Source organism: Hyla sarda, chromosome 12 (assembly GCF_029499605.1).
Source record: "Hyla sarda isolate aHylSar1 chromosome 12, aHylSar1.hap1, whole genome shotgun sequence".
NCBI classification, from domain to species: Eukaryota; Metazoa; Chordata; class Amphibia; order Anura; family Hylidae; genus Hyla; species Hyla sarda.
The window spans coordinates 24,156,795-24,228,883 of record NC_079200.1 but is presented as its reverse complement, the minus strand read 5'-3'; the positions used below and the strand labels follow the sequence as shown (position 1 = coordinate 24,228,883).

The 72,089-nt window shown below is 43.7% G+C and overlaps 1 protein-coding gene across 4 annotated transcripts; it reads right to left on the bottom strand.

Annotated features, from left to right (window-relative positions):
* Positions 1–24,156: 24,156 nt before the first annotated feature.
* Positions 24,157–51,346, bottom strand: CCR7 (C-C motif chemokine receptor 7). Of its 4 annotated transcripts, none has more exons than XM_056548038.1 (5): positions 51,229–51,346; positions 46,645–46,785; positions 40,471–40,508; positions 29,779–29,847; positions 24,157–26,456 (listed from the first exon to the last, which is right to left on the bottom strand). In XM_056548038.1, the coding sequence occupies exons 2-5, from the start codon at positions 46,664–46,666 to the stop codon at positions 25,392–25,394; spliced, it is 1,194 nt and encodes a 397-aa protein (XP_056404013.1). In that variant the 5' UTR covers positions 46,667–46,785; positions 51,229–51,346; the 3' UTR covers positions 24,157–25,391. The 4 variants fall into 4 exon arrangements, with proteins under 4 accessions (XP_056404013.1, XP_056404014.1, XP_056404016.1 ...); XM_056548039.1 differs by lacking the exon at positions 51,229–51,346 and adding an exon at positions 47,080–47,103 and having other exon boundaries at positions 46,645–46,778; XM_056548041.1 differs by lacking the exons at positions 29,779–29,847; positions 40,471–40,508; positions 46,645–46,785; positions 51,229–51,346 and adding an exon at positions 29,326–29,407.
* Between the last annotated feature and the right edge of the window lie 20,743 nt (positions 51,347–72,089).

Below are 72,089 nucleotides of genomic sequence, written 5' to 3'. Positions count from 1 at the left end.
CGGAGACAACTCGGCATGGGGGTCCGGTCCACGGAAGGCTGGATCACAGCATCGGTGCAGGTTGATGGGCGCTCGGAGGCCTCCGAGTGCCCATCAACCTGCACCGATGCTGTGATTCAGTTGATATATTTGAGATAGATATATATATATATATATATATATATATATATATATATATATATACTGTATACTGTTTTTTTCCTGGAATATCCCTTTAACTCACACTTTGCAAGTAATCCATGTGTCTGGACTAAATCTATTACACGCACCTTCATGGGTACACCCCGCAGGCACTACTGGGGTCAAGGACTACATTTTAGGCTGTGGTCCCCTTTTAGCAGAATACTTGGATATCTGGCCTCCATGTTTTTAGGGCAACTAATACACTAAAATGATGAAAGAGCCTGATAAACTTCCTGTGTCCTTACAGGACCTCACCACCGGCCATGGCTTATCTAGGCTACACATAGCACAACCATTTATACGGCACTCCATGAATAAGCCAATTCACTTGCCTGTCTTACTTGGCTGTTAAAGGGGTACTCCAGTGGAAAAAACATTTTTTAAATCAACTGGTGCCAGAAAGTTAAACAGATTTGTAAATAATTTCTATTTCATAATCTTAATCCTTCCAGTACTTATCAGCTGTTGTTTGCTGCAGAGGAAATTCTTTTCTTTTTGAATTTCTTTTTTGTCTTTCCACAGTGCTCTCTGCTGACACCTCTGTCTGTATCAGGAACTGTCCAGAGTAGGAGCAAATCCCCCATAGCAAACCTCTCCTGCTCTGGACAGTTCCTGACATGGACAGAGGTGTCAGCAGAGAGCACTGTGGTCAGACAGAAAAGAAATTCAAAAAGAAAAAGAACTTCCTCTGTAGCATACAGCAGCTGATAAGTACTGGAAGGATTAAGATTTTTAAATAGAAATAATTTACAAATTTGTTTAACTTGATTTTAAAAACAATTGTTTTCCGGAGTACCCCTTTAAGCACTAGGTGTGGCCATGTTTCTGGAGGGCCTATATGCCGGGATAAGTGGAGTGGAGTGCTGCGCGCAAATATTCGAAATGCAAATTTTTACCGTGAATATCAGCACTTCACGACATGGCGAATATTTAGAATATAGTGATATATATTCGTAATGACGCATATTTTTTTTTATATGCGAATTTATGCAAATATTTATGCAAATATCGCCACTTCCAGACTGGACACGGATCCCTCCCTTCTTTTAGATGAAAGATATAATCGCGCATGCGCACTATGCAAATTTTATTACGACTTTTCGCATTGAAAAAAAAGAGAACGAACATAGCGTATATGCGAATTTCGCGAACATAGGACGAATATTCGTCCACATATTCGCAGAATTTTGCGAATTTGAATATGGCCCCTGCCGCTCATCACTACCACACAACCAATGTTACGAATTGCATTACTATCGATTTCAATAGGGCAATGTTTCCCAACCAGGGTGCCTCCAGGTGTTGGTAAACTACAACTCCCAGCATGCCTGGACAGCCAAAGGCTGTCCAGGCATGCTGGGAGTTGTAGTTTTGCATCATCTGGAGGCACCATGATTGGGAAACACTGCAATAGGGATTGTGTAATACCTAGTTTCCCCTTTGGTGGCGCTGCGGGAAAATTGAACACTAATAGAGGAATTTGGGGCAAGATGGGGGAATTAATTTAAAGGGGTACTCTGGTGAAAACCTTTTTTCTTTTAAATCAACTGGTGGCAGAAAGTTAAACATATTTGTAAATTACTTCTATTAAAAAAATCTTAATCCTTCCAGTACTTATTAGCTGCTGAATGCTACAGAGGAAATTCCTTTGTTTTTGGAACACTGATGACATCACGAGCACAGTGCTCTCTGCTGACATCTCTGTTCATTTTAGCAACCATGCATAGCAGATGTATAGCAGATGTATAGCAGATGTATAGCAGATGTATAGCAGATGTATAGCAGATGTATAGCAGATGTATAGCAGATGTATGTGAAGGGCAGCTTGGTGACTCAGTGGTTAGCACAGCTGCCTTGCAGAGCTAGAGACTTGGGTTCAAATCCCACTAAGGACAACAATAAATAAATTGTTATTATTATTATAATAACGTCAGCAGAGAGAACTGTGGTCGTGATGTCATCAGAGAGCATTCCAAAAAGAAAAGAATTTCCTCTGTAGTATTCAGCAGCTAAATAAGTACAGGAAGGATTAAGCTTTTTTAATAGAAGTTTACAAATATGTTTAACTTTCTGCCACCAGTTGATTTAAAAGAAAAAAAGGTTTTCACCGGAGTACCCCTTTAAGCACCAACGATCTTCGGCTCCAGCGTGGGTAGGATTAGTGATGAACGACATAGGCCACATTCGAATTTGCGATATTTCGCGAAAATATGGACGAATGTTCGTCCTATATTCGCGAATTTCGCATATTTGCTCACGTTTTTTTTTCATCTGAAATTTGTAATGATTTGTCATAACGAATATATTCCGCTATATTCTAAATATTCGCGAAATCGCAAAGTGGGGATATTCGCACAAAAAATTGCTAATTGCGAATTGCCGATATTTGCGATAAAAATTTTGCTATTCGAATATTCACACTCAACACTAGGTAGTAGCAGGCCACGCTGGGTGGTACGGTTGCCGAGGCAACCATACCACGCTCAGCCAAGCTCCATGCATAAGTCTTTTTCTGATGATGGGGACTGGTGCACGGAACTTAGCTAAGCATGGCATGGTTGCCTTGGCAACTGTACTGCCAAATGAAAACCAATATAATGAAAAGAATCCTAAACATAAGAGACCCTCTTTATCTAAGTATAGAAGAAAAAAAAATCAATCGGTCTGGGTTCTTCTAAGTCGTTGTTTCCCAACCAGGGTGCCTCCAGCTGTTGCAAAACTACAACTCCCAGCATGCCCGGACAGCCAAAGGCTGACCGGGCATGCTGGGAGTTGTAGTTTTGCAACAGCTGGAGGCACCCTGGTTGGGAAACACTGTTCTAAGTGCTAAAGCAGTCGGGCTTCTCTAGCTAGCTTCAGTTGCGTACACAGGGCCCCATAGCAAAGATTAACATTGGCCTCCTATTAAAGGGGTACTTCGGTGGAAAACTTTTAAATTTAAAAAAAAAATTTTTTAAATCAACTGGTGCCAGAAAGTTAAACAGATTTGTAAATTACTTCCATTAAAAAAATATTAATCCTTCCAGTACTTATTAGCTGCTGAATACTACAGAAGAATGTATTTTCTTTTAGGAACACAGAGCTCTCTGCTGACATCATGAGCACAGTGCTCTCTGCTGACATCTCTGTCCATTTTAGGAACTGCCCGGAGCAAGCATATGTTTGCTATGGGGATTTTCTCCTACTCTGGACAGTTCCTAAAATGGACAGAGATATCAGCAGAGAGCACTGTGCTCGTGATGTCAGCAGAGAGCTCTATGTTCCAAAAAGAAAATAATTTCTTCTGTAGTATTCAGCAGCTAATAAGTACTGGAAGGATTAATATTTTTTAATAGAAGTAATTTACAAATCTGTTTAACTTTCTGCCACCAGTTTTTCACCGGAGTACACCTTTAAGGCAGTCTTTTCCAGCCAAAGGCTGGCCGGGCATTCTGGGAGTTGTAGTTTTGCCACAGCTGGAGGCACCCTGGTTGGGAAACACTATATTACCGCACATGATTTGGCTCTCTAACAACATAGAAGTCTGGTGTTTATTTCTTTTTGCTTTCCACAACCCTTAAAGGGGTACTCCGATGGAAAACTATATATTTTTTTAAATCAACTGGTGCCAAAAAGTTAAACAGATTGGTAAATGACTTCTATCTAAAAATCTTAATCCTTCTAGTACTTATCAGCTATTGTATGCTCCAGAGAAAGTTGTATAGTTCTCTCTGCTGATCCCCAACCCCCCTCTGTCCATGTCAGTAACTGTCCAGAGCAGGAGAGGTTAGCTATGGGTATTTACTCCTGCTCTGGACAGTTCCTGAAATTGACAGAGGGGGGGGGGTGCGGACAGCAGAGAGAACTACACAACTTCCTCTGGAGCATACAGCAGCTGATAAGTACTGGAAGGATTATGATTTTTAAATAGAAGTAAATTATAAATCTGTTTAACTTTTTGGCACCAGTTGATTTAAAAAAAAAAAATTTTCACCGGAGTACACCTTAGAGTCAATGGGGGAGATTTATCAAAACCTGTGCAGAGGAAGAGTGGTGCAGTTGCCCATAGCAACCAATCAGATTGCTTCTTTCATTTTTGACAGGCCTCTTTAGAGGCCTGTGGAAAATGAAAGAAGCAATCTGATTGGTTGCTATGGGCAACTGCACCACTCTTCCTCTGCACAGGTTTTGATAAATCTCCCCCAATATCCCTATACTTTATCAGCTGACCATGTCATCTCCTGGAGATAGGTGTCCCTAAGGCTAGGTTCACACTTCACAATCCCGGTTCGAAATTCCGCTCGGAGATTCCAGTACAACAAAATCCCATTGCTGTCATTGGGATTCCGCTGCACAGTGCACAGCACACTACGGAATTTCAGCGACGTAGCTTCCACCACTGAAATTCCACCGGCGACAGAATGATCTTGATTCTGTGGGGACGGCAATGTCCACGCGGTCCTGATTCAGTCGGCGTCGGATACCCTCAAAATCCCCAGACGAAGATTTCTTAGTATGAACCAGCCTTAGGGTATGTTCACACTGCGAAATTCCCGCGGAATTCCGCGAATGGAATTCCGTACAGTGAACGTTAGCATCGGTGTGAATGGGTCTTCCGCGAGACCCGTTCACATTGTGGAATTTCAGCAGCGGACAATTCCGCCGCTGAAATTGTTCCGCGCAAAGAAAGAAAGTGTTCATTCTTTGCGCGGAAGTCCGCGAGCACTGCATAGCCGTCAATGGTGACGGTGCAGTGCCGCGCGGTCCTACCTATCGACACCGTCGGCTGCCAGGCTGAATCTCCGCTCGCTGAATTCCGCGAGCTGAGATTAGGCGACATATCCGTAGTGTGAACATACCATTATAGTTTCCTACCAGTAGTAAATAGTGAATAGCAGCATTGCCCATATTCGAATTCGCGATATTTCGCAAATGTACCGTATTTTTCACCCTATAGGACGCACCGGCGTATAAGACGCACCCAATTTATAGGTGCAAAATCTAAAAAAATAAAGATTTTGAACCCAATAGTGGTCTTCAACCTGCGGACCTCCAGATGTTGCAAAACTACAACTCCCAGCATGCTGGGAGTTGTAGTTTTGCAACATCTGGAAGTCCGCAGATTGAAGACCACTGCATAGGAGGTAATACTCACGTGTCCCCGCCGCTCCGGACCCGTCACCGCTGCCCTGGAAGTTGCTCCATCGCTGTCGCCGTGTCCCCGTCGCTCCGGAACGTCTCTGCTGCCGGCCGGGTATCCGCGCTCTCCGTCGCCGCCATCACGTCGTTACGCACACCGACGCACGGACGCGACAACGTGATGACGAGGAAGGAGAGCGCCGGCCATACAGGGGATCCCTGAACGGAGAAGACACCGAGGAGGCAGGTAAGGTCCCTCCCGGTGTCCTGTAAGCACTAACCCGGCTATTCAGTCGGGCTGTTCGAGACCGCCGCGGTGAAATCGCGGCGGTCCCAAACAGCTCGACTGAACAGCCGGGTTAGTGTCACTTTCCCTTCAGACGCGGCGGTCAGCTTTGAGCGCCGCGTCTGAAGGGTTAATACAGGGCATCATCGCGATCGGTGATGTCCTGTATTAGCCGCGGGTCCCGGCCGTTGATGGCCGCAGGGACCGCCGCGATAGGGGTGTATTCGCCGTATAAGATGCACCGACTTTTTTCCCGTCTTATACGGCGAAAAATACGGTATATAGACGAATATTCGTCCTATATTCGCGAATTTCGCATATGTAAATATTCGCATCTTCGTGTATTGGAGGAAGAAAACAGTGAGGGGGGGGGCAACTTTACTATTGGTTGCTGGGGATGTTGTTGATAACCTCTAACAAGTGTATTTGGATCATTCTAATTAGCCCACAAGTGAAAAGAAGGAATATGTGAGTATGTGGGAAAAAAATGAATATTTGCAATTTCGAATATATAGCAAATATATTCGCAATATTCACAAATTCCTGATATTCATGATAAAAATTCAAAATGCAAATATTCGCGCCCAACACTAAGCAAAAGGAATGGACCAAGCATAACCAAGGGCCCCATAGCAGCCTCATGGTCAATCTCTATGATACAGTTATCCCTCAACTTACAATGGCCTCAACATACAATAGTTTCAACATACAATGATCTTTTCTGGACCATTGTAACTTGAAACCAGACTCAACATACAATGCTATGGAATCTGCGAAATGTGTCAAGGGCTGGAAGAACCGACCAATCAGAATGGGCATTTCACTGGTAAAACCCCTGTATTCCTAAAGTGCATGCACTGACTGGTGTCTGGTAGCGCCCCCTACAGTACAGGGAGGTATTACATGTTCTGTACTCTTTACCTGTATTACTGAAGTGCATGCACTGACTGGTGTCTGGTAGCGCCCCCTACAGTACAGGGAGGTATTACATGTTCTGTACTCTTTACCTGTATTACTAAAGTGCATGCACTGACTGGTGTCTGGTAGCGCCCCCTACAGTACAGGGAGGTATTACATGTTCTGTACTCTTTACCTGTATTACTGAAGTGTATGCACTGACTGGTGTCTGGTAGCACCCCCTACAGTACGGGAGGTATTACATGTTCTGTACTCTTTACCTGTATTACTGAAGTGTATGCACTGACTGGTGTCTGGTACCGCCCCCTACAGTACAGGGAGGTATTACATGTTCTGTACTCTTTACCTGTATTACTGAAGTGTATGCACTGACTGGTGTCTGGTACCGCCCCCTACAGTACAGGGAGGTATTACATGTTCTGTACTCTTTACCTGTATTACTGAAGTGTATGCACTGACTGGTGTCTTGTAGCGCCCCCTACAGTACAGGGAGGTATTACATGTTCTGTACTCTTTACCTGTATTACTGAAGTGTATGCACTGACTGGTGTCTGGTAGCACCCCCTACAGTACGGGAGGTATTACATGTTCTGTACTCTTTACCTGTATTACTGAAGTGTATGCACTGACTGGTGTCTGGTACCGCCCCCTACAGTACAGGGAGGTATTACATGTTCTGTACTCTTTACCTGTATTACTGAAGTGTATGCACTGACTGGTGTCTGGTAGCACCCCCTACAGTACAGAGAGATATTACATGTTCTGTACTCTTTACCTGTATTACTGAAGTGTATGCACTGACTGGTGTCTTGTAGCGCCCCCTACAGTACAGGGAGGTATTACATGTTCTGTACTCTTTACCTCTGCCAGGGTTAGCTGCTCCTTTGGACACCAGGTGAGGGTGGCTCCATTTGACTTTTTTTTTAGGACATTGCGTGTTCTCTACAGGACCCTGAAGAAGCTCCTGTCCTCTACATAGACCAGTGTTTCCCATAGAGGGTGCCTCCAGTTGTTGCAAAACTACAACTCCCAGCATGCCCGGACAGCCGAAGGCTGTCCGGGCATGCTGGGAGTTGTAGTTTTGCAACAGCTGGAGGCACCCTCCTTAGGAAACACTGAAAAAGACAGTGATTTACAGCTCCCAGCAGATCTTTATTACTTTTATATGGAAGGATTTGCTTTATATGTATTATTTATCTACTTGTTTTTCTTTAATCCTCACTTTTTCCTATTTTTGGATGACATTTTGGTGGCTTCAGAACCAATTACCAGGTTTCCATTGAGTTATGGACTCAACATACAATGGTTTCAACATACAATGGTCGTCCCGGAACCAATTAATATTGTAACTTGAGGATGACCCCTCTCTGCCACCACACTCCATACTCCGAAATATTGAACTAAAATCCTTACATCTGACAAGTCCAATCACGGGGGCCTTAAGGAGCGTGATTCATGCCTCTTCCCTTAAGTTAGATCAGGAATGGCGCCTCCCTCTGGAAATTACACACAGCCCCATTTCCTATAGGAAATATCAGGTTCTCATACCTCGGACCCCTCCCTGCCTTCTGTCTGCGGCTTTCATTTTCATAGCTGCCTTTAAAGGAACTGTTCAAAGGGGGGGGGGGGCACCTTACCGGCAGCGCCACTCCTTGTAATTCCAACCTGTTTGGTCACTGGCACTTCTTTAACTCTGTCGTACCCACAGGACTGGCACACATTCCAGGAGACGGCTGGCATCTACCTTACGTTCCTGAGATATCTGAGTGGGAATTAGGATCCGGACCAGCATTTCACGGCTGCTTTGACCTTTTTCTACTTCTTTTTTTTTTTTTTTTTTTTTTTTTTTTCCCCAAAATCTTGACAGACGTTGCTTTCAGTCCTTTTAAAAAAACAAGGGTCATTCATAGTGCTGGCGCCAACATGGGCATTTGATAATGTTATAAAGCCACGTTCCTGAAGCTGTGGCTCCTCCGTTGTTGTGAAACTACAACTCCCAGCACGCCCTGAGCAGTGTTTCCTAACTTGTGGCCCTCCAACTGTTGGAAAACTACAACTCCCAGCATGCCCTGAGCAGTGTTTTCTAACTTGTGGCCCTCCAACTGTTGGAAAACTACAACTCCCAGCATGCCCTGAGCAGTGTTTTCTAACTTGTGGCCCTCCAACTGTTGGAAAACTACAACTCTCAGCATGCCCTTAGCAGTGTTTCCTAACTTGTGGCTCTCTAACTGTTGGAAAACTACAACTCTCAGCATGCCCTGAGCAGTGTTTTCTAACTTGTGGCTCTCTAACTGTTGGAAAACTACAACTCCCAGCATGCCCTGAGCAGTGTTTCCTAACTTGTGGCTCTCTAACTGTTGGAAAACTACAACTCTCAGCATGCCCCTAGCAGTGTTTTCTAACTTGTGGATGTCTAACTGTTGGAAAACTACAACTCTCAGCATGCCCTGAGCAGTGTTTCCTAACTTGTGGCTGTCTAACTGTTGGAAAACTACAACTCTCAGCATGCCCTGAGCAGTGTTTTCTAACTTGTGGGTGTCTAACTGTTGGAAAACTACAACTCTCAGCATGCCCTGAGCAGTGTTTCCTAACTTGTGGCCCTCCAACTGTTGAAAAACTACAACTCTCAGCATGCCCTGAGCAGTGTTTCCTAACTTGTGGCTCTCTAACTGTTGGAAAACTACAACTCTCAGCATGCCCTGGGCAGTGTTTCCTAACTTGTGGCTCTCTAACTGTTGGAAAACTACAACTCTCAGCATGCCCTGAGCAGTGTTTTCTAACTTGTGGGTGTCTAACTATTGGAAAACTACAACTCTCAGCATGCCCTGAGCAGTGTTTCCTAACTTGTGGCCCTCCAACTGTTGGAAAACTACAACTCTCAGCATGCCCTGAGCAGTTTTTTCCGCACTATGAATGTCAGGGAATGTTGTGAGTTGTAGTTTTGCAAAACCTTGAAAGCCGCAGGTTGGGAATATTGTTTTTGGGTGTATTCACAGGTACAGTATCCTGCACATATTTCATGCGCAGGATTTGAAGCTGCAGATTTGATGCAATGTACAATTAAATCTGCAGCTTCAAATCCTGCGCATAGAATATGTGCAGGATACTATATGTGTAAATACACCCTTAAAGGGGCTTTCTGGGCAAAAACATCTTATAAGATGTGTGATCACGGGAGGCCTGCTGCTGGGACCCCCCGCGATCTCCCTGCAGCAGCCCGCATTCTATGTGTAGTTTCGGAAACCGCCGGACTTCCAAGACGGGGACGTGACGTCACGCCACGCCCCCTCCATTCATTTCTATGGGAGGGGGCGTAACGGCTGCAACGCCCCCTCCCATAGAAATGAATGGAGGGGGTGTGACGTCACGTCCCCAGTCTCGGAAGTCCGGAGGTTTCCGAAACTGCATATGCAGCTACACATAGAATGCGGGCTGTTGCAGGGAGAACGTGGGGGGTCCCAGCGGCGGGACATTTTATCGCCTATCCTTTCGCTAGGGGATAAGATGTTTTTGTCCGGAATACCTCTTTAAAGGTTGCTTGACACCATGTTACGCTTTAAAGGGAATCTGTCAGCACTTTCATGCTTTCTGAGGGACACATTATGGGGGCGGTCCCCAGTTCTTCCTGCCCCATTAGCCTTGGTTGATAGATCTCCACAGGTTGATAGATCTATCAGTCAAAGCTGGTGGAGCAGATAGGATCCGCTAGGGATTGTCCCAATGACTTGTGGTTCAGGCAGCATGAACACTTAAAGGAATGCCCCAGGAAAATTAAATATACTGTACAGTATTATGCCTAGTATAGGTTATGCAGGGGTGGGATTCAAAGACACCAATAAGGGAGTTCCTGCATCATGCTCCACCCCCCAGGACCTGCACTAGGCATCACAGTTGCACAGTATTTTTTAATGCCTTTTTTTTAATGCAATTTGTATACCACCTATGGAATGTAGCAGAGTTGCGGCCATTAATTTGCATATACAACATGTGTGATAAAACTCACTACACTTAAACAAAGCCCCTTTTATACTGAAGTTGTGCCCCTTTGAAGGCAGGCAGTGCAAAAGTAACAAAAAAAATAGCCAATTTTTTAATGGTGTGCAAGCTTTGATAGGGAAGCTAGAAACTGTTTATGAGGCATCAAGCTTAACACAGGGGGGGGCAATAACGTATCAAAAATGTCGTGCTAGTTTTTCTCAGTGTAAAACAGTTGCAAAGTTTTACGCACACCTCATTTTGCACAAAAAGTTGCAATTTTTCTGTGTACCTGCTCCACCAAAAGGGGACTGGTGTCCAAATAAAAAAGAGGCGTGGAGTAAATGTTGCATGATTTTAGACACATTTATCATATGAAAGTGTGGTGAGCTGGGGTGTTGCAATAGTGTAGCAGGGTCTGGTGGTATTAACCCTGTGGAGTAAGGCGTTATTAACCCCTGATTATTTGTGATGCCAGGATGTGGTTCTTCCGGTATGGTAACCGCCATCAACGGTCTTCAATAAAGGAATGTCCACAGCAGGAATTTACAGTCTTTACAGTTATGCAGTTTCTCTAGAAGCAACCGGGACAAAGGATACCTCACAAGCTTGCTGGGACTTGTAGTATTGAGAATATCTATGCAGGCCCCTCTGCTACTAATATTATTCTTGAGTTGAGTAGTAGTCACTAGAATTGTAGATAGAGCTTGATAACTCACATTTTGAAGTGGCTGCAGGTTCTTTAGACTTTGGCCTAGCTGAGATGAATTTAGATAGTACAGGTATTGTGCTTGGCTGAAATCCAGGAGATAAGAGGGCGAGATAGGGGGGCTGGACTAAATCCCATTGGTTGCAAAGCCTGTGGGTCCTGTACCCAAGGAACTCTGGGTGTGTCACATGACAGTGCTTCACATGACTAACCCTTCTGTACACACATGACAGTGCTTCACATGACTAACCCTTCTGTACACACATGACAGTGCTTCACATGACTAACCCTTCTGTACACTTTTGTACAAACTTTATACGTATTGACAACGCATACACAATATATACAATGCATATATACAATAGAAGGTAAGCAAAAGGGGTGAACCCTGCAGGAGAGCCCTATGGACTGCAGGGACTCTTCCTGAGGGGACTTAGGGAGGGTACAAGACCATGTCCTGTTCTGGGACACCACAAAAGGTTTTACAGAGCAGCAAAATGTTTGTCGAAACTCCACTTAAAAAGTGGCATACAAACCACACTTAAAAAATGTGCATATAAAAACTGTGCAAATTCATCACATATTGTGAGACAATCTGATATATTTTGTGCAATTGAGACTGAGATAAAGTGCAAGCTTGAAAAAAGATGTGAAAAAAGTCACAAATAATACATTTCCCCACAATGAAAACAGAGAAAGTTAAACACTGAACTTTAGCAAAGTAACAGTTTTTTTTTGTTTTTTGTAAAATTTTTTTATTAGTTTTGGTTAAATAAAATAAAAATTAAAGGGGTGATCTGGTGTTAAGTTAATCATAGCCTGCTAAGGGCAAAAAAAATAAAAAATTTTAATATCAGAAAATCCCTATACTTACCTAACCCTGGCTCCTCGCAGCTCCTGCTTGGCTCTCTTCAGCCTGATCTTCTGTCTACTTCCTGCTTCTGTGCAGGACCTGCCGCCTCAGCCAATCAACTCAGCAGAGACAGGACACTGCTGCAGCCAGTGATTAACAGGCAGGTCCTGCACCAAGTGCTCATCTCAGAAACAGGAGGAAGGAAGAAGATAAGGGGACCGGATATAGCCAAACGGAAGCTTCAGTGGACTAGAGCTAGGTAAGTATAGGTCTTTTTTTTTTCTATTTCTTTAGGATATGAATTTTTGAAAAAAAACTGAATAACCCCTTTAAGTAAAAAAAAGTATTCATCCCTTCAGACTTATGCTTGCTTTAGATAAGCTGGAGTACGATTGTTCACAATCAGGTTGGATGATGCAGGTGGACTACAATATCAAGAGTAGGGTCATGCATAGAGGAAATGCTGCAGAATATTTAAAGGAACTTCCACATTGACTTCAATATCGGCAAAAATCCCCAATATACAGTGTTTAGGGGTCCGTTCAATGTAAAGTATAGGACAGTGGTCTACAACCTGCGGACCTCCAGATGTTGCAAAACTACAACACCCAGCATGCCCGGACAGTCAACGGCTGTCCGGGCATGCTGAGAGTTGTAGTCTTGCAACATCTGGAGGTCCGCATGTTGAAGACCACTGGTATTTTAGGTTATACATACCTGTCCCCGCCGCTCCGGACCGTCACCGCTGCCCTGGATGTCGCCTTCCATCGCTGTCGCCGCGTCCCCTGGGTGTCCCTGCCGCTCCAGCAAGGCCTCTGCTTCCCCGGCATCCACGCTCTCCGTTGCTGCCATCACGTCGCTACGCACGCCGCTCCTATTGGATGACGGGACGGCATGCGCAGCGACGTGATGATGACGATGGAGAGCACCGACGATGCAGGGGATCCCGAAGAGGACGCGCTGGAGCCCCGAGGACAGGTAAGTGATCGTCAGCGGACCACATGGCACACAGTAAACAGCTATCCGGTGGCAGCTGAAGCAGTCTGCGCTGCCGGATAGCCGTTTATGCGATGGCCCCGACACACAAAAAGCATCGTATTTTGAAATGATCGTATGTCGGGGCCATCGCAGGTTGGGGGGGGGGGGGTCACTGTACAAGTAGAAGGTTGCAGCAGCACACTTGGCCCAAAAATGGAGGCTCTTAGCGCACTTTTTGATCAAAACGTGTCCCCCATCCACCACGCGGAGGTGGACTCTCCTAACACGCTTATTCTACTCACCTCTCTTGGGCGTCAGCGTATTAGGGTCCCATCTGAAGTGAGGCCTCCTCCGCGTGGTGGATGATGGACACGTTTTGATTAAAAAAAAGTGCGCTAAGAGCCTCCATTTTTTAACCAAGAGAGCTGCTGCAACCTTCTACTTGTATATTTTGTATTTGCCACAGCAGTGTGCACCTGTGTATTAGGTAGTTGTGTTTGCTATTTTTCTTTGTGTTTTTTTTTTTGCAATGCAAAAATCCACAGCACTAAATTTAAAGTGACCCCTCGACCTTCGATGGCCCCAACATACGATAATTTCAACATGCGATGGCCTCTCAGAGGCAGCATCAACATACGATGCTTTTGTATGTCGGGGCCATCGCATAAACGGCTATCCTGCAGCACAGACTGCTTCAGCTGCCACCGGATAGCTGTTTACGGTGCCCTGTGTGGTCCGCTGACGATCACTTACCTGTCCTCGGGGTTCTGGCGCGTCCTCTTCGGGATCCTCTGCATCGTCGGTGCTCTCCATCGTCGTCATCACGTCGCTGCGCACGCCGTCCCGTCATCCAATAGGAGCGGCGTGCGTAGTGACGTGATGGCGGCGACGGAGCGCGCGGATGCCGGGGAAGCAGGGGCCTTGCCGGAGCATCGGGGACACCCCGGGGACGCTGCGACAGCGATGGAGGGCGACATCCAGGGCAGCGGTGACGAGCGGTGAGGGTCCGGAGCGGCGACGACAGGTGAGTACAACTTCCTCTAACAGTGGTCTACAACCTGCGGACCTCCAGATGTTGCAAAACTACAACACCCAGCATGCCCGGACAGCCAACGGCTGTCCGGGCATGCTGGGTGTTGTAGTTTTGCAACATCTGGAGGTCCGCAGGTTGTAGACCACTGTCCTATACTTTACATTGCACGGATCCCTCAACATGCGATGGTTTCAACAAACGATGGTCCGTTTGGAACGGATTACCATCGTATGTTGAGGGACCACTGTATATGTATATGTGTGTATAATGCTGCAGGTCTATAGCAAACTCATGGATTTTCTAGGCTTTTCCTCGCAATACTAGGGGACTTTTTAATGGATGGAGGCTTTGGCCAATAGATGGCAATAGATCTCTACAAAAGTCAGGAATGTATTGCCATCTGCTGGCCAAAGACTGCACTGCAGTAACCTGTGAGAGTGCGCTCTGGAAATATACTGGCAATATTGTTCTTATCTGTGGCAGAGAGCGGATTACTGTTCGGAACGCATCCAGAAGCTTTTCCTATCCCTTCATGCTTTGTGATTTTCTTTTACTGTATATCTAATAAAGCTGGATATTTTGCATTTACTTAACTGGATCAACTGCTTTCCTGTTCAATACTTTTTTTTTTTTTTTTATTATTTTTTTAAACAAATAAAAAACCTGAACATACAAATGTACAAACCTTAACATACAGTTACATCTCTGTCTCCCATTATACATATACAATTTTTACATCATCTGGGATACATAAACAGCATCCTGAGCACCCTGAGCCGTTGTCCCATCCGGCTCCCTGGAACCGAAATAGCTAGATGATAAACGTATATAAGTATATTAATGGCCCATACAAAAAATATGGAGAAAAACTGTTCCAGGTTAAACCCCCCCCAAAGGACGAGGGGGCACTCCCTCCGTCTGGAGAAGAAAAAGTTTAGTCTCAAGGGGCGACACGCCTTCTTTACCGTGAGGACTGTGAATTTATGGAACGGTCTACCTCAGGAACTGGTCACAGCAGGAACAATTAACAGCTTTAAAACAGGATTAGATACATTCCTGGAACAAAATAAGATTATGGCTTATGAAGAAATATAAAATCTCATCCCTTCCCCAATATCGCGCCACATCCCTACCCCTTAATTCCCTGGTTGAACTTGATGGACATATGTCTTTTTTCGACCGTACTAACTATGTGACTATGTGACTATGTGACTAGAAACCTGAGCAATAAACAATTACCTCCCCCCAACCTAATACCAGTCTTCCCCGCCCCCTCAATGCAAGTCTATGGGAGTCAATGCAAGTCTCCCATAGACTTGCATTGAGGGGGCGGAGTGTAACATAACGAGGGGGCGGGGCTATGACCTCACGAGCTCCCGACGCCGACTCCAGTGTTCGGAACAGTTTGTTCCAAACGCTGAGCAGCGGAGTACCCCTTTAACACCTCTACATCCCCAGATCATATGACCAAAATTCGCCTCCTCCCCACCACATTCTATCTTGCTTAACCTAAGAGGGGAATAGTATAGTCTATATAAAAACCTCAAGTGAATAATTCTATAAGAAAGATTCTTTGTGATCCGTATATTGATACATACAAAGCAAACGCACGCTTCCTCTGTAAATATATCATCCGCTTCCCGCTTCACCATAATTTTCTTTTGAAAATCCCTCAAAAGTTCCTTAACCCCTTCATGACCCAGCCCATTTTCACCTTCAGGTCCTGGGCATTTTTTGAAAATCTGACCGCTGTCACTTTAAACATTAATAACTCTGGAATGCTTTTACTTATCATTCTGATTCCGAGATTGTTTTTTCGTGACATATTCTACTTTATGTTATTGGTAAAATGTCACTGATATTTGTATCATTTCTTGGTAAAAAATCTAAAATATCATGAAAATTTAGAAATGTATGCATTTTTCTAACTTTGAAAGTCTCTGCTTGAAAGGAAAATGGATATTCCAAATAAATTACATATTGATTCACATATACAATATGTCTACTTTATGTTTGCATCAAAAAGTTGACAAGTTTTTACTTTTGGAAGACACCAGAGGACTTCAAAGTTCAGCAGCAATTTTCCAATTTTTCTCAAGATTTTCAAAATCGTACTTTTTCAGGGACCAGTTCAGGTTGGAAGTGGATTTTAAGGGCCTTCATATTAGAAATACCCCATAAATGACCCCATTATAAAAACTGCACCCCCCAAAGTATTCAAAATGACATTCAGTAAGTGTATTAACCCTTTAGGTGTTTCACAGGAATAGCAGCAAAGTGAAGGAGAAAATTCTAAATCTTCATTTTTTTACATTCGCATTTTCTTGTAGACCCAATTTTTGAATTTTTACAAGGAGTAAAAGGAGAGAAATCACCCTAAAATTTGTAACCCAATTTCTCTCGAGTAAGGAAATACCTCATATGTGTATGTAAAGTGTTCGGCGGGCGCAGTAGAGGGCTCAGAAGGGAAGGAGCGACAATGGGATTTTGGAGAGTGAGTTTTTCTGAAAGGGTTTTTGGGGGGCATGTCCCATTTAGAAAGCCCCTATGGTGCCAGAACAGTGGACCCCCCCACATGTGACCCCATTTTGGAAACTACACGCCTCATGGAATTTAATAAGGGGTGCAGTGAGCATTTACACCCCACTGGCGTTTGACAGATATTTGAAACAGTGGACTGTGCAAATGAAAAATTTTATTTTTCATTTTCACAGACCACTGTTCCAAAATGGGGTCACATGTGGATATTTATTGTTTTGCGTTTGTCAGAACTGCTGTAATAATCAGCCACCCCTGTGCAAATCACCTCAAATGTACATGGGGCACTCTCCCTTCTGGGCCTTGTTGTGCGCCCCCAGAGCACTTTGCGCCCACATATGGGGTATCTCCGTACTCAGGAGAAATTGCATTACAAATTTCGAGGGTCTTTTTTCCCTTTTACCTCTTGTGAAAATGAAAAGTATAGGGCAACACCAGCATGTCAGTGTAAAAAATTTATTTTTTTACACTAACATGCTGGTGTAGACCCCAACTTCACCTTTTCATAAGGGGTTAAAGAAGAAAAAGCCCCCCAAAATTTGTAAGGCAATTTCTCCCAAGTACGGCGATACCCCATATGTGTCCCAAAACTGTTGCCTTGAAATACGACAGGGCTCCAAAGTGAGAGAGCGCCATGCGCATTTGAGGCCTGAATTAGGGATTTGCATAGGGGTGGACATAGGGGTATTCTATGCCAATGATTCCCAAACAGGGTGCCTCCAGCTGTTGCAAAACTCCCAGCATGCCTGGACAGTCAATGGCTGTCCGGCAATACTGCAATACTGGGAGTTGTTGTTTTGCAACAGCTGGAGGCTCCGTTTTGGAAACAGTAGCGTACCAGACGTTTTTCATTTTTTTGGGGGAGGGGGGCGGTGTAGGGGTATGTGTATATGTAGTGTTTTTTACTTTTTATTTTAGGTTAGTGTTAGTGTAGTGTAGTGTTTTTAGGGTACAGACACATGGGCAGAGGTTCACAGCAAGTTTGCCGCTGGAAGTTTGAGCTGCAGCGCAAAATTTGCGCCATCTCAAACTTGCAGCACTCACTGTAAACCTCCGCCCATGTGAGTGTACCCTGTACATTCACATTGGGGGGAGGGGGCAAACATCCAGCTGTTGCAAACTCCGAGCATGCCCTTTGGCTGTCCGTGCATGCTGGGAGTTGTAGTTTTGCAACAGCTGGAGGCACACTGGTTTGGAAACACTAAGTTAAGTAATAAACTTTCAAGTGTTTTGCAACCAAACTTAGTGTTTCAAACCAGTGTGCCTCCAGCTGTTGCAAAACTACAACTCCCAGCATGCATGGTCTGTCAAAGCATGCTGGGAGTTATAGTTTTGCAACAATTGCAACAGCTGGAGGCACTGAGGTAGGAAACGGACAATGTTTCCCAACTAGTGTGCCTCCAGTTGTTGCAAAACTACAACTCCCAGCAAGCCCAGACTGCCCAGGCATGCTGGAAGTTGTAGTTCGGCAATATCTGAAGGATCAGATGTTGCCGAACTACAACTTCCAGCATGCTTGGGCAGTCTGGGCATGCTGGGAGTTGTAGTTTTGCAACATCTGGAGGTCCACAGTTTGGAGACCACTGTATAATGGTCTCCAATCTGTGCTCTTCCAGATGTTACAGAACTACAACTCCCAGCATGCCTGGACAGACTGAGCATGCTGATATTTGTAGTTTTGCAACATCTGGAAGAGCACAGATTGGAGACCATTATACAGTGGTCTCCAAACTGTGGACCTCCAGATGTTGCAAAACTCCAACTCCCAGCATGCCCAGAAAGCCAAAGGCTGTCTGGGCATGCTGGGAGTTGCAGTTTTGAAACTCCCAGAGGCAGCAGTGAGATCGCTTTACGGCGATCTCACTGCTGCCAATGAAGATGCCGCACTGCTGCCGGAAACTCACCTCCGGGACGCAGCGCCGCTGGGACTGCCTGGAGGATGCTGCTCGCGCCGGGCCCGCTCGGGACACCGCATGGACGGGTAAGTGACGCCGGGGGACGGGTCAGGGACACTTAGCAGAGCGGTGTGTGTCCCAATCCCCGTGATCCGGACTCACACACCGCGCTGCTAAGTATTCTGATAGCGAAACACTGCTATCAGCTAGTCAGATTTGACAACACTGATCCAGTTCATAAAGGACCATCTCCTACCTCTGCCAGGGAAGTCCCATCCTCCTGTCCCAGCAGCCCGAGAGGCCGAAGTGGCTGCCATAATCGAAGAGTTAAGGACGCAGAGGAGAAAGGAGTATGGCCCTAAAGTAATGCTGTATGAAGTGCGCCAAGCACAGCAACGGGACACTAAGAGCCTTGAGGCTAGAACAACCCTGAGAGGGAGAGCCACCCCTAGAGTGGCGGAGAGCTACAGACATCAAGTTTGATAGAGTGGGGTGGTATGGCACATTGATGGACTGCCACCACGGTGGCACTATTTTGGTCAACAGGAGAGTGGTGAAGAGAGATTACCTCCCTCCACCTCTACACTCCCTAGAGAGCGGGGAGATTATGGAGTACACCCCTGTACAGAGCCTGCAAGGGGAATGGGCAGCAGCCTTCATCAGGCCCAAAAATCCTACGCAAATCCCCTTCGCCTACTTCCCTTCTGAAGATTGGGACTCAGATCCATTTGGTCTCTTGCCACCAAGCATCAAGGGGAAGGTCGTCCAAGAACAATGGTATCCTGAGTCACCTGTTATGGACCCCAAGTATCTGAGATGAGGGTCATCTACAGATAGGCCCAGACCTACTCCTGCTATTGCGGGGGTTTGGCCTACCCAGCGGGCACCAACCAAAGTGCTTCAGCCTACTCCTGCTGAGGAGGAAATTTTCAGGCCCAACAGGCACCTACACCTGATCCCCCAGTGGCGCAAGCTGCTGCTTTACAAGTGGTGGTTACCGTGAGCCCGACCATCACTGAATCCAGTTTGTCCCATGTGTCGTGGGATACCCATGTCTGCCCAATGGAGGGGGCACAGTCTTGTTGTCCTAGGTACATGTCCCAGCCTAGAAAACAAGTGGACCGTCGAGGTTGGGTTGGAAAGTTGCCAGGCCACAGTGCTTGAATCTTGCAATATCTTTGCTATTTCTTGAGTCGAAAAGACTAACTTTATTTTATGCAGAAGCATTGTTGTTGTTACAGGTTGTGCAACCTTCAAGAAGAAGTGCCTGACAAACTTGTCAAGAAGTTTATTTGCAACCATATACGTAAGCATGTGCCCGGCTTTTAGCCGTGATCTTTTACTGAGAACTCAAACCATACCAAACTGTGGAGCAGTACTAGAAAAAACGTCAGAGTAATATATTTTGTTTATAGCAGAATGTACATGTTGGTGTATCATATTGCTTATGGTGTGTTGCAATAAAGTGTTTATAACCTGTTTATATACAAATGTCTAAGATGGTTCTTTGTGTCTATGGCGATTTATATGGTAGGTACCCTGACCAGGTCAGGAGAAGCGTAACTGCCTCACTGCCAGGACAAATACCAGCTAGGTACAGAGAGTAAGTCGCAGTACCATGTATAAAGTCGTCGGTATAACATATAGTCTAATTTAGTCAGTTTACAGAGCGTATTGTATGTAGACTAGTCATATATAATAACTAGTTAGGACTGTAACCAAAATGAATATTCCCAGTTCAAAACTGTTTAATGTGTAAATGTCTAATCCTTTTTCCTGTCCACGTGTGCAGGGTACTCTACTGGCCAGAGGGTTAATCTGAGGTATAAGTCAAACACGCATAGGGACAGAGTACAGTATGTAAAGGTAACCTTGTTGCATAGTGTAAAAATATGTATAGAGTTCTGGGGAGAAGTAGCTTTTGCCAATGGGCCCCAGCAGCTAATGCATTGGGTAGATAGCCTCCAGCAGCCCAATCTGCAACAAAATGTGTTCAAGTGTCTAAAATGTGTTAAAAGTGTAGTTACAAGGGTAATGAATCCCACATGTTTACAAATTTGTTCCCAAAGGAGCACGTATGGACATTTTTTCTAAAAGTGCTACATGGACTCGTCCCCTGTTGTTGTTAACTATTCAGACCTTTGAAGGACATTCCATAATAATGCCCCAGAATGTCAGTCTAGGCCCCAGTGGCCACTTTTGTTCATCTGCCCTCCAGGACTGGGCCCTGAGGACGGCTGTGCTTAAGAGGGGGAGTTTGAGGTGGCCCAGTAAGGGGATTGTGACCTGTCAGGCAGCCTCCCTGCAGTGTCCCCTGGGCCTCCCTTACACCTGTCCCCACATGTACATATGTTTTGCCATTTGTTATGCTGTAAAGTGTGTAAAGAAGTATTATAACTTTAAGAAATGTCATGTGTCAATTGTCATGTGAGCTATCATCTGATTGTTACCCAGGAGGAGGAGGTATCAGTGACCAAGTGACCAATGGGTTCCCACCAGAGTCTACCCCATAAAAGCCCTGGGAGGAGTATCTTCTCTCCTTTAGAGCTCTGCTCTTTCTGCTAAGCTGAGGTCCAGTGCAGTTGAGTCTAGGAGTGTGTCTGGAGTTATGGGAGGCCTCAAGTCAAGTCCGCAGCCACAAGCTACAAGTCAGCCACAGTCACAGCATTGTCAGTCCCAAGTCAAGTCAAGTCATTCACAGTCATCTGCTGTCTAGTCAAAGTGGCCTGCACTAAATTGTCCAAAACCACTGCAAGTCCCAGCAAGCCCTTAAGGTCTCTGAAGTCACTGTCACCTCTGTGGGCCCTGGCTGAACTGTATAGACTGTTCCATCTGTCGCCCAGTAAATCTACCGTTGTCCGTAACTAGTCATTATTGTCCCCGTGCCTAGCCCAGGATCCAGCGGTATACCTTCGGGTGGTATTGAGGATAAACCACGCCCTGGCGTCACGAATACAAGGGGTTAATGCCATCTGCCCTGGATCTCACACCTCATACCACATATGCATTGCATTGAGCCCACCTCAGACACTCGCTTTTAACATTTTTGACAAACAATGACCACAATGCCTTGCTCCTTTTCACCCATATTTTTTCAGTGAGAAAGATATTAACCCCTGTCGAGGGCCCATAGAAGGGAAAAGTAAACAGATAGGAATGCAACATAATGAATCCCAACACCATGTAGGAAAGGAAATACAATTTATTACAACCCAATGTCCATAAAGAATACAAAAACACTATGTACAATACACTTGTGCGACTGGTATATCCTGCCCTCTATAAACACAATACATGTCATACATATAAAACAGTAACAGGGTTTTTACAGTTTTTAAATCCTCTTGATTTCATCAGGGTCTTTCTATTGAGGGTTTCATATCACCAAATAAATTAAAGGGGTACTCCAGTGGAAAACTTTTTTTTTTTATTTTTTTTTTTTATATCAACTGGTGCCAGAAAGTTACACAGATTTGTAAATTACTTCTATTAAAAAATCTTAATCCTTCCAGTACTTATTAGCTGCTGAATACTACAGAGGAAATTCTTTTCTTTTTGGAACATAGTGCTCTCAGCTGACATCATGACCACAGTGCTCTCTACTGACATCTCTGTCCATTTTAGGAACTGTCCAGAGCAGCATATATTTGCTATGGGGATTTTCTCCTAATCTGGACAGTTCCTAAAATGGACAGAGATGTCAGCCGAGAGCACTGTGCTCGTGATTCTGCAGAGAGCTCTGTGTTCCAAAAAGAAAAGAATTTCCTCTGTAGTATTCAGCAGCTAATAAGTACTGGAAGGATTAAGATTTTTTAATAGAAGTAATTTACAAATCTGTTTAACTTTCTGGCACCAGTTGATTTAAAAAAAAAAAAGTTTTCCACCGGAGTTTCCCTTTAAAGAAGCACTATTGTTTTAGTTTTAGTTATTCATTTATTTTTATTTTCTGCTGATAGTATGCACACTCACCATTACTAGTCATACAGCACAGCTGTCAGGGCATGCTGGGAGTTGTAGTTTTGCAACTGCTGGAGGGCCACACTTTTGAAACCACTGACATAGACATTGCAAGTTGCACTTGACTTGCATTGGTGTCAGTGATGCCAAAGACATACCACACCCCCTCCATTCATGTCTATGAGAGGGGGCGTGACGGCCGTCACGCCCCCTCCCATAGACATGAATGGAGGGGGGTGATGTGACGTCGCAACCAAAGCCGCTCGAACCCAGCGTTCTGAACATTATGTGCTGGGGTGCCTGCACGGAGATCGTGGGGGGTCCCAGCGGCCTGATCATGGGGGTCCTGCGGATGGGGATAAGATATCCAGGGGCGGTGTACCCCATTTAATGCGGCACCAAAAAACATGAACGTGAGAACACACCCTTATGGCTGACTTGTGTATATGGAGTCAAACAAAACCTTTCTGGTAGTGCGAATTGGGGGAGATTCGTTAAAACCTGTGCAGAGGAAAAGTTGACCAGTTGCCCATAGCAACCAATCAGATCGGAACTTATACAGTTGGGATCAAAAGTTTGGGCACCCCAGGTAAAAATTTGTATTAATGTCCATAAAGAAGCCAAGGAAAGATGGAAAAATCTCCAAAAGGCATCAAATTACAGATTAGACATTCTTATAATATGTCAACAAAAGTTAGATTTTATTTCCATCATTTACACTTTCAAAATAAGGGTGCATGCACACCACGTTTTTGCTATCCAGTTCCAGTATCAGGTTTTTTGTAAAAAAACGGATAGGCAAAAACCGGACTCAACCGTATTAAACCGTGTGCACATAGATCAACCTGTATACGTGGTGTACGGTTTAATCCGGTTGTATCCATTTTCACCCTAAAAAAACGTATACGTCTGTCAATGTTCGCCTTGTTTTTAAATAAAGTTTTTCCAGAAAGAACATTCTAGAAGGTGGGTGGTGTTTTTGGCTTGTATTGCGCATGTGCAATAATAAAAACGGAGGGATTAAAACGGATGCAACCGTACACTCATAGGGTTTAGTCCGATTCTCTTTGACTTCCATGTTAATAAAAACGTATCCGGTTAGGATACGGTTGGTCAACCGGACCTAAAAACACTGTATACTCCGGTTGCGAACACGGCTGAAAAACCGGGCCCAACCATAAAAGTTGCCAAACGGACATAACCGGAATGCGGTTTGCAATGTTAAGTCAATACATCCGGTTTTCAATACGCTTTAGTACGGTTTTTGAAGGAAAACCGTATACGGGAACTGGATAGCAAAAACGTGGTGTGCATGCACCCTAACAGAAAACAAAAAAATGGCGTCTGCATAAGTTTGGGCACCCTGCAGAGTTAATATCTTGTAGATTTGGAGATTTTTCAATCTTTCCTTGGCTTCTTTATGCACATTAATACAAATTTTTACCTGGGGTGCCCAAACTTTTGATCCCCACTGTATGTGCCGTGAGGCTAGATTTCTACACAGGTTTTTTTCTGGTGTTCTTCTGGTATTTTTGGAATACTGCCACTGCAACTTTTGAGCCAAAATCTGAAGTGGATCCAGTAGGAAGATGAAGTATAAGTCCTTCCTTTATATTTCCTATTCCTTTTGAATACACTTTTGGCTTTAGCTCCAAATCTGCAGAGGCAAAAATCCAAAATACACCTTAAAAAAAAAAAAAACCTGTGTGGAAACTTAGCCTAATACGGTCATTTTTAGGAGGTTCTTATTGGATTATCCAAGTATAGATAAACAGAGTTAAAGGGGTACTCCAGTGGAAAACAATTTTTTTTAAATAAACTTGTGCCAGAAAGTTAAACAGATTTATGAATTACTTCTATGTAAAAATGTTAATCCTTCCTGTACTTATCAGTTGCTGTATGCTCCACAGGAAGTTATTTTCTTTTTGAATTTCTTTTCTGTCTGACCACAGTGCTCTCCGCTTGAACTGAGCTGCAATGCCACGCACACCCTGAGAACAAGTGTGGTGCTGTTTTGACAAGAAATCAGCTCAGCTTTTCTAATCCTGGATAACCCCTAAGATAAGATGAAGTGAACGGATCCGAAAAAAGGGGGTTTCTACAATAACAAGCTTTGCCCTTCCACAGGGTAGGTGAGGAGTGTCTGATTGCTGGGTTCTCCACTGCTTGGACCTCCAAAATTAGAACTATGTCCCCATTTTGTTGGAGCGGTGATCAGACATGTATGCTGATCAGGGGTCCTGGGGGAAAAAAGTGCATGAACTCACCCAAGATTTCCACTGAAGGGCTGGGAACATTAGCAGGAACTCCATTCCCATGGGGGTATCATAACCTGTCTAGAAGAAAAGAGGAGATTGCTTTTTTTTGTGCCTTTTTAAAGAAAAATTAAAGAAGCGCTCTGATTGGTTGTTATTGGCTACTGCTCCACTTTTCCTTTTTGATAAAGCTCCCTCAAAAATTCTAAAAAATTCTGTAGAATAAAAAAATATTGGTTTATAACAGCGAAACTGATCTGACGCAGAAGCAGAGGTGTCCTTTTAGTTTAAACTGAGTCATATCAAGAAACCCAGGGAAATGTATCTTTTATTTTTTATTTTTTTTGGTCAAGAATGAATTCAGTCAGAAACTGATGAGATAAATATGTGATGAATGTCAATGGTTCCCTATGTGTCAAAGTGAAACTTGATATTGTTTCTGAGATTCTAGATAATGATTCCCTTTGTTGCTCAAAAAAGTTTGAAAGCAACGTTTGAAGTGCAAATTCCCCCGGTAGCTCTCCAGAAAACCACTTCTTTGGGAAGACCACCCATGATCTACACCAGATCCTCCTGGGAGGGATTTTTAGGTCCCTATTTATAGAGGTTACTCTTCATTGAAAAGGCCACCCCTTTGAAAGACCATTTCTGGGGTGTCACTGTATTTATTAAGAAAATGTTTGCACTGGAATATCAAGGAGAAAAGGTGGTGGTTGTCTCTGTGTCCATTGCAAAAGAGCTTCTCTTGCTCGGTTTAGCGGTAGACCATTGGGAAAACTTCTCATGACTTAAGCAGCCCAGATCCTTGAAGAATTTACACATGTCATTTCTGAACTTGACTCCGATGATAACGTAGAGGAAGGGGTTAAGGCAACAACGCAAGCATGCAAGGCTGTAGGTTACGTCATCAGCTATATCCAATTTTTTGCTCTCTGTACACACAGTGGTGTTCGAAAAGGTCTTTACCAACAGGACAGCATTGTATGGCAACTGGAAGACCACAAAAGCGATGACAATGATGATGATGACCTTAATGGCTTTGTACTTCTCGAAATTCCGTGCCCGAAGAAGAGTCCTGATGATCAAACTATAGCAAAGAGCCATGATGATGAAGGGTAGAAGGAATCCCATGACCATCTGGATGATCCTCAGTTTTGCGTTGAAACTCTGAAAGTCTGTGGAGAACATGGCGCACATGTCCTTTCCATCGTCATTCACGATACCACTATAGATCAACTCTGGTATGGACAAGGTGAAGGCCACGAACCAGATGCCGATACTGGAGATCTTGCTTATGAACACCGTCTTGGATCTGTGCCGGTGAGCAGAGGGGGCTTGGACTATTGCAAAGTATCTTTCAATGCTCACGCTCATGAGCAAGAACATCCCACTGATGAAGCTCATCTTGTACAGACAGTATATGACCTTACACATCCCGCTACCAAAAACCCAACTATAACTGATGCTCACTGCCCAAAAGGGAAGGGTAAAGAGGAAAACAACATCTGCGACAGCCAGGTTCAGCATGTAGAAGTCCGTTCCTGTCTTTAGTCTCTTGAAGTACAAGTATCGTAGCATCACTAGGCCATTTCCGGCTAATCCGATGAAGCAGATGATGATGTACATCGCTGGCAGGAAGTGGGACCGGAATACTCGAACATCATTTTTTACACAGTAATCTTGATACAAGCTGTTATCCAGTGTGCTGTAGTCTTCGTCTTTGTTACTGGCGGTAGAATTATCAATATCATCGAGTACCTGTGAAATGCAAATGAAGATGTTATGGATGGGGCCCATAGAAGCTTATGCAGTATTTATAACCTTGCGCAAAACATTACAGTTGAAGGGGTACTCCGCTGCTCAGCGTTTGGAACAAACTGTTCCAAACGCTAGAGCTTGCGCCGGGAGCTCGTGACGTCATAGCCCCGTGCCCTCATGGTGTTATGCCCCGCCCCCTCAATGCAAGTCTATGGGAGGGGGCGTGACAGCTGTCACGCCCCCTCCCATAGACTTGCATTGAGGGGGCGGGGTGTGACATAATGAGGGGGCGGGGCTGGGACGTTACGATCTCCCGGCTCCAGCTCTAGCGTTCGGAACAGTTTGTTCCAAATGCTGAGCAGCGGAGTACCCCTTTAATGGGCCTCATCGTGTGGCTGTCTGGAAAAAGCTGAGAGGGTTGTTGTATAGAGATTGATTGCCCTGGGACTTATGTTTACCCTGCACCTCCCTTTGTACCAATCTGAGCTGTAATGGATTTTACCGTCTATCCTGCCTCAGTAAAATCTTTTTCTGTAACCTTGTGCCAGAGTATTCATTGTCCCATGCCTGGCCAAGGAGAAGCTGGCTCAACCTTGGATGGTGTATAGGCTAACCATGCTCTGGCATCACGAAAAGGTTAATTTGCACATTACCATCACCCAACACCACAGATGTATATTTGGAACAATAGATAAGCAGTAATGTGACATTGACATAAAGCATCAGTTATCTGCAGACAGTGTATTTAATAGAGAAGTATTTGCATATCCTCTGAACTTGTATAAAGCCACATCCCGTCTCACCTACAGTGAAAGGAAAGGAAGCCACAGATTCACAATGAGAACGGCAAGATTATCTGCTGGAACAGGTGCAACCCAGCTACGTGCGAGCACTGACATAATCTTCTGAAAGGGTTGTATTATTGGGAGGACAAAAGGATTGTCCAGGGACCTCCACCACTCTTAGTCTGGTCCTGCTCTGAAATCAAGTGCAAGGACTAAAGGGGGAACGTACTTCTATTAGTCAGATATAATACTGGGGACTTTGTATGTGTCAGAGAAGCCTTAGGGCTCCCCCTTCAGTTACCAGGTCCTGGGTATGACAGCTTTAACCACTACTCCAACTGCAACCCTAGAGATGAGGGAACTTCCAGAAATTCGTTTCGACAGTCATTTCAGATCCATCCCTAGACTTGCAGGTCCAGTTGTAGATTGTCCGGTCCAGCGAGTGTAGTACATTGTGTGGGTCAGCACAGCATTGTCTATGATCTCCGAGGGCCATACAGGTGAAACTCGAAAAATTAGAATATTGTGCAAAAGTCCATTGTATTTCATTAATGCAACTTAAAAGGAAAAGAAGCATGAAGTGCTCCAAAATCTCCTGGTAGACGGATGCGTTGACCCTGGACTTCAAGGGGTACTTCGCCCCTAGGCATCTTATCCTCTATCCAAATGATAGGGGAAAAGATGTCTGATCGTGGGGGTCCCGCAGCTGGGACCCCCGCAATCTCTGTGCCGCACCCAGCATTTGTTTAGAACGCTGAGTGCAGGCGGCGGGGGTCGAGATGTCATGACCATGTCCCCTTGTAACGCCATACCACTCCCCCTCAATGCAACTCTAAGGGAGGGGGCGTGGAGGTCGCCATGCTCCCTCCCATTGACTTTCATTGAGGGGGCATAGTGTGATGTCACAAGGGGCGTGGTCGTGATGTCACAACCCCCACTGCCCGCTCCAAGCTTTCGGAAAGAAATGTTCCAAACGATGGGGCAGTGGAGAACCCCTTTAATGAAGCAAAGTGACCAACATCAGCAGATGACATGGTTCCCCAAATCATAGTAATTGGGGGGGGGGGGGGGGTCTTTGGGGTTTTCATGAGCTGTAAACCATAATCACCACAATTAGCGCTATTAATGATAGGGATACATAACTTTTCAATATCCCAAAGGAAACTGCTATGCAAAATTCTCACCTTAGCTAAAATGGCACTGGCTAAATATTGGAAAACAGAGAAAAAACCAGAGGCAGGCGAAGTATTCAATGCCATTAACCATACCTATCGCCTTAAAGAAATAATTGCAATAGGAGAAGGTTCCCCTAAAGCCTTTTAGAAATTATGGTCCCCTTGGATATGTTATAGTAAAAGAAGACACTACCCCCTACAAGAAATAGGGGTCTATTCACGTATATATTTGTGGTGAGAAAAAACGACTAAGGCTAGTCACTAGAATTAGTATAAAAGCACCATGCAACAGGAAAATAGGACAAAATGTAATTAAATGCGGATAGAAGTCATATTAAGCTTCTGGGGGGAGATTTATCAAAACCTGTGCAGAGGATGAGTGGTGCAGTTGCCCATAGCAACCAATCAGATTGCTTCTTTCATTTTCCACAGGCCTCTTTAGAGGCCTGTGGAAAATGAAAGAAGCAATCTGATTGGTTGCTATGGGCAACTGCACCACTCTTCCTCTGCACAGGTTTTGATAAATCTCCCCCCTGGAGTTTATATGTTTTGACAATTTAATGATTATTATTTGAATAAACATGCAAATAATATTTTATGTTATGTTTGGAAAATCAATTAAAAAAAAAATCTTTGAAAAAGAAAAAGAGAGAAAGTAAAGGAGCAGGGACTCCTGCCTTTGACAGGAGTCCCTGCCCCTATACTGGTTTGTCCAAAACAAATCCTCAAAAATTCAGATTGAGAGAAAAACTGACCAATTCACTCATCTCTAAGCAACAACACTGATATTCATCTATGTCTCCTCCTCCATCTTTAGGACACTGCCAACTTTCTAACATCCTAATTTCTTATGCAATATTTGGGCCCAAATAGCATTTCCCAAACTAGTCTCCATTGGGTATGCCTTACACCTGCTTCTTTCCTGCTGCAATAATATAAACATTGTGCTTGCTCTGATGTTGTCACGGTAATGCAAACAGATTTCTGTACATTGACGTCCAGTCATGTGACTTGCACTTATAAGAACAATGTAATGAGCTGCACTGTGGAAGCCTGTGGATTTTCGTGCTTTTTAAAAATTTTAAAAATTTTATATATCCTCTATAGGGGTGTAGCTATAGAGGTAGCAAAAGTAGCAGTTGCACCGGGGCCTGGCGCCTATGGGGGCCCCAAAGCACATCTTCCCCATTATTGCCGCATTGGTGGGAGGGGAGTCCAAATTGGCGGACAGCTATGATGAAATGTTGTCCAAGTTAGTCTGACATCCGCCTCGTCTCATTGGTTGATCTAGGTGTCCCTCCCCCATGGTTTACACTGCAGTCAATTTAAATTTATATCCAGTATAAGCACAAGCATACTCACAGGGGGGCCGGGGGTGATGCTGCTATCTTCAGTACTATTGAGCTCCATGTCTCCGTTGGTTGCTGCTACCTGTAAGAGGAATAAGTAATATTATACATATGTTCGAGAAAAGATTGTATAAGGGTACGTTTACGCGTACAGGATCTGATGCATACTTCTGTTGGATATTTTGTGCAGCTGATTTTGCTACCATCGACTTCAATGGGACAAAAATCAGCTTCAGAAAACATGCTGCTGGAGACGACGCCGGGAGCTCGTGACGCCATAGCCCCGCCACCTCATGCCATCCCGTCCCGCCCCATCAATGCAAGTCTATGGGAGGGGGCGTGGCGGCTGTCATGCCCCCTCCCATATACTTGCACTGAGCGGGTGCGGGGCGTGATGTCATGAGGGGGCGGGATTATGACATCACAAGCTCCCAGCGCCGTCTCCAGCGTCTGGAACAGTTGGTTCCAAACGCTGCGCAGCAGAGTACGCCTTTAAGGACCAGGCCCATTTTGACCTTAAGGACCAGAGCATATTTTGCACATCTGACCACTGTCACTTTAAGCATTAATAACTCTGGGATGCTTTTACTTATGAATTTGATTCCAAGACTGTTTTTTCATGACGTATTCTACCTTAACATAGTAGTAAATTTTCGTCGATACTCAGGTAACAAACTCAGTGTTTTGCAACCAATGTGCCTTCAGCTGTTGCAAAAGCTACAACTCTCAGCATACAGTGACAGCCAAAGGGCATGCTGGGACTTGTAGTTATGCAACAGCTGGAGGCACACTACTGCAACTCCCAGCATGCCCTTTGGTAGTTTGTGCATGCTGAGGGTTCTAGTTTTTCATAGAAAAAATGTGCCTCCAGCTGTTGCATAGCTACAACCCCCAGCATGCACAAACTATCAAAGGCCATTCTGGGAGTTGTAGTTGTGCCTTCTGCTGTTGCATAACAACAACTCCTGCTGCTGCTTCATTGGATCCTGCCTGCAGCCGCTGCCGCTGACTCGCTCCCGGGGCCCCGATCCCACCGCCGATGCCGGGGATCGGGGGCCCAAGCCTCAGGTGAGGACTCCCGGCACCCACTCTCGCCCTCCGGGACACCCCCACAGCAGGAGTTCTGATACCGTTACCGGCCGGCAAATCGCGACGATCGTGAGGTGACACGAGTGCTACCTCACTCCTGCTGCTAAAGGATTATAGGTGCTGTCTCGGACGGCACCTATCACCTTTCTTTTTTCGGGTTACCGGGGACCCAACTGACACGGAATCGCTGACATGGGGCGGTCTCAGTAACCCCCCAGGGGTTTGCACGGGGTGCCTGCTGAATGATTGCCTGTATTCCCGTGGGAATTCTGGTCCCCGACGCTCGCTAGGCGGGGACCGGAATTCCCACGGGCATACAGGTACGCCCTGTGTCCTTAACTACCAGGACGTCAGGGCATACCCGTACGTCCTATGTCCTTAAGGGGTTGAACTCCACTAGAATTTTCTTTTTTAAATCAGTGCCAGAAAAACAGATTTGTATAGTACTTCTATTTAAAAATCTCAATCCTTCCAGTGCTTATTAGCTGCTAAATGCTCCACAGGAAGTTCTTTTCTTTTAGAATTTCCTTTCTGTCTAGCCACAGTGCTCTCTGCTGACACCTTTGTCCATTTTAGCAACTGTCCAGAGCAGGATAGGTTTGCTATGGGGATTTGCTCCTACCCTAGACAGTTCCTAACACGGACAGATGTGTCAGCAGAGAGCACTGTGGACAGACAGAAAAGAAATCCAAAAAGAAAATAACTTCCTGTGAAGCATATAGCAGCTGACAAGTGCTGGAAGGATTAAGATTTTTAAATAGAAGTAATTCACAAACCTTTTTAACTTTCTGGCACCAATTGATTAAAAAAAAAAAGTTTTCCAGTGGAGTACCCCTTTAACACTTTATTTTATACACAATTTACTATGTTATTAGATCGTGCCAAATTGTAGTGTTGCAGTTGTAGTTTCAATTCCTCGTAAGTTGCCGTCAGTGAATGTGGGTGGGGATATTCAGCTTCATTACATATAGTTCCGATTATCAGTAAATTGAAACTTTAAGGTGTAGCTGTCAAAAAAAAAAAAAAGACGCTGGTTGCGCACATCTCCCGCTTACCCTTAAAGGGGTATTCCAGGAAAAAACTTTTTTTATATATATCAAGTGGCTCCAGAAAGTTAAACAGATTTGTTAATTAAACTTCTATTAAAAAACATTATTCCTTTCAGTACTTATGAGCTTCTGAAGTTAAGGTTGTTCTTTTCTGTCTAAGTGCTCTCTGATGACACGTGTCTCGGGAAACGCCCAGTTTAGAAGAGGTTTGCTATGGGATTTGCTTCTAAACTGGGCGTTTCCCGAGACAGGTGTCATCAGAGAGGATTTAGACAGAAAAGAACAACCTTAACTTCAGAAGCTCATAAGTACTGAAAGGATTAAGATTTTTTAATAGAAGTAATTTACAAATATGTTTAACTTTCTTGAGCCAGTTGATAGATAAAAAAAAGTTTTTTCCTGGAATATCCCTTTAATAATGGGTTGGGGTCAGACCCCGACTGATCAAAACTTTTGATATGTCTTTATGATTAAAATGAAAACTTCCAGTGTTGTTTACCAATACAGTGGTCAATGTGAAACGGGTCACATAGCTGCTGAGACCACACGACTGCCACTTCCTCCTTGGGAGAATTCCCTGCACATGATATTGGTGAGCCCAAGATGTCAGTGCTGAACTTTCTAAGATCCTCTTTATGATAAGTTGTCTTGAATTAGTGATTTTGTGGGGTTTCGTCTACTGATGGAAGGTTTGCCAGGTTCTAACAGTGGGTTTAAAGAGCTTATGGCTGGAATAAAAAGCTACTTTCATCCACAAACAGCACCACACCTGTCCAATGGTGTCAGTCTAAAGGTAGGCTGACCATATTTCCTTAACCTCTTAAGGACCATGCCCATTTTCACCTTAAGGACCAGAGCATTTTTTACACATCTGACCACTGTCACTTTAAAGGGGTTCTCCCTTGTTTATACTGCTTTTTGTTATTATGTTTGTGTGTTATGTGTGTATAAGTATGTGTTTTTTTATGTGTGTTGTGATTATGTATATATGTATTTTCTTACCTTTTGTGAAGATCCGGAAGCTGACCCCTTTTTCTTCCAGCGGCTTGCTGTGTAACCTCGGCCTCCGCCATGTTGTGTTCGGTAAGTGGGATGTCGGGGTGTGTGTTCTTGCTTCTGTCCTTCCTATCTTCTGACGTCCGAGGCGAATCTTTTCTTCCTTTTTCTTCCGTGGCTCAGCAACAAATCTGCGGCCTCTTCCGGCGCATGCGCAGGTAGTTTTTTTTTTTTTTTTTACCAATAAAGCTTTTTTTGTCTGATTGACAAACTGTCTGCGCTTGCGCAAAGCTAAGCTATTAGCGTAGACCTAACGTATGCTACGCTGTTAGCATAGCACTTGCGCACTCGCGCATGCGCAGACAGTTTGTCAATTAGACAAAAAAAACGTTCTTGGTAAAAAAAAAAAAAAAAACTACCTGCGCATGCGCCGGAAGAGGCCGCAGATTAGTCGCTGAGCCACGGAAGAAACAGGAAGAAAAGATTCGCCTCGGACGTCAGAAGATAGGAAGGACAGAAGCAAGAACACACACCCCGACATCCCACTTACCGAACACAACATGGCGGAGGCCGAGGTTACACAGCAAGCCACTGGAAGAAAAAGGGGCCAGCTTCCGGATGTTCACAAAAGGTAAGAAAATACATATATACATAATCACAACACACATAAAAAAAACACATACTTATACACACATAACACACAAACATAATAACAAAAAGCAGTATAAACAAGGGAGAACCCCTTTAAGCATTAAAAACTCTGGGATGCTTTTACTTATGAATTTGATTCCAAGATTGTTTTTTCATGACATATTCTACTTTAACATAGTGATCAATTTTTGTCGATACATGCATCATTTCTTGGAAAAAAAATTCAAAAATTTCATAAAAAATTTGAAAATTTAGCATTTTTTTTACTTTGAAGCTCTCTGCTCTCTGACATTCCAAATACATTTTATATTGATTCACATATACAATATGTCTACTTTATGTTTGAATCATAAAATTGACGTGTTTTTACTTTTGGAAGACATCAGAGGGCTTCAAAGTTCAGCAGCAATTTTAAAACTTTTCACGAAATTTTCAAAATCTGAATTTTTCAGGGATCAGTTCAGTTTTGAAGTGGATTTGAAGGGCCTTCACATTAGATATACCTCATAAATGACCCCATTTTAGGAACTGCACCCCTCAAAGTCTGAAAGTAAAATGACATTCAGAAAGTTTGTTAAAGGGGTACTCTTGTGGAAAACTTTTTTTTTTTTTTTTACATCAACTGGTGACAGAAAGTTAAACAGATTTGTGAATTACTTCTATTAAAAAATCTTAATCCTTCCAGTACATTTTATAGGCTGTATACTACAGAGGAAATGCTTTACTTTTTAAATTTCTCTGATGTCATGACCACAGTGCACAGTGCCATTTTAGGAACTGTCCAGAGTAGGAGAAAATTCCCATAGCAAACATATGCTGCTCTGGACAGTTCCTAAAATGGACAGCAGAGGTCAGCAGAGAGCACTGTGGTCATGACATCAGAGAAATCTAAAAAGTAAAGCATTTCCTCTGTAGTATACAGCCTATAAAAAGTACTGGAAGGATTAAGATTTTTTTATAGAAGTAATTTACAAATCTGTTTAACTTTCTGGCACCAGTTGACTTAAAACAAAAAAGTTTTCCACGGGAGTACCCCTTTAACCCTTTAGGTGTTTCACAGGAATAGCAGCAAAGTGAAGGAGAAAATTCTAAATCTTCATTTTTTACACTCGCATGTTCTTGTAGACCCAATTTTAGAATTTTTACAAGGGGTAATAAGAGAAAAAGACCCCCAAAATTTGTAACCCAATTTCTCTCGAGTAAGGAAATACCTCATATGTGGATGTAAAGTGCTCTGTGGGTGCACTAGAGGGCTCAGAAGGGAAGGAGCGATAGTGGGATTTTGGAGAGTGAATTTTGCTGAAATGGTTTTTAGGGGGCATGTCACATTGAGGAAACCCCTATGGTGCCAGAACAGCACAAAAATAAAAAATAAAATAAAAAACACACAAGGCATACTATTTTTGAAACTACACCCCTCAAGGCACGTAACAAGTGGTACAGTGAGCCTTATCACCCCACAGGTGTTTAATGAGACTTTTTAGTAAAATCTGATGTGTAAATGAAAAAAAAAATTTCACTAATGTGCAGTCCCCCCCCCCCCCCCACAAATTTACCATTTTTACAAAGGGTAATGGGAGAAAATGCCCCCAAAATTTGTAACCCCATTTCTTTGGAGTACTTAAAATGCTCTGCTGGCGAACTACAATGCTCAGAAGGAGTCACATTTGGCCTTTGGAAAGCAAATTGAGCTTAAATGGTTTTTGGGGGGCATATCACATTTTTGAAGCCCCTATGGTGCCAGAACAGCAAAAAAAACAAACACATGGCATACTATTTTGGAAACTACACCCCTGAAGGAACGTAACAAGGGGTACAATGAGCCTTAACACCCCGCAGGTGTTTGATGACTTTTTGTTAAAGTCGGATGTGTAAATGAAAATTTTTTTTTCACCAAAATGCTGATTTCCCCCCAAATTTTACATTTTTACAAGGGGTAATAGGAGAAAATTCCCCCCAAAATTTGTATCCCCATTTCTTCTGAGTATGGAAATACCCCAAAAGAGAAGGAGCGCCATTGGGCTTTTGGAGAAAGAATTTATTTGGAATGGAAGTCGCGGGCCATGTGCGTTTACAGGCCCCATGGTGCCAGAACAGTGGACCCCCCACATGTGACCCCCATTTTGGAAACTACACCCCTCATGGAATGTAATAAGTGGTGCAGTGAGCATTTACACCCCACTGGCGTTTCACAGATCTTTGGAACAGTGGGCTGTGCAAATGAAAAATTAAATTTTTTTCTTTTCACAGACCACTGTTCCAAAAATCTGTCAGACACCTGTGGGGTGTAAATACTCACTGTACCCCTTATTAAATTCTGTGAGGGGTGTAGATTACAAAATGGGGTCACATGTGGGGGGGGTCCATTGTTCTGGCACTATGGGGGCTTTGTAAACACACGTGGCCTTCAATTCCGGACAAATTTTCTCTCCAAAAGCCCAATGGCGCTCCTTCTATTCTGAGCATTGTAGTGTGCCCGCACTTTACATCCACATATGGGGTATGTTCTTACTCAGAAGAAAATGGTTACAAATTTTGGGGACTTTTTTCCTATTTTCCCTTGTGAAAATCAAAAATTTAGGGTAATACCAGCATTTTAGTAAAAAAAAAAAAAAGATTTTTACTTTCCCATCCAACCTTAACGAAAATTCGTCAAACACCTGTGGGGTGTTAAGGCTCACTGTACCCCTTGTTACGTTATGTGAGGGGTGTTGTTTCCAAAATGGGATCACACGTGGGTATTTTTTTTTTTTTCATTTATTTTAGAACCACTGTAAAATCAGCCACCCCTGTGCAAATCACCAATTTAGGCCTCAAATGTACATGGCGCTCTCACTCCTGAGCCTTGTTGTGCGTCCGCAGAGCATTTTACGCCCACATATGGGGTATTTCAGTACTCAGGAGAAATTGCGTTACAAATTTTGGGGGTCTTTTTTTTCCTTTTGTGAAAATTAAAAGTATGGGGCAACACCAGCATTTTAGTGTAAATTTTTTTTATTTTTTTACAGGCTGGTGTAGACCCCAACTTTTACTTTTTATAAGGGGTAAAAGGAGAAAAAGCCCTCCAAAATTTGTAATGCAATTGCTCCTGAGTACGGAAATACCCCATATGTGGCCCTTAACTGTTTCCCTGAAATACGACAGGGCTCCAAAGTGAGAGAGCGTCATGCGCATTTGAGGCCTAAATTAGGGATTGCATAAGGGTGGACATAGGGGTTTTCTACGCCAGTGATTCCCAAACAGGGTGCCTCCAGCTGTTGCTAAACTCCCAGCATGCCTGGACAGTCAGTGGCTGTCCGGAAATGCTTGGAGTTTTGCAACAGCTGGAGGTTGCATTTTGGAAACACTGCCGAACGATACATTTTTAATTTTTATTGGGGGGGCAGTGTAAGGGGGTGTATATGTAGTGTTTTACCCTTTATTTTGTATTAGTGTAGTGTAGTGTAGGGTTTTTAGGGTACATTCGCATGGGCGGGGGATTACAGTGAGTTTCCCACTAGTAATTTGTGCTGCGGCGCAGAGATTTGCCACAGCTCAAACTTGAGGCAGGAAACTCACTGTAAACCCACCCGTGTGAATGTACCCTGTACATTCACATAGGGTGCAAACCTCCAGCTGTTGCAAAACTACAACTCCCAGCATGCACTGACAAACCTTGAGTTAGGTTCTGTTACCTAACTCAGCATTTTCCAACCAGTGTACCTCCAGCTGTTGCAAAACTACCACTCCCAGCATGTACTGATCACCGAAGGGCACGCTGGGAGATGTAGTTATGCAGAAGCTGGAGGTACGCAACTACAACTCCCAACATGGTGAGACAGCATGCTGGGAGTTGTAGTTTTAAAAGATTTAGAGGGCCACAGTTTAGAAAACACTGCTCAGTGATCTCCAAACTGTGGCCCTCCAGATGTTGCAAAACTACAAATCCCAGCATGCCCAGACAGAAAGCTGCTGTTTGGGCATCCTGGGAGTTGTAGTTTTGCAACATCTGGAGGGCTACAGTTTAGAGAACACTGTATAGTGCTCTCCAAAGTGTAGCCCTCCAGATGTTGCTAGGCAACAACTCACCGACTTCTGTAGTCTGCACCAGAGAGCTGCACCTCATCGCCGCTGCCGCCGATCGCTGCCGGTAAGTGACTGCCGGTCACATTACAGTTCCTCTGTTCTGCCTATCGTGGGTGGGAAGAGCAGGGGTACCGAACTTTGACCCCCCCCCCCCCGCCCCTGATCTGCTATTGGTCGGTTGACTCTGACTGACCAATAGCAGGGATAGGAGTGGTAGCACCCCTGCCACCTCACTCCTATCCCTTCAGGGGGATCGTGGGTGTCTTGGACACCGGAGGTCACCAGAGACCCGTATGGCCCAGAATCGCAGCAGATTGCCGGTCTGAATTGACCAACGATTTGTGGCAATCGCCAAAATGAGGGGGTCTAAGGACCCCCCAGGGGTTTGCACAGGATTCCTGCTGAATGATTTCCCACCCGGTGAGCGGCGGGGACCGGAATTCCCATGGACCCTTAGTCCCTAAATGGTTAAAGGGGTACTCCGCCCATAGACATCTTATCGCGGGGGTCCCACAGCTGGGGATCCCCGCGATCTTCCTGCTGCACCTGTCGATCGTTTAGAGCATCGGGTGCAGCGCCGGAGGCTCGCAACCTCACGGCCACGCCGCCTCAATGCAAGTCCCCTTCCATAGACCTGCATTGAGGGGCCATGGCCATAACGTCACGAGCAGGGAGCAACCGTGACATCATGAGCCTCCGCCCTGCATCGCCAGTCATCCGGCACAGAGAGAAGTTCGCTCTGTGCACCCAATGTCTGGGGTGCTGCAGCCTAGATCACGGGGGTCCCCAGCGTTTTGACCCCCGCGATCAGACATCTCATCCCCCTATCCTTTGAATAGGGGATAAGATGTCTAGGAGCAGAGAACCCCTTTAAGACAAAAACAGGAAATTGGAATAGCAAAAACAGGACAGGGTTATATATAGTTGAAGGCCCCCTATACTGCCCCCATATATTGTTATAGGTCTGTGGTGGCAGAATACAGGAGTTGCACCCATACTGTGACCCCTGGGCCCCCTAACATCTGTCCCCTTGTATATTTATCTCTATGACTATGTTATGCAGTATATTGTACATATAATGTGTTATAGCTTTAAGACTTGTTGTCATGTGATTAACCTGATGTCATGTGATTGTAAACCAGTGAGGTATTAGTGACCATGTGACCTAAGGGTGACCTCCTAGTCTCCCCCATTTAAGCCCTGGGTGGAGCCTCTGTTCGCTCTCTTGTATGCTGAGTTGCAGTGAGGTAAAGTCCGCGGTGTGTCTGGAGTAGGACTAAAGTCAGTCCAGCAGCCACGGATCCACAAGTCCATTGCCCCACAGGTCAATTCAAAGCCTGGAAAGCTACAGAAGGGGTGAAGTCAGTCATAGTCTGTCATAGTCAAGTCAGTCCAAGTCATCCTGTCTTCAGTCAGCGTGGCCTGCATCCAAATTGTCCAAGTCCACTATTAGTCCCAGCAAATCCTAAGGTCTCTGAAGTCACTGGTCACCTCCATGGGCCTAGTCAAGCTGTATAGACTGTTACATCTGTCTGACTCAGTAAAGCTGCTGTTGTTCAGTAACTTGGCGTTCGAGTCATTATTTGCCCCCGTGCCTAGCCCCGGATTCAGCGGTATACCTTTGGGTGATGTAGAGGATAAACCACGCCCTGGCGTCACAAACACAAGGGGTTAATGCCATCTGCCCCTAGGGGCAGTAGGTGGCCCCCACAAACATACTACCCCCAGTAGCCCAGCTATACTGCCCCACTGCTTTAGTGCTCCACTGCTCCTACAATTCAGGGTCAGAACCTACTGCTATGGCTGGGCCATAGCAGGAAGTTTCCGGACAGGTGGAGCAGTGAACCACTGAAGTTGTGGCGGGTGGTAGTTTAGTTACTGTTCCGGTGCCCACTCTAGGGTCCACACAAGGGTCCAGGTTCTCACCCTTCTGATGTCCCCTGACATCCTCAGGGTGTGATGTCAGGGGTACCACTTGTCACAAGTGCCGGCAGCCACCTTAAGATCATGCAGCATAGGCCGTGGCCACTGTAAGAACAGTGACCAGCTGCTGCTGCGGCACGAAAACCACAAAAAGATCAATTTTGGCCCGTTTTGTTTAACGACACAGGACAAAACCAACATATTTAATAAAAAGATGGGGCTGTCATGAAAAAAAAAAAAAACAAATAGGACTCTCCCGTTCAAAATAGGTCATATGGTCAATCCATCCATGGGTAATATTTTTAAATGCAGCCTAATGCAATTAAAGTTAATGAGGCTGAGCTGTAATACCACACACAACCTGTGGACAGGCGTGGTGCTGCTTTTGGCAGATAGTCACGTCTAATCCTGGATAAACCCTTTAACCATTGATGGTTTGAACTTTGGATTGCCAGTTTGTTCCATGAGGGTCTAATCTTGTTCCCTGATCATACTGGCTCATTGGCTTGACCCCAGGGGCACCGACCTGCAGTACCAGGCACAACCACACTGTATTCACAATGAAGGAAACATGGCCCTCATCTCTACATTGGCAGTTGTGGACACCAGTATATAGATCCTATGTGGTTGGAGGGGTATATATCTGCTGGGCGTAGTCCCAGGTACAGTTATACGCGCTGTGTGGGTGAAGTGTTTTTTTCTGGAAGCTGCCTTTGTAGTTGAGATCTTTTGGCAGAAGAAGCCGAGATAGAAAACGATACAAACACCTTGTGGTTAGAGGGATAGGTAGAAAGTAACGAGAGCAGTTGTTGGTAGGGAGGGGTTCATGCAGACAAAACCGCAGCAACCAAATCAATGAGGCGATGTGCCCCCATACAAAAATATGGCTACACGGCACCTGGTTCTCACGACATTGCCTGTAGTGCACTTACCTGAAGGATGGTCAGGACCAGAACCACGAGCAGGAATTCTACAAATGGGAAAAGAAAGAATTAAAAAAAAAAAAAACTCCACATATCGTCTCATTTAAAGGGGTCCTCATGAAAAGCACTTTATGCTGGTTTTACATCTGCGTTGTAAACTTGAAGTAGGAATGAGGATTTGCTGTTTCAGCAAAGGCTGTAGTTACTATATAGTGGCATTATTCTGTGACTGTATGGTTGTTTTATTCATTCATTAAATAGTAGTATTATTCCGTGACTATATGGTTGTTTTATTCATTCATTAAATAGTAGTATTATTCCGTGACTATATGGTTGTTTTATTCATTCATTAAATAGTAGTATTATTCCGTGACTATATGGTTGTTTTATTCATTCATTAAATAGTAGTATTATTCCGTGACTATATGGTTGTTTTATTCCTTCATTATGGTAGTATTATTCCGTGACTATATGGTTGTTTTATTCCTTCATTATGGTAGTATTATTCCGTGACTATATGGTTGTTTTATTCCTTCATTATGGTAGTATTATTCCGTGACTATATGGTTGTTTTATTAATTCATTATAGTAGTATTATTCCGTGACTATATGGTTGTTTTATTCATTCATTAAATAGTAGTATTATTCCGTGACTATATGGTTGTTTTATTCATTCATTATAGTAGTATTATTCCGTGACTATATGGTTGTTTTATTAATTCACTATAGTAGTATTATTCCGTGACTATATGGTTGTTTTATTAATTCATTATAGTAGTATTATTCCGTGACTGTATGGTTGTTTTATTCAGTCATTATATAGTAGTATTATTCAGTGACTATATGGTTGTTTTATTCATTCATTATGGTAGTATTATTCTGTGACTGTAAGGTTGTTTTATTAATTCACTATATAGTAGTATTTATTATTCAGTGACTGTATGGTTGTGTTATTCATTCATTAAATAGTATTATTATTCTGTGACTATATGGTTGTTTTATTAATTCACCATATAGTAGTATTATTCAGTGACTGTATGGCTTTCATATTTATTCACTATAAAGTGGTATTATTCTTTGACTTTATGGCTGTCATATGTATTCACTATATGGTAATATTATTTTTTGACTGTATGGCTGTCATATCTATTCACCATATGGTGGCATTATTCTTTGACTGTATGGCTGTCATATCTATTCACCATATGGTGGTATTATTCTTTGACTGTATGGCTGTCATTTATATTCACTATATGGTAGTATTATTCAGTCACTATCTAATGGTCTTATCCAGTGACTACTGGTATTTTTCAGTTACTGTATGGCAGTATTATTCAAATACTGTATGGTGGTATTATTTTGTCACCGCTCGGTATTATTATGTATACGCTGTGTGGTGGTGTTATTCAGCCACTTTATAGGGTAACTGGACTAAACTAGATTAAAAAAAAAAAAGAGGAGAACAGTATAATAGCTATAAAAAAAATTCAGATAGTAAACAAGCTGCAAAGTGTAACCAGAGCCTTAGGAGCCTTAGGTTACCCCAGCTACATGGCAAATTCAGCAGCGACATGGGTGGTAAAAGATTCTAGTGTCACAATCTCAACTATCAACAGTGAATGTTTTTCACTAGTGTTTCACCCCTTTGGATAGGGGATAAGGTGTCTAGAGGCAGAGTACCTCTTTAATGGGATTGTAAGAACCACAAGTGAAATCAAATACAATTAGTTCCCGCCCACAACAATGTTATATATGAAAACTGGATGCATTGAGACAAGACATATGAGGCACTGATCCCATTTGAGTTAACTCAAGTTCAAATCCTTAAAGGGATCCTGTGCCCTTAAAAATGCTGTTCAATCTATCAGCACCATGTTATAGAGCAGGAAGAGATGAGCAGATTGATGTATAGTTTTGTGGGAAAAGATTCAGTCTTTCTTGTATTTCTTGATGTAAGCCACTGTTTAAGACCACCTACTGGGCTCCTAAGCTAAAAATGAGCGTCAATTACATGAATGTTCTACTGAATCTTTTCCCACAAAACTATATATTAATCTGCTCGGCTCCTCCTGCTCTATAATATTCTGCTGATAGGTGACACAGCATTTTGGTGGTGACAGGTTCCCTTTAACCACAAGCAGCATGAAATACTTGACCAGATTCAAGAACTACATTGTACACTTAGGCTTTATTAAAGGGGTACTCCAGCGTTTAGATATCTTATCCCCTATCCAAAGGATAGGGGATGAGATGCCTGATTGCGGGGGTCCCGCTGCTGGGGACCCCCGTGATCTTGCATGCCACACCACGTTTAAAATCAGTCCGATTACTGTCGAACACGGGGCCGGAGCATTGTGATGTCAAGGCTACGCCCCATGTGACGTCCCCCTCAATGCAAGCCAATGGGAGGGGGGCATGGCAGCTGTCACGCCCCCTCCCATTGGCTTGCATTGAGGGGGCGGAGCGTGATGTCACACAGGGGCGGAGTCGTGACGTCACAATGTCCTGGCCCCGTGATCGCCAGTAATCAGACCCAGAGCGAACACGCTCCGGGGACTGATTTTAAACGGGGTGCGGCGTGCAAGATCACGGGGGTCCCCAACGGCGGGACCCCCGCGATCAGGCATCTTATCCCCTATCCTTTGGACAGGGGATAAGATGTCTAAGCGCCGGAGTACCCCTTTAAGAGCTAAACACAAGGACACATTTCTACTCTAGCTTTTCTCCACCTGGCTTGGATGACAGGTCACTCCTTATTTTCCTATATTTAATGGAGTTTCCTGTGACTAAAATATTATTGGTGTATCTTCAGGATAGGCCATCAGTACAGATCAATAGGGCAGAAAGGACATTCACTCAGCATTTAAATGCATAAAATTAAAAAGTTATGGATAAAGTAAATATACGTGAGAATTATACCACACACATAATGACCTCACGGAATACCACATCACCGTTATATGGTATTGTATATTACCGCAGCCTGTTTTAAATATTGGGTGAAGAAGCTCTAGTGACTCTTCACTTGTTGTCGGATAGACTGGTTACAAGTCAGCGGTGTCGCTTGCTGAGATACCTGCAGTAAAACTTCTGACCATAAACCAACTTCCTCACTTTCATTTTTCAGAATGTCAATTTTTTCCATTTAGCAAACACTCTCGACGAGGAGTTGTCAAGTGAGAAATAAAGACTTTTTGTTATCTAAAGAACTGTAAAAAGTCCCTTTTAGCCTAATAGAAGTCATCATCTACGTTTTGTTTAAGGTGACAGTACAGTAACAAGTAAAATGAAGAAAAAGGATATATATATATATCTATATATATATATATATATATATGTCAACGAATAGGCAACAGCACTCCCGTATAGTGCAAATAAAATGGTCCTTTATTCACAACAACGTGGTGGCAACGTTTCAGCCGAAACGTTGCCACCACGTTGTTGTGAATAAAGGACCATTTTATTTGCACTATACGGGAGTGCTGTTGCCTATTCGTTGACTGTTGGGAAGGATCTGTTACCAAGATTTTATGCAACTGTTTGCACCCCATCATCTACTCACGGCTATATAGGAGTGCTGCTCTCTTGGGATTTTGTTATATATATATACATACAGTGGTCCCTCAACATACGATGGTAATCCGTTCCAAACGACCCATCGTTTGTCGAATCCATCGTATGTTGAGGGATTCGTGCAATGTAAAGTATAGGAAGTTGTACTCACCTGTCCCGATCCAGACAGCATCCTCACCGCTCCCGATGCTGTCCCAGGGACTCCCGATGCTGTCCCGCTGCTCCGGTTTCTTCTTCGGGATCCTCCGGCTTCTTCCGCATCTTCCCCAGGGTCCGGGCCTCGCTTTGTGGTGACGTTATTACGTAGCAGCGCGGGCACGGTGTGCGTAGCGTCGTAATAATGACGCCGGAAAGCGAGGCCCAGAACCTGGAGGAGATGCAAAAGACGCTGGAGGATCCCAAAGTGGACCCGGAGCAGCGGGGATAGGTAAATGAACCTGTCTGGGATGCTTAAACTGCTATCCGACAGCAGCTTAAGCATTTTGCGCTGTCAGATAGCAGTTAATGCGATGGCCCCGACATAAAAAAGCATCGTATGTCGATTTGATCATATGTCGGGGCCATCGCATGTCGGGGGGTTACTGTATGTATATTTTAAGGGAAAATATATCATTTCCTACATTTGTGCGAAAAACATTAGGATATTATTTTTTGCTGGTAATTTAAAGGAGTTATCCAGGAATAGAAAAACAGATCTAATGTCTTTAAAAAAAATAAAATAAAATAAAAACAGCTCCATGTCTGTCCCCAGGTTGTGTGTGGTATTACAACTTGGCTCCTTTCACTTCAATAGAACTGAACTGCAGAACCACACCCAACCTGGAGACAGACAGGGAGCCGTTTTTGAAATAAATTAGCTGTATTTTTCTATTCCTGGATAACCCCTTTAAGTTCTTTCTTATGTCTATATATGGGTTGACAGTGGCCAAACATTACACGTTGTCAATTGGTTTCAAATATCCGAAGAAGATTTGGCAAGATGTTGTCCACCGAGGGCATATATATATACTATGGAGTCAGCCCATGCAGCTGGTGTAAGGTACATAGAGTCCTACCAGGTCTTGTCTCTACTTTAAAATATGGTGAGAACCTGAGTAATGTTACAAAAAAAAGGTGGAAAATATACGGTACCAGTACCTGAACCAAGAAAAAAGAATCTTGGCATGGACCTCCTGTGGTGGGTTATAAGGAGTGGGGTGGTGGACCTGACTTTTTTCTTTGCCATAAGCCCCCTATGTACTCTACCATCCTTATGGTCACTCGAAAGTCAGCCGGATCTTCTGCCTATTCTCTACATTCAAAGAGTAGGGTCCCGCATGTCGTATTTTGTTTATTGTGAAGCAAATACGACACGCGTTACTCCACCCAAAAACTTCCTATGGCTCGTATCACATGGAAGATTATTTTGGCAGGAGAATGGGAACCAAGATCCCCCCAACTCTGGTCCCGGGAGGCACAGCTTGAAGATCATGGGCGCCAATGCAAAATGTGTAAGAATCCAACCTCCCAAAAACATACGTGTGTCATATACAATGGTGTTGTCTTATTATTTGGTTGAGGAGCTCCTAGGGTCTCTAAGACACCAGAGCAACCTCAACCTCTGCACCCCATATACTGATACACCTTTATGTCCCAGTCTTCATTAGATGACATTACCCCTAACCTAGACTATCCATAACTGGGCACATCAACACATAAAATCCCTTTTTTTTTTTTACTGAACCGATGCCATCTTCTAGACCCATTCCAAATTTAAGCGGTACTCCGGTGGAAAAAAATTTTTTTTAAATAACTGGTGCCAAAAAGTTATTCAGATTTGTAAATTACGTCTATTGAAAAATCTTAATTCTTCCAGTACTTATCAGCTGCTGTATGCTCCAGAGAAAGTTATTTTGAATTTCCTTTCTGTCTGACCACAGTGCTCTCTGCTGACACCTCTGTCCATGTCAGGAAATGTCTGGAGCAGGAGCAAATCCTCATAGCAAACCTCTCCTGCTCTGGACAGTTCATGACATGGACAGAGGTGTCAGCAGAGAGCACTGTGGTCAGACTGAAAATAACTACACAACCCTACTCAGGAGCATGCATCAGCTGATAAGTACGGGAAGGATTAATATTTTTAAATAGAAGTCATTTTCAAATCTGTTTATTTTTCTGGCACCGGTTGATTTGAAAAAATAAAATAATAATAATAATAAAAATTGTTTTCCACTGGAGTACCCCTAAAATAATTTAACAATTCTAAAAGTCATGTCTGAGTTTAGAGCAGTGGTGTCAAAATGTGGCCCTCCAGATGTTGCAAAACTTCAACTCCCAGCAAGCTGGGAGTTGAAGTTTTGCAACATCTGGAGGGCCACAGTTTGAGATCCCTGGTTTAGAGAATCTTAATAATATCCCAATGGAAAAATAATAATCATTGTGCACATTCATCAATAATGTAATATGACAAGACTATTGTATCAAATATAACGGCAAAACTTTGGCATCAAAATACTAGAAATTAGGAAGTCAACTGGGTATCACATTATCTGTATTATGTACTAAAAAAAACCCCTCCGTAAATCAGTGCCCGCAGCATCGCATTGTCTCTGCCATCGGGTCTCTACTCACCACTTCCTTGCAGCTGCAGCATGGTGTAAGGTGACTGAACTTCTCACTGTGCGCGACACCAGATCCTGTCTGAGCTACAGAATCAATGAACGTCCGTCCACCCTGTATGTGCCATAGAGAACCTCCCCTTCTTCCTGAATACTAGCACAATGCATACGGTAGAGATGGCATAAAAGATACATCACTATACAAATTGTGCACTGGTGGATTATAGGTTCAAATGTTGTAATACAGTAGAATCGCCCAATAGCCGACACTCACGGGGAATAAAAAAAAGTGTCCGCTATTGAGACATGTCCCCTATTGGGGAAAAAGACTCAAAAATCTTTCTAAATGACCAAATACTGTCCTGTACTCACTCCAGAGTGTATATACCTATAAAACATGATAACATGGAATATTACAGTAGAATCTTCCAGTGTCGTTTAATCTCACCTTTTCATCCCCCTGTACCATTTCATCCCTCTTGATCCTTCCAATGCGACTTAATTCCTCCCCCTTGAGCCACTTTATTCCCCCCTGTGCCATATCACCACCCCTTACCCCCTGCGCCACATCATTTCCTCTTCACCCACCCTGTGCCATTTTATACCCTCTGTACAAATGTATCACCCCTTCTTTATCACCCCCTGTGTCCCCCCCTTTATCCCCCATGCCATTTCATCCCCTTCTCTGCCACTTCATTTCCCCTTTATCTCCTTGTACCAGTGTATTCCCCCTGTGCCAAATCATTCTCCCCTTACTCATTGTGCCACATCACTTTTCCCCTTCCCTCCTCCCCCTGTTGTTCTTCTTGCCTGGCCAGCAGGCTCAGGTGCAGGGGCATTTGACGTTCCCCTAACGTCCTCTGTGCTGCGTACTGAGAGGCTGAGAGCAGCGGCGGCTCCTGGTGTCACTCCTCAGTGCTCGCAGCCGCCGTTGCTGCTCTCAGTAAGCGCAGAGGTATTGGCTGTACCCCCCTGATGGTGGCCCTGTGTACAAGGTAGGGCTGGCACAAGAGCCTGGTTGTCCCCTATTGGGTGTGTTTTGTCTCCTATTGGGTGTGTTTTGCCCCCTCTCTGCTTGGGAATAAAAAACTGTCCAATTGGGAAGTTTCCTCTATTGGGAGGTGTCCGCTAAGGGAGATTTTACTGTAATTGGAAACCAAATAAACCTAAACTAGTGGGTGCCACCAGTGTATCTCACTGTTCCTAAGCCAAGCAGTGGGAATTTAGTCAGTTTTCCTCAATTCATGGGGGAATTGGGGGGGAAGTTGGATTCCTGTAATGGTTCCCTGACAGTTTTCAATTGTATGTGCATCCTTAGGACACACACATAATTGAATTATCAGTGGCCGGTGGTGTACTGGGGTCTTAGAGTGCATTCACACCACGTTTTTGCTATACGGCAGCCGGATCTGGTGGAAGAACTTAAAAACTGTCCGCTGCTGTATCCCTCCGGACCCGCAGCACACCCCGTTTATGTGATTGCGGCCGAAGGAGTCAGCACGTGACTTCGGTTGGCTAATTTTTGAACTGTTAGTTTTACTGCCAGATTAAAAACCGTGGCTGACCACAGTTTTCAGTCCGGCAAGAAAACCGAAATATTCAGTCTGAAATAAAATAAAGCCGACCAAGTAACTTGCTGACTCTGTTCAGCTTATTCAAATAAGGGCGTTGCGGTGCGGGTCCGGCGGCGATATGGCAGCTGCCTGTTTTTAAATTCCAGCTGCCGTATAGCAAAAATGTGGTGTGAATGCACCCTTAGGCTCCCAACGCGACACTTCCTTCAGGATGTATTCCTATCTAGGTGCCATGTCTGGCTACCTAAGGCCAGATCGGCACCTAGTGGATTGCACGAGAGCGGACACGGGACAGGTAAGCATCTTTGCTACAGTGGGGGCACAGTATCTAATTCATTCATTTATGGTGGTACAGTGTATAATTTATATATGGGGCACAGTATATTAATTAATATATAGAGACACAGAGTACAATTCATATATGGGACACAATATCTAATTACTTCATTTATTCAGGCACAGTATATGATTCCTAAATTGGCCAAAGTGTATTAATTCATATATGGGCTTCAGTTTATAAATTGATAGGGCACAGTATACAATTCATATATGGAGGCACAATCTATAAGTCATATATAGGGAACAGTATATCATTTATATATGGGGCACAGTCTATAATTTATATATGGGGCACAGTATATAATTTATATATGGGGCACAGTCTATAATTCATATATGGAGGCAAAATCTATAAGTCATATATAGGGAACAGTATATAATTTATATATGGGGCACAGTGTATAATTTATATATGGAGGCACAGTATATAATTCAGATATGGAGGCACAGTCTATAATTTATATATGGGGCACAGTCTATAATTTATATATGGGGAACAGTCTATAATTTATATATGGGGCACAGTATATAATTTATATATGGGGCACAGTCTATAATTCATATATGGGCACAGTATTTTATTTATATATGGAGGCAAAATCTATAAGTCATATATAGGGAACAGTATATAATTTATATATGGGGCACAGTGTATAATTTATATATGGAGGCACAGTATATATAATTCAGATATGGAGGCACAGTATATAATTTATATATGGGGCACAGTCTATAATTTATATATGGGGCACAGTATATAATTTATATATGGGGCACAGTCTATAATTTATATATGGGGCACAGTATATAATTTATATATGGGGCACAGTCTATAATTCATATATGGGCACAGTATTTTATTCATATATGGAGGCAAAATCTATAAGTCATATATAGGGAACAGTATATAATATCTATATGGGGCACAGTCTATAATTTATAAATGGGACACAGTCTATTATTCATATATGGGCCACAGCATATTAATTAATATATGGGGCACAGTGTATAATTAACCGTATATCTGGGGCACAGGATTTATTTACTTCATACTTCACAGGATTTATTTACTTCATTTTTGGAGGCAGAGTATCTAATTGTTTCATTTATGGGGACACAGTCTATAATTTACACATGGAGGCACAGTCTATAATTCATATATGGGCACAGTATTTTATTCATATATGGAGGCAAAATCTATAAGTCATATATAGGGAACAGTATATAATTTATATATGGGGCACAGTGTACAATTTATATATGGAGGCACAGTATATAATTCAGATATGGAGGCACAGTATATAATTTATATATGGGGCACAGTCTATAATTTATCTATGGGGCACAGTGTATAATTTATATATGGGGCACAGTCTATAATTTATATATGGGGCACAGTATATAATTCATATATGGAGCACAGTATATAATTCATACATGAGGCACAGTATATAATTCATATATGAGGCACAGTGTATAATTCAGATATGGAGGCACAGTATATAATTCATATATGGGGCACAGTATATAATTAATTTGCAGGGCACAGTATCGATATACTTAATTTATGTAGACACAGAATATAACTCATATATGGGGAACAGTATCTAATTACTTTATGGGGGCATGGCAGGGCTCAGGTCCTGCAGGAATGCGTGGGAACCAAGTTCTTACACTTTTTCCACAGCAGGAACACCGTTCCCATTAGCAGGAGTTCTGCAGCATACCATTACCAGTGCTTATATCATACTGAGAGAAGTCGTTTCACATGGAGAGTACTTCTTGAAGGGGTACTCCGCTGCTCAGCATTTGGAACAAACGTCACGCCCCCTCCCATAGACTTGCATTGAGGGGGTTGGGCGTCACATCATGAGGGGCGGGACTATGATGTCACGAGCTCCCGGCATCCACTCCAGCGTTCGGAACAGTTCCAAATGCTGAGCAGCGGAGTACCCCTTTAAGCACTTAGCTCTTACTTTGCAATTAGTGTATTTGATTAAAACAGTAGAAATAATTTTACACCGCGGGCATCCATCATGCCAAGTAGAGAACCTTTTAAAATTGAAATCCCACCTCTGAAGTAAATACCTTACATCACAGACCCTCCAAAGCTATGATCTTACAATGTACAATGAATGCTTGGCCAATCTTAAAGGGGTACTCCGCCCCTAGACATCTTATCCACTATCCAAAGGATAGGGGATAAGATGTCTGATCGCGGGGGTCCCACCACTGGGGACCCCCTGCAATCTCGGCTGCGGCACCCCAAACATCCGGTTCACGGAGTGAACTTCGCTCTGTGCCGGATGGCTGGCAATGCGGGGTGGAGGTCCGTGATGTCATGGCCACACACCCTCAATGCAAGTCTATGGGAGGGGGCGTGACGCCCCCTCCCATAGACTTGCATTGAGGGGGCGTGGCCGTGAAGTCACAAGTGGGACGCGGCCGTGATGTCACAAGCCTCCGGTGCTGCACCCGACGCTCTAAACAAAGGCCGGGTGCAGCTGGGGGATCGAGGGGGGTCCCTCTGCTGGGATAGGGGATAGGATGTCTAGGGGCTGAGTACCCCTTTAACATTCATATGTGGGGACTGGGAGCATTCAAGAGAATTTGCTGTCAGTCAAACAAACCCATATATATGGGAACCTTTACACCCAAGAAATAGTAAACAGAAGGTCCCATACCTCCGGAATGTACAGTAGACAATGGGAATCCAGTGCATGGACCTTTTTGGGTATGCTTTGCCGTCTTTCATGTAGGAAGAATCAAAACCTTTACCAGCACCCAGATAGGGCTAAGTTCACACTGCAGTTTGCAAACGTCCCATTCAGGTTCTGTTCGGCTCCTTTTTTTTTTTTTCGCAGGACGGACCCTGAAACAAGTCGGAGCCCAAGGATCTGGTAGCTCACCCAAGAAAAAAAATTGTGAATGCAAACTCCAGTCAATTTTGACAGAATTGCTGACGAAGCTCCATATAGTGAGAGTCCTAAGGTATAAAATGAAGTAAAAAGTTCTTGCCTCATCTGAAAAACATGAAGCTAAATCTTAAAAATGCGAAAAATGCGGCCTAAGGAGTTCCAAGCCGTACTGATCGAATTATGACAATAGGACGGGGCTGGGCTATGTGGGCACAATACATACATGTATAATGGCGACGCGGCCTTATGCTCTACCCCATAACTATGCCATGGTTAGAGGAATTAGGAATTGTTCCCCTTTTTAAGGAATCCTATAGAAGAACAGAAATATATTGACAGTAACAAAGAACAATTTGCCTTTTCTAGTGTAAAATATGAACTTGTGGTTCACAAAAGGATGCGGTGAAGGTGTTCAATCCAACTCGGAGGTGTAAAGTACAGAGAGCTCTGCTAGTAAATAATCTTTATTTTATTTCATCATCCATAATAATGATAAAGCAATACACATGTTTTTCCTTGGAACAAAGAAGCAGTAGATCCAGCACTATTCTTTGCAGCTTTATTATAACACAGCACTCGGATAAAATCAGCCAACACATCAAACGCGTTTCGAGCGCATGCGCTCTTTTTCACCGAAAAAGAGCGCATGCGCTCGAAACGCGTTTGATGTGATGGCTGATTTTATCCGAGTGCTGTGTTATAATAAAGCTGCAAAGAATAGTGCTGGATCTTCTGCTTCTTTGTTCCACTATTGGGTGTTGGCTGGACACCGATCCGTGCACATTGGAGGGGTTTTGGTGAGCTGGACAAGTGTCTGTGAACTTTACATGTTTTTCCTTGTATACAGCATGTAAGTACTACGCTCTTGTCTATGGTGTGACCATAAGGCGTAAGCGGTCACAAAACAGCATTGTCATGTGCACCCACACTGGAGGAGTAGGATCTGGAAAGACTGGGTGACAGCCAATGTGGCAGCCATTACAACTTCTAGAGGGATTATTGACCATTTTTTTTCTTGAACAAAAGATCTGTTCTGCTACGTATTAAATGTAGAGGGATGTATTACAACCCATATACTCCAGATTATGGGCTGTAATAGAGGGTAAAGTGCCCAAGGGACAGGGGTGTAATTAGGGCCCATGGGCCCCAAGCCATGTTTCGGACTCCTGCAGCATTAAAGGGGTAATCCGGCCCTAAAAAATCTTAGATAAAGGGTTAATCCGGCCCTAAGATGTCTGATCGCGGGGGGTCCCCTTCCATAGACTTGCACTGAGGGGGGGGGGGGGGGCGTGATGCCACAAGGGGGCGGAGTTGTGACTTCACAATACTCCAGCCCCTGGGTCATGAGTCTTCAGACACGGAGCGATCATCGCTTCATGCAGCTGAGACAGGTGGGTGCTGCATGAGAGATTGCGGGGGTCCCCAAGCGGCAGGACCCCTGCGATCAGAGATCTTATCCCCTATACTTTGGATAAGGGATAATGTGTCTTAAGGCTGTAGTATCCCTTTAACATGGCTGTAAGACAATTTCCTAAGTATTATAATTTTATATACCACTTATTGGAGTACTCCAGCGGAAAACTCTTTATTTTTTTTTTTTTTTTTTATCAACTGGTGCCAGAAAGTTAAACAGATTTGTAAATTACTTCTATTAAAAAATCTTCATCCTTCCAGTACTTATTAGCTGCTGAATATTACAGAGGAAATTCTTTTATTTTTGGAACACAGAGCTCCCTGCTGACATCACGAGCACAGTGCTCTCCGCTGACATCTCTGTCCATTTTAAGAACTGTCCTGAGTAGGAGAAAATCCCCATAGCAAACATATGCTGCTCTGGACAGTTCCTAAAATGGACAGAGATGTCAGCAGAGAGCACTGTGCTCCAAAAAGAAAATAATTTCCTCTGTAGTATTCAGCAGCTAATAAGTACTGGAAGGATTAAGATTTTTTAATAGAAGTAATTTACAAATCTGTTTAACTTTCTGGCACCATTTGATTTAAAAAAAAGTTTTCCACCGGAGTACCCCTTTAATAATATCCATCCATCTCTGAACTGATTTGGTCCAACCATAGGAGCAGAAGTGGGACAAGCTGTCCAAGGGAAGGGGAGTTTAGAATCTCACATGCCCCTCCCTTTGGTCCCTAAATTTGAGGATAATAACAGTTTGATTTGTGGTGACCCAGTACAGAATATAGCATAATGCCCATCCTGTGTGGCAGATGTTGCCTTCAGTGTCCGTCTTGGGCCCCCACTACTCAGGGCTCAATATATACTACAGTTATATATCAGACAGGAGGCTCGTATCTTGCATTAATCTTTCTTTATTAATGCCCATAGCAGAAAAATTAGAACTTTCAGTTTTAATGTATTCAAAGAAAAAACTTTTCTCAACTACAACTCCCAGCAGCCCCTCTGAGGACTCTGTAGCCAATCGTAGCCCAGGAGCTATTAGAGATTATTGAATAGTGTCGGCCTCTTCTATCCCTAGCGTTGCGGTACCTCCGCACCCGCTGGTGGGTTATCTGAGGTCCATCTTTATTTCTATTTTATTTTATCCATGGTTGGTCTGCGATTACGTCAGACGCATGGATATTAGACACGGTAACAGGCTACCGGATAGAGTTCCATTCCCCTCCGGAGTTGGACATAATTCCACACCCCATAAACTTTTCAGCTCTCAACGTTGCTCTCATAGACAACGAGGTACAAGAGTTATTGACCAAAAAAGCCATAGTGGAAGTTTTTCCATCTTCCCCGGGGTTTATCAGCAACCTCTTCTTAGTCAAGAAGAAGGGTGGCGGTTTCCGCCCAGTGATAAACCTCCGAAATTTGAACCAACATGTGGTGTACCGGCACTTCAAAGTGGAAGGGATCCACTTCCTTCGGAACCTCTTGTGGCCGGGAGATTGGCTGATAAAGGTGGACTTAAAGGACGCCTACCTTACCGTACCCATTCACCCCTCGTCTCAACGGTTTCTCCGCTTCCTTTGGAGAGGTCGCATGTGGCAATTCTCTTGCCTCCCCTTCGGCCTATCCTCCGCCCCATGGTCCTTCACCAAACTGCTGAATCCCGTGGTGGCATCTCTACGGAGCAGAGGGGTACGGATGATTATTTATCTGGACGATCTGCTTATCATGGCTCGCTCCAGAGATCAGGCCATTACCCATATGGAGTGGACAATTTCTCTGGTACAGACCTTGGGATTCCTGATCAATCACGAGAAGTCTGTTCTCGCCCCGGCCCAGGAAATGGAGTTCCTGGGCTTTCTGGTAGATACCAATCGGGCGGTCCTCCGGCTTCCTACGTCCAAGCTAGCCCTCATTCGCAAATAAATCAGGGCTGTGCTTCACAAGAGTCGCATTTCACTACGCACCCTGGCTCGTTTGGTGGGCCTCCTATCGGCTTCCATCCAAGCTATCTTTCCGGCCCCACTCCACTATCGGGCCCTACAGAGACTAAAAGCTATGCACCTTCGACAAGGTCTCAGATATGCGGACGAGGTACCCCTCTGTCCGGAGGTCACGGAGGAATTACAGTGGTGGCTTCGACATGCCGTAGAGTGGAACAGCAAGACCATATTCAATTCCAGCCCGGACTTCATCATAGAGTCGGAAGCGAGCCGGCAGGGCTGGGGCGCTCGGTGCGGGGTGTCCTCCACAGGAGGGACATGGTCCGCAGAGGAGTCACTGTTGCACATCAATGCGCTAGAACTCCTGGCGGCGTTTTTCGCCATCAGAAGTTTCTTACCACAAGCATGAAATTGCTGTGTGTTATTGCACATGGACAATGTGACAGCGGTTCAATACGTCAATCGCTTGGGAGGCTCGAGGTCAAAAGTCCTGGCGGATATCGCGAAGGATTTTTGGCACTTCTGCCTTCTCCGCGACATTGTACCAGTGGCGGAATATATTCCGGGGGTTTCCAACTCGGTGGCGGATTGGAACTCCCGCTACCTGATGCAAGCGATTGGAAATTGGATCGGACAATTTTCTTGGCGTTGCAACGACTCTGGGGTTCATTTCGCTTGGACCTATTCGTCTCCCGCCTCAACCACCATTTGCCCCACTTCTACAGTTGGAGGCCGGATCCGGAGGCAGAATGGCCAAAATACCGGCTGTGCCAGTAAAATACCAACCAGGTGGCAACCCTACATACAAGCCCTGCCCTAGGTATGCCACTATTCCTCACCCAAATAATACCCTAGGCAGCTGCCTTCTCTGCCTAACCCTCCTCATGGTCCTGTCAGGAAGACGATCTTTCCGTTGCAATAAACACATACGATGGACTTAGAAGTGAATGCACTTGTATGGGGGGGGGGGGGGGGGGGCTGGAATCAGGACATACAGCTATATCATGTGTATGGTCACTTTTAGGGACTTCCCTACACAGTCATTTAGGTGCTGCTGTTTTTTTTTTTTTTTGCCATCACAAAGAGAAACTTTCACTCTGCCGGAAATCTTATTTACAATACTAAAAAGTATTTTCTCTTATTCTGACCCTTATAACTTTTTTTTATTTCTCCTTATATGGGCCTGTAGGAGGGCTAATTTTTTGCTCCCAATCTGTAGTTTTTAACAGGACCATTTCTGTTTTGATGGGACTTTTTGATCGCTTTTATTTTATTAAATTCCGGAGTTGCAGTTAGTTACTAACTACAACTCCCAGCATGCCCTGATACAGCCTGTGGCTCAGTAGCTGCCCCAAACGAAAACTACAACTCCCAGCATGCCCTGATACAGCCTGTGGCTCAGCAGCTGCCTTAAACAAAAACTACAACTCCCAGCATGTTGGACTATATAGTAGTATATAGTATAGGTCAATGTTTCCCAACTATGGGTGCCTCCAGCTGTTGCAAAACTATTACTCACAGCATGTTGTATTATTTCGTAGTATATAATATGGGTCAGTGTTTAATAACCAGGGGTGCCTCCAGCTGGTGCAAAACTACAACTCCCAGCATGTTGGACTATATAGTAGTATATAGTATAGGTCAGTGTTTCCTAACCAGGGTGCCTCCAGCTGTTGCAAAACTACAACTCCCAGCATATTGGACTATATAGTAGTATATAGTATAGGTCAATGTTTCCCAACGAGGGGTGCCTCCAGCTGTTGCAAAACTATTACTCCCAGCATGTTGTATTATTTCGTAGTATATAATATGGGTCAGTGTTTCCCAACCAGGGGTGCCTCCACCTGTTGCAAAACTACAACTCCCAGCATGTTGGACTATACAGTAGTATATAGTATAGGTCAGTGTTTCGAAACCAGGGATGCCTCCAGCTGTTGCAAAACTACAACTCCCAGCATGTAGGACTATATAGTAGTATATAGTATAGGTCAGTGTTTCCCAACAAGGGGTGCCTCCAGCTGTTGCAAAACTACAACTCCCAGCATGTTGGACTATATAGTAGTACATAGTATAGGTCAGTGTTTCCCAACCAGAGTGCCTCCAGCTGTTGCAAAACTACAACTCCCAGCATGTTGGACTCTACAGTAGTATATAGTATAGGTCAGTGTTTCCCAACAAGGGGTGCCTCCAGCTGTTGCAAAACTATAACTCCCAGCATGTTGGACTATATAGTAGTATATAGTATAGGTCAGTGTTTCCCAACCAGAGGTGCCTCCAGCTGTTGCAAAACTATAACTCCCAGCATGTTGGACTATATAGTAGTATATAGTATAGGTCAATGTTTCCCAACTATGGGTGCCTCCAGCTGTTGCAAAACTATTACTCACAGCATGTTGTATTATTTCGTAGTATATAATATGGGTCAGTGTTTAATAACCAGGGGTGCCTCCAGCTGGTGCAAAACTACAACTCCCAGCATGTTGGACTATATAGTAGTATATAGTATAGGTCAGTGTTTCCTAACCAGGGTGCCTCCAGCTGTTGCAAAACTACAACTCCCAGCATATTGGACTATATAGTAGTATATAGTATAGGTCAATGTTTCCCAACGAGGGGTGCCTCCAGCTGTTGCAAAACTATTACTCCCAGCATGTTGTATTATTTCGTAGTATATAATATGGGTCAGTGTTTCCCAACCAGGGGTGCCTCCACCTGTTGCAAAACTACAACTCCCAGCATGTTGGACTATACAGTAGTATATAGTATAGGTCAGTGTTTCGAAACCAGGGATGCCTCCAGCTGTTGCAAAACTACAACTCCCAGCATGTAGGACTATATAGTAGTATATAGTATAGGTCAGTGTTTCCCAACAAGGGGTGCCTCCAGCTGTTGAAAAACTACAACTCCCAGCATGTTGGACTATATAGTAGTACATAGTATAGGTCAGTGTTTCCCAACCAGAGTGCCTCCAGCTGTTGCAAAACTACAACTCCCAGCATGTTGGACTATATAGTAGTATATAGTATAGGTCAGTGTTTCCCAACAAGGGGTGCCTCCAGCTGTTGCAAAACTATAACTCCCAGCATGTTGGACTATATAGTAGTATATAGTATAGGTCAGTGTTTCCCAACCAGAGGTGCCTCCAGCTGTTGCAAAACTATAACTCCCAGCATGTTGGACTATATAGTAGTATATAGTATAGGTCAGTGTTTCCCAACCAGGGTGCCTCCAGCTGTTGCAAAACTACAACTCCCAGCATGTTGGACTCTACAGTAGTATATAGTATAGGTCAGTGTTTCCCAACAAGGGGTGCCTCCAGCTGTTGCAAAACTATAACTCCCAGCATGTTGGACTATATAGTAGTATATAGTATAGGTCAGTGTTTCCCAACCAGAGGTGCCTCCAGCTGTTGCAAAACTATAACTCCCAGCATGTTGGACTATATAGTAGTATATAGTATAGGTCAATGTTTCCCAACTATGGGTGCCTCCAGCTGTTGCAAAACTATTACTCACAGCATGTTGTATTATTTCGTAGTATATAATATGGGTCAGTGTTTAATAACCAGGGGTGCCTCCAGCTGGTGCAAAACTACAACTCCCAGCATGTTGGACTATATAGTAGTATATAGTATAGGTCAGTGTTTCCTAACCAGGGTGCCTCCAGCTGTTGCAAAACTACAACTCCCAGCATATTGGACTATATAGTAGTATATAGTATAGGTCAATGTTTCCCAACGAGGGGTGCCTCCAGCTGTTGCAAAACTATTACTCCCAGCATGTTGTATTATTTCGTAGTATATAATATGGGTCAGTGTTTCCCAACCAGGGGTGCCTCCACCTGTTGCAAAACTACAACTCCCAGCATGTTGGACTATACAGTAGTATATAGTATAGGTCAGTGTTTCGAAACCAGGGATGCCTCCAGCTGTTGCAAAACTACAACTCCCAGCATGTAGGACTATATAGTAGTATATAGTATAGGTCAGTGTTTCCCAACAAGGGGTGCCTCCAGCTGTTGCAAAACTACAACTCCCAGCATGTTGGACTATATAGTAGTACATAGTATAGGTCAGTGTTTCCCAACCAGAGTGCCTCCAGCTGTTGCAAAACTACAACTCCCAGCATGTTGGACTATATAGTAGTATATAGTATAGGTCAGTGTTTCCCAACAAGGGGTGCCTCCAGCTGTTGCAAAACTATAACTCCCAGCATGTTGGACTATATAGTAGTATATAGTATAGGTCAATGTTTCCCAACTATGGGTGCCTCCAGCTGTTGCAAAACTATTACTCACAGCATGTTGTATTATTTCGTAGTATATAATATGGGTCAGTGTTTAATAACCAGGGGTGCCTCCAGCTGGTGCAAAACTACAACTCCCAGCATGTTGGACTATATAGTAGTATATAGTATAGGTCAGTGTTTCCTAACCAGGGTGCCTCCAGCTGTTGCAAAACTACAACTCCCAGCATATTGGACTATATAGTAGTATATAGTATAGGTCAATGTTTCCCAACGAGGGGTGCCTCCAGCTGTTGCAAAACTATTACTCCCAGCATGTTGTATTATTTCGTAGTATATAATATGGGTCAGTGTTTCCCAACCAGGGGTGCCTCCACCTGTTGCAAAACTACAACTCCCAGCATGTTGGACTATACAGTAGTATATAGTATAGGTCAGTGTTTCGAAACCAGGGATGCCTCCAGCTGTTGCAAAACTACAACTCCCAGCATGTAGGACTATATAGTAGTATATAGTATAGGTCAGTGTTTCCCAACAAGGGGTGCCTCCAGCTGTTGCAAAACTACAACTCCCAGCATGTTGGACTATATAGTAGTACATAGTATAGGTCAGTGTTTCCCAACCAGAGTGCCTCCAGCTGTTGCAAAACTACAACTCCCAGCATGTTGGACTATATAGTAGTATATAGTATAGGTCAGTGTTTCCCAACAAGGGGTGCCTCCAGCTGTTGCAAAACTATAACTCCCAGCATGTTGGACTATATAGTAGTATATAGTATAGGTCAGTGTTTCCCAACCAGAGGTGCCTCCAGCTGTTGCAAAACTATAACTCCCAGCATGTTGGACTATATAGTAGTATATAGTATAGGTCAGTGTTTCCCAACCAGGGTGCCTCCAGCTGTTGCAAAACTACAACTCCCAGCATGTTGGACTCTACAGTAGTATACAGTATAGGTCAGTGTTTCCCAACAAGGGGTGCCTCCAGCTGTTGCAAAACTACAACTCCCAGCATGTTGGACTATATAGTAGTATAGAATATAGGTCAGTGTTTCCCAACCAGGGGTGCCTCCAGCTGTTGCAAAACTACAACACCCAGCATGCTGGGAGTTGTAGTTTTGCAACAGCTGCAGGCGCTCTGATTGGGAAACACTGGTATAGTATATGGTGCAACATTCCGGAAGTTGGAGGATTGGTTGGATAAATACCGGCCATTGTATTGACGGTATTTTTAATATTAAAATACCAGCAGAATGGCCAAAATACCGTCTATGCCAGTAAAATACCAACCAGGTGGCAACCCTACATACAAGCCCTGCCCTAGGTATGCCACTGTTCCTCACCCAAATGATACCCTAGGCAGCTGCCTTCTCTGCCTAACCCTCCTCATGGCCCTATCGGGAAGACGATCTTTCCGTTGCAATAAACACATACGATGGACTTAGAAGTGAATGCACTTGTATGGGGGGGACTCAGGACATACAGCTATATCATGTGTATGGTCACTTTTAGGGACTTCCCTACACAGTCATATAGGTGCTGCTGTTTTTTTTTGCCATCACAAAGAGAAACTTTCACTCTGACGGAAATCTTATTTACAATACTAAAAAGCACGCTGCCGGCATTATCAATAGAAATCAAGAAATAAAAGTTACTGGCAGCTCATACAGAATTTCTTCTTTGTTATCTTAGCTCATCCTAACCATAAATGTCAGATAGTAGATAACAGCGTATGTGCTCGGCATCATTGTGTGGTGTCCCAGTACAACTGCTCCAGCTACTTGTTCTAAGAAAGCTGTCGTGTGGCTGGAGGGTTAAAGGGGTACTCCGGTGGAAAACAATTTTATTTTAAATCAACTGGTGCCTGAAAGTTAAACAGATTTGTAAATGACTTCAATTAAAAAATCTTAATCCTTTTAGTACTTTTTAGCAGCTGTATACTATTTTGAATTTCTTTTTTATCTTGTCCACGGTGCTCTCTGCTGACACCTCTGTCCGTGTCAGGAACTGTCCAGAGCAGCATAGGTTTGCTCTGGGGATTTTCTCCTGCTCTGGACAGTTCCCGATACGGGCATCAGGTGTCAGCAGAGAGCACTGTGGACAAGACAAACAAGAATTTCAAAAAATAAAGATGTTCCTCTGTAGCATACAGCTGCTAAAAAGTACTGGAAGGATTAAGATTTTTTTTATAGGAGTAATTTACAAATCTATTTAACGTTCTGGCACCAGTTCATTTAAAAAAAAAAAAAAAAAAAAAAAGTTTTCCACCGGAGTACCCCTTTAATCCTTCCAGTACTTATCAGCTGCTGTATACTACAGTGGAAGTTCTTTTCTTTTTAGATTTCTTTTCTGCCTGACCACAGTGCTCTCTGCTGACACCTCTGTCCATGCCAGGAACTGTCCAGAGCAGGAGAGGTTTGCTATAGGGATTTGGACAGTTCCTAAAATGGACAGAGGTGTCAGCAGAGAGCACTGTGGTCAGACAGAAAGGAAATTCAAAAAGAAATGAACTTCCTCTAGAGCATACAGCAGCTGATAAGTACTGGAAAGATTAAGATTTTTAAATAGAAGTAATTTACAAATCTGTTTAACTTTATTTAAAAAATTAAAATAAAAATTTCCACCAGAGTACCACCAGGAAAACTGTCAGCTGGCTCCCTCCGCTTCTCCCTCTTCTCCACACTCTGTAATGAAGAGGGACAGGCAGAGGGAGAGGAGGAATATTGATGAGCTGGCCGGCGTTGCGGGTGAGTGGTGCTGAGGTCAGAGTGCCAGTAACTCCGCCTGTCCCAGTTAGCACCTAATTAGCATATACAGAAAATCGAAGATTTCGGTGAAACAGCGGGGCGGATCCGGGCACGGTAGGCATCAAATGAATCAGCGTTCCCCGCACTACCAGCCAGTACTGCTGGTTAGTGCGGGGGGGAGAAAGCTGACAGTTTTCATTTAAATATTCTGTGTAAGGATGTGGAGAGTGAAGGCAAGTGTATTTATGTGCATTGCACCACTTTCATTGCATAAATTATGAAAAGCGTGAAGGGTTAACAAAGTTGCATTTTGTGAAAACCGTGTGACCTCATCCCAAAGAAGACTGGAGGATGTAATCTCTGCCAAAAGGGCTGCAACTGAGTCCTGAGTAAAGGGTCTGAATACTTATGTCCTTGCAATATTTTAGTTTTTACTTTTTCATACATTTGTAAATATTGATGTGGCGCGTCGAAGGATGAGTGTTGCAGCCAATCAGAGGCCGCGGTGGTCCCGTGTTTAAAGGGGTAATCCGCCCCTAGACATCTCATCCCCTATCCAAAGTATAGGGGATAAGATGTCTGATCCCAGGGGTCCCGCCGCTGGGACTCCTCGTGATCTCAGTGCAGCAGACAGCATTCTAAACAGTATGTTTAGAACGCTGGGTTCCAGTGGCGGGAGACGTGACATCGCACCCCCTTGTGACATCACTCCACACCCCCTCCATTCATGTCTATGGGAGGGGGCGTGACGGCCGTCACGCCCCCTCCCATAGACATGAATGGAGGGGGGTGTGGCGTGACATCACAACGGGGCGTGGCATCACAAAGGGGCGTGGCATTACATCATGAAGGGGTGTTGCATGATGTCGCGAGGGGGCGTGGCATGACACCTCTTCTTCCACCGTGGGAACCCAGCATTCTAAACATACTGTACAGAGATCGCTGGGGGTCCCAACAGCGTGACCCCCGCGATCAGACATCCTATCCTTTGTATAGGGGGTAAGATGTCTAGGGGCGAAGTACACCTTTAAGTCATCTCTGGATCAAGGTGAACAGAGACTGATGGGGGACCAGGGAAATATCAGCATTGCAGAGGCGGGGGATTGGTAAGGGGTGAATACTGATTGTTTTAATATTTCATTTATCGGTATGATTTGGGACAGATTTGTCTTGTGGATTTCCCTGTGGAATTATTTGCAGCAAGACCTGATCTAACAAGGCACAGTAGATTGTTACATGGATATAAAATATATAGGTCAAAAGTATTTATATATATATATATATATATATATATTTTTTTATTTTTTATTTTATTTTTTACCCACTACAGTTCTGCCCCCCACAACACTGCCGCCCTCGACACAGGCCCGTATGTCCTAATAAGATAGATATTGTGAAATACAGTCATGGTGAAAAGTTTTCACCCCTTAAGGACCAAGCCCATTTTCACCTTAAGGACCAGGCCAATTTTATTTTTGCGTTTTTGTTTTTTCCTCCTCGCCTTCTAAAATCCATAACTCCTTTATGTTTCCATCTACAGACCCATATAAGGGCTTGTTTTTGCGTGACCAATTGTACTTCGCAAGGAAACCTCTCATTTTACCATAAAATGTACGGCGAACCCCCCCCAAAAAAAATTTAGGGAGGAAATTTAAATGAAAACCGCAATTTTGCACATTTTGGAGGGTTTTGTTTTCATACTGTACACTTTACGGTAAAAATGACATGTGATCTTTATTCTGTGGGGCAATACGATTAAAATGATACCCATGGCTAGATACTTTTATATTTTTGTACCGCTTAAAAAAAATCTAAAACTTTTTGTACAAAATCAGTCATCTAAAATCGCCCTATTTTGACCACCTAAAATTTTTTATTTTTCCGTATATAGGGCGGTATGAGGACTAATTTTTTGCGCCGTCATCTGTACTTTTTATCGATACCACATTTGCATATATAAAACTTTTAGATCATATTTTTTATAAATTTTTTATAAATAAAATGTGACAAAAAAGCTGCATTTTGGGACTTTTTTAGTTTTTTACGTTTACGCCATTCACCGTACGGGATAATTAACATTATATTTTGATATTACGGACATTTACATACACGGCGATACCAAATATGTTTATGAAAAAAAATTACGCTTTTTGGGGGTAAAATGGGAAAAACTGACAATTTTCATTTTTATTGGGGGAGGGGATTTTTCACTTTTTTTTTACTTTTTATTTATACATTTTTCAACTCTTTTTTAACACTTTTTATGTCCCCATAGGGGACTATCTATAGCAATCCTTTGATTGCTAATACTGTTCAGTGCTATGTATAGGACATGACACTGATCAGTACTGTATTATCGGTAATCTTCTGCTCTGGTCTGCTCGATCTCAGACCAGAGCAGAAGACCCCGGGAGACGGCCGGAGCCAGGTGAGGGGACCTCCGGCCGCCATGCTGGATGATTGGATCGCCGTGGCAGCACTGCGGGCGATCCGATCATCCATTCAAAGTACTGCACTGCCGCAGATCTGAGGGGTTAATGGCGGACATCCGCGCGATCAGCTACTAGCAGAGAGAACCTGCCGTGTATGACCGTTCCGATGCTTGCGGTCATACACAGGGCGTAAATGTACGTCCTGGTGCGGGAAGTCCCGCCAAACCAGGACTTACATTTACGTCTGTGGTCGTTAAGGGGTTAAGAATGACACTGATTAAATTTTTCACACGGTTTGCTGCATTAGTGATTTTAGATCGTTTAGTCAGATGTTTCTATGGTTACTGAAGTACAAATATAAGCATTTTTATAACCTTTTAAATTGGCAAATACATCAAGTTTATGCAAAGACTCAATATTTACAGTGCTGATCTTGGCATTGTGCCTTTAACTTAAAGAGGTACTCCGCCCCTAGACATCTTATCCCCGATCCAAAGGATAGGGGATAAGATGTCTGATTGCGGGGGTTCCGCCGCTGGGTACCGCCGCAATCTCAGCTCCGGCAACCCAGACATCCGGTGCACAGAGCGAACTTCGCTCTGTGCCGGATGACTCGCGATGGGCGGAGGCTCGTGACGTCACGGTCACTCCCCCTCAATGCCAGTTTATGGGAGGGGGTGTGATGGCTGGCACACCCCCTCCCATAGACTTGCATTGAGGGGGTGTGGCCGTGACGCCACGAGCCTTCGACGCTGCACCCGACGCTCTAAACGAACGCTTGGTGCAGCCGGGAGATCCTTTGGATAGGGGATAAGATGTCTAGGGGCGGAGTACCCCCTTTAAAGATCGGAATGTGTATAGACGGTTATCTGGTGATCAAAAATGGGAGAGTGAGATAAAAAGTAAATAATGGTTGATCATGCTTGGTAAGAGGGACCTATTGATGGGGACTTGAGGGGGTATCTAGTGGTTACACATAACTATTACACCTATCTTTTATTTGCTCCCAAACATTCATAGGGTTTAGGCCTCTCGTATCCAGGTGGAATTCCATCACTAGTCAAATTATATTTTTGGGTCAACTGTTAAAACCCATGAATTGTCTTCTGCACGGGATACATCTCACTTTGTTTAGGATTGTCCATATTTAATTACCTTTATATCCTCATTTGATATAGTCAGTTTGTAAACTCCTATTTAACAAAGTAAGAGGCACTGGGGCCGTTTGGTTTTTCAGCAGAAAACATTTTTTTCGATATTTCCCTTCCAGAGATTGTTCTGAATAAAAATGACTCCATGTTAAAGGATGCATATTTTATTATAGGGTGGCACGATAGACGGTAACGCTGCGTCCACTTCTGCTTATATGTTTGTTTCTTTCCTAGAGGAGGCGTCAATCTATGTGACATATAACTTCAGTAGTGTACTGGGGTAATAAAGATATGGGATGTCCCAGTACGGGATATGCTCCTATAGTCCTGTCTGGTTGAGTCCCTCAGGGCTCACCTGCAGTGTTCCCCTATAATGTGTATAAGTTATATATTAAGGGTAAAGGACCTTTGATATGGTCACATGATTGTTAGTCACATGATAAAGGTTGTCACATGTTCAAGTCATATGTTTTGTTTCCCAGAGAGCACCAGGTGATCAGATGACCCGCAGCTAGCCTATGGGCTCCTTGCTCAGCCCCCCTTTATAAAAGGGGAGGTACTACCATCTCTCTCTTGTGTTTCACTTTCTGCTGAGGTAAAGTCCAGTCCAGACGTCTCAGAGCCAGTGTCCAGCACATCTGGGGGCCTCAACCTAAATTGCAGTCACAGATCTGTAAGTCATCTCTGTCTGCTGTCACTATCTTCAGTCAAGTCAAGTCTATTATAGTCAGCGTGGCTGTGCTAGAGTCTGTCAAGTCACTGCAAGTCCCAGCAAGCTGCGAGGTCCCTCGTGTTACTGGTCATCTCTCTGGGAACCTTACTACCCTGTAAAGACTGGTAGACCTGTTCAACTTCAGTAAAGCTACCGTTAACCTTAACCTGGCCTTGGACTATTATTTACCCCTGCCTAACCTAGGAGTAACGGGATTACCTTTGGGGGGTTACATAGGCAAACCAAGCCCTGGCATCACGAACACTAAGGGGTTAACACCATCTACCATCTACCATCTAGCCTCATTTTTTTTGCAATTTTGCTTTTGGGTTTTGCTGCTTTCCCAGTATTTTTTCTTCATAGATAGATAGATAAATAGATATGAGATAGATAGATAAATAGATATGAGATAGATGAATATGAGATAAATAGATAGATAGATAGATAGATAGATAGATAGATAGATAGATAGATAGATAGATAGATAGGGGATAGATATGATAGATAGATAGATAGATAGATAGATAGGTAGATAGATATGAGATAGATAGATATGAGATGTGATAGATATGAAAGATAAATAGATAGATATGAGCTAGAAAGATAGATTGATAGATATGAGATAAATAGATATGAGATGGATAGATAGATATGAGATGGATAGATAGATATGAGATAGATAGATAGATATGAGATAGATAGATATGAGATAAACAGATAGATATGAGATAGATAGATATGAGATATATATATATATATATATATAGATATAAGATAGATAGATATGATTGAGATAGATATGAGATAGATAGATATGAGATAGATAGATAGATATGAGATAGATAGATAGATAGATATGAGATAGATAGATAGATAGATAGATTGAAAGATATGATATAGATAGATATGATATAGATAGATATGAGATAGATAGATAGATATGATATAGATAGATATGATATAGATAGATATGATATAGATAGATATGATATAGATAGATATGATATAGATAGATATGATATAGATAGATAGATATGATATAGATAGATATGAGATAGATAGATATGAGATACATAGATAGATAGATATGAGATAGATAGATAGATAGATACAGCAACAGAAGAATACAGCAGCACACTGCCAGCACAAGGATATAGATGAAACATGAACATTCAGATAAAACATGGAGAGCTATACAGCTATGGTGTAATAGATGCAAATGTGAAACTATGAACTAGTGAGGCACTTAGCTCGCAAATTTGTCTCCACCGGCGGTCAAATAGCTTGGACCGTCCCACCGCGATAAGGTGGCCTCATTGGGACGGACCATACACTGTGAACATGCCTCTGTGTGAACAGTTCAGTAAGCATGGCAGGGTCTGGAACATCCAAGACACCTTATATACACACCTGATAGAGGTGGGTGGGGTGCAAGGCCAACATGGAGGTAGCCACTCCCCCATATGTGCAATACAGACAAAGAATAAGTCAGCCAGCACTTTAGTTGATACCAAACTATTGTATGGACCTGGCCTACAGGTGCACGCTACTAGACTAAATATACAGCAACAGAAGAATGCAGCAGCACACTGCCAGCACAAGGATATAGGTGACACATGAACATGCAGATAAAACATGGAGAGCTATACAGCTATGGTGTAATAGATGCAAATGTGAAACTATGAAATAGTGAGGCACTTAGCTCGCAAATTTGTCTCCGCCGTCTAGATAGATAGATAGATATGAGATAAATAGATATGAGATGGATAGATATGAGACAGATAGATAGATATGAAATATATATATATATATATATATATATATATATATATAGATAGATAGATATGAGATAAATATATAGATAGATAGATATGAGATAGATAGATATGAGATAGATAGACAGATAGATATGAGATAGATAGATATGAGATAGATAGATGTGAGATAGATAGATATGAGATAGATAGATATGAGATAGATAGATAGATAGATAGATAGATATGAGATAGATAGATATGAGATAGATAGATAGATATGAGATAGATAGATAGATATGAGATAGATAGATAGATAGATATGGGATAGATAGATAGATATGGGATAGATAGATATGAGATGGATAGGTATGAGATAGATAGATATGAGATATATAGATAGATATGAGATAGATATGAGATAGATAGATAGATAGATATGAGATAGATAGATAGATAGATAGATAGATAGATATGAGATAGATATGAGATAGATAGATATGAGATAGATATGAGATAGATAGATAGATATGAGATAGATAGATAGATATGAGATAGATAGATATGAGATAGATAGATAGATAGATAGATGTGTCTTGTGGCACCAGGATGTAATGCTATACATGACCGCAGTGCAGGGTGATGGGGGGGACATCTGGGTGACCACCAATATAAATGACATAGGAAGCTGGTGGACAGGTCGAGGTGAAGTGACAGCTGTGTGAAGCCAAAACAGGAACAGCACGAAACTTCCAGGACACAATGAAGGTGTAGATGACATGTGTCTGCTGGGGTCACCACACATGTGGGGACCGGACACACAGGGCGGTTACATAAACTAGTTAAACTGTGACAGCAAAGGTCAGGGTGCTGTGACCTACAGGATTCCCTGCATGGAAGATATGACGTTCAGTACGTTATTCACAATGTATTCACAATATTTCAGTATTGACAATATTCTGGATGATTGAACACTTATCAGCCTCCAGACAGCCCAAAATAAAATGCGAATACCAAATATACCACCTACCATAGCAGATATTAGATTCACTTGCTCTGCTGCACCAAAGTGACAGAGAATTTCAATTTTTTTAGGAATATCTGGGTAAAAAGTTTATGTCTAAGGGTCTATTCACACAGTGGAATTTCAACTTGCCTCAAATTAAAGCCCATAGACTTCTATGGGATTCCACACTCCTATTCACGCTAGCGGAATTTCAGAAGTGTGAATAGGAGTGCGGAATCCCATAGAAGTCTATGGTCTTCAAAAGGGTACTCCAGTGAAAAAATTTTTGTTTTTTTTTTAAATCAACTAGTGCCAGAATGTGCCAGATTTGTAAATTACTTCTATATAAAAATCTTAACCCTTCCAGTACTTATCAGCTGCTGTATGCTCCACAGGAAGTTATTTTCTTTTTAAATTTCTTTTCTGTCTGACCACAGTGCTCTCTGCTGACACCCCTGTCCATGTCAGGAACTGTCCAGGGCAGGAGCAAATCCCCATAGCAAACCTAGCCTCTGTCATTGCACCCGACGCTCTAACCAAATGCCGGGTGCAGCAGGGAGATCGCGGGGGTCCCCAGCGGCGGGACCCACGCAATCATACATCTTATCCCCTATCCTTTGGATAGGGGATAAGATGTCTAGGGGTTGAGTACCCCTTTAAGTAGTAAAACATGATACATGTGAAGATGCCATTTTAAACAACTCATCCCACAGAAAACACATTCTCATATAGTTATGTCATATGAAGAGGGGGAGGGTTGGGTATTAATAGATAGATAAATGGAAACCACCAAAGCAAGAGCCACTGGTGCCACAACCTGCAGCAGCTGACCTGCAGCTCTCCTATTGCCAATATTAGAACTGCAGATGCTTTGGTCTGTACAGGTCTGGATATACAGATCTGAATGTTCCTATTCACTGAAGCAAGCAGTTGTGGTGGCCCAGTACAGGAGTTGTTGCCCTGTACCCTTGCTGTCCTGTCAGGCAGCCTCCCTTTTGAGTCCCCTGGGCCTCCTTGTACCCCCCCCCCCCCCCCCCGTACATATGTTTTGTTGTGTATTGTGATATATAATGTGTTGTTACTTTAAGAAATGTACCATGTGATTGTTACCCAGAAGGTACCAGTGACCAGGTGATCCCAGGGGTGACCTATGGGCTCCCTGCTAATCTCCCCCATATAAGCCCTGGGTGGAGCTTCTCTCTTGTTTCTGAGTCTTTGCTGAGGTCAAGTCGAGTCCTAGTGTGTGTATCCAGAGTCATTGGAGGCCTCAAGTCCAGTCTGCAGCCACAGTCCATTGCAAGTAATCTACAGTCATAGCTTTGTCAGTCATCAGTCAAGTCAAGTCAGTCCCTGTCAGCAACTGTCAAGTCAGCGTGGCCTCCATTAAATTGTCCAGTCCTACTACAAGTCTCATCAAGCCCTTAAGGTCTCTGAGTCACTGGTCACCTCTGTGGGCCCTGACTGAACTCTATAGACTTTACCATCTGTCACTCAGTAAAGCTACCATTGTCCATAACTTGGCGTCTGAGTCATTATTGCCCCCGTGCCTAGCCCAGGATCTAGCGGTATACCTTCTGGTGGTATTGAGGATAAACCACACCCTGGCGTCACGAATACAAGGGGTTAATGCCATCTGCCCTGCATCACACCCTGTTACCACACAGTGATCTTGTGAATGTCAGGGCATGCTGGAATTTTTTACAATTTCAAAAAACATCTAGTGGAACACCTTTTGTGGCTCATGGGGGGAGATTTATCAGAACCCATCCAGAGTAAAAGTTGCTGAGTTGCCCATAGCAACCAATCAGATCGCTTCTTTCATTTTTCAGAGGCCTTTTCAAAAATGAAAGAAGCGATCTGATTGGTTGCTATGGACAACTCAGCAACTTATCCTCGATAGGTTTTCATAAATCTCCCCCCACGAGTCCGTATTCAGCTTGGTATCAAACAATGACCTATAACCCCAGTGATTTATGCAGCACAGCAGGCTACACCACATCTCATAGTAATGGAATCCTCATCGGCAGACAGCAGGAAGCCGCTTGTGTGTTTGTTCCTTCACTATTAAGGAAGTAAAGTCACAAAAAGTTCATAATTTTAACACATTCTGACATTTTATGGCATTTACATCAGTAAATAACCCAGCTGTAAAAAGCAGGAAACAGATGGGGCACCTCCCCCCCCCCATGTCACCATAGTGTCACCAGACCAAGTGACATATCATGTAACTTATCCTTATGGAGATTTCTGCCATAATAAGAGGTCGATGACAACGTCGTACACTTCATGATACAACCTACTTATTGCAACTCAGCTTCTAGCATTGTACATGAGCGCTTAAAGGGGTACACTGCCCTAGACATCTTATTCCCTCTCCAAAGGATAGGGGGTAAGATGTCTGTTCACGGGGGTCCTGTTGCTGGAGACCCCCGCAATCTCTCCTGCAGCCCCCCGAGTCATCACTGCATGGAGCCGAGTTTGCTCCGTGCGTGATGACTTACGATACAGGGGTCGGAGTACCATGACGACACGGCTACGCCTCCTCATGAAGTCACGCTCCGCGCCCTCGAAGCATCCCCTCCCATAGACTTGCATTGAGTTGAGGGGGCGAGGTGTGATGTCATGAGGGGGCGGAGCATGAAAAGTGCTCTATATAGGTACAGCTGCTAATATCTGTCACAGGGATGTTTGCAAATGTTTTGGGGGGTTCTGAGCACCGAAGTGATGTGAGAAAGAGTAGTGGTCACGAAGGCAGGGGATTTCTCTGCTTAAAGGCGTCCTCCGGTGGAAAACAATTGTGGTGGCGGGGTGTGTGGTTCAGGGCAGATGTTGTTAACCTAGGGGCAGATGGCATTAACACCTTGTATTCATGACACCAGGCACTAAAACCAGCCTAAAATCACCCGAGGGTATACCGCTGGATCCTGGACTAGGCACGGGGGCAATAAAGACTCCAATGCCAAGTTACGGACAACGGTAGCTTTACTGAGGGTAGACAGATGGTAAAGTCTATACAGTTCAAACAGGGCCCAAGGAGGTGACCAGTGACGCAGAGACCTTACGGGCTTGCTGGGACTCGTAGCAGGACTGGACAATGTAATGCAGACCACGCTGACTTGACAGATGACAGGGACTGACTTGACTTGAATCATAAAGCTGGGACTTTATCTTACTTGACTTGATGGTGTCTGCAGGACTGGACTTTAAGGCCTCCAACACTCCGGACACACACAC

Excerpts from the sequence above, each read along its gene's own strand:
- CCR7 (XM_056548038.1), bottom strand. The coding sequence starts at position 46,666 with ATGCTGCAGCTGCAAGGAAGTG. Across the intron at positions 40,509-46,644 it reads GCTGCAGCTGCAAGGAAGTG|AATTCCTGCTCGTGGTTCTG; the intron begins GTGAGTAGAGAC and ends TCCCATTTGTAG. Across the intron at positions 29,848-40,470 it reads TGGTCCTGACCATCCTTCAG|GTAGCAGCAACCAACGGAGA; the intron begins GTAAGTGCACTA and ends TTCCTCTTACAG.